This window comes from Idiotropiscis lumnitzeri, chromosome 2 (assembly GCF_059441095.1).
Source record: "Idiotropiscis lumnitzeri isolate Australia: NSW breed Sydney's pygmy pipehorse chromosome 2, RoL_Ilum_1.0, whole genome shotgun sequence".
Classification (NCBI taxonomy): domain Eukaryota; kingdom Metazoa; phylum Chordata; class Actinopteri; order Syngnathiformes; family Syngnathidae; genus Idiotropiscis; species Idiotropiscis lumnitzeri.
This window is the reverse complement of record NC_142392.1, coordinates 26,046,509-26,118,597: the sequence shown is the minus strand read 5'-3', so window position 1 is coordinate 26,118,597 and position 72,089 is coordinate 26,046,509. Positions and strand designations below refer to the sequence as shown.

Here is a 72,089-nt window from a genome sequence, read left to right as displayed (position 1 = left end):
TCAGTGCTTCGCGGGTCTAAAAAATATTCGGGGGCATTGTAGTTTCGCCGAGCGGCACGACGGGGCGCTGGAGCGGTTAGACGGCCGGCGTGCGCCGAAGAAGAGCGTGGGAGAAGAAGAGAGTGGACAGAGAAGAGCGACATTTCGCCTCGCTCGGGGCCTTGCGAGAGTTCCGGAGGAGACCGGCCGGCGTGCGTGCGTGGCAGTCAAGCCGTAGAGGAACAACCTCCGCCCGTTTCGTTCGGGACCGGTGTCGTGCCAAAGTACTTACCCCCTGCCAAAATCTGCATCCCCTGTCGCGGGAGCGCGCACGCATTGACTGAAGGCGGCGCGATGTTACTACGTTTGTTTTCATTGAAAGGCACGAAGAATGTATGAGTTTGTGTTTTTGATTTGCTTTCATTTAAACTAGGGTTTCCATCAGTGGTAGTCTTAGTCGGTGCGGTTTTCAGCACACCATTCGCTACAATTCAACACGTCAAGTAAGCGTTAGACTGCGCCAAAATCGGGTGGGGTGGGGGGGGGGATTCCCTCCATTTGCATTCGTTAGACCAAAGAAATTTCGCAATCAATGAAGCTACCATACGGGAATTTCAGTGATTAAAACACGATGAAAAGGGGAGAGGGTTAGTGACGTGGGCTATATCGTGTTTCCAGCAAGATCAAATTAAGTGGCATCATACACATAGGTGGTATCCTGTTAGAGAACACGTAATTGTACTCCAATTGACTGATTTGTTTATTTTTTATAACCACCGATAGCTGCGTCAAGAGTAGCAAAAGAATAAAAAAATAAAGTCACTCGCGTTCTGCGTCGGACTCGAGGTGCATTCACTGACCACTTACGCAGTAGGAAAGTTACCAGGGGTGACTGATTCTGGCAGCCCCCCCCCGATAACTTTGCCTAGAAAAGAGGGATCCTGCTCAAATTTGCCACACGTACTCAAAATGACCCAATAGGTACACCGAATAAGTCACTTGATGGTTGGGGTCAATTTTTGTGATTAGAGGGGGGGTACTTATTGTGGCAGAGGCTGCCAGAATCAGTCCCCCCCGGTAACTTTCCTACTGCGTAAGTGGTCAATGAATGCACCTCGAGTCCGACGCAGAACGCGAGTGACTTTATTTTTTTATTCTTTTGCTACTCTTGACGCGGCTATCGGTGGTTATAAAAAATAAACAAATCAGTCAATTGGAATACAATTACGTGTTCTCTAACAGGATACCACCTATGTGTATGTTGACACTTAATTTGATCTCGCTGGAAACACGATCGCCCAATTCACTCATCCTCTCCCCTTTTCATCGTGTTTTGATCACTAAAATTCCCTTATGGTAGCTTCATTGATTGCAAAATTTCTTTGGTCTAACTAATGCAAATGCAGGGAATTTCCCCCCGATTTTGGAGGAGTCAAACGCTTACTTTACGTGTTAAATTGTAGCGAATGGTGTGCTGAAACCCACACCGACAAAGACTACCACTTTTATGGAAACCCTGGTTTAAATGACAGCAAATCAAACACACAAAATCATACATTCTTCGTGCCTTTCAATGAAAACAAACGTAGTAACATCGCGCCGCCTTCAGTCAATGCGTGCGCGCAGGGGATACAGATTTTGGCAGGGGGAAAGTACTTTGGCACGACACCGGCGTGCGTGAGCGGAGCGCGAGGCTGTCAGTTATGAATGAATAAATGAATAAATAAATAAATGAAAAATGCCACCTTTGATTTCACAGGGCACACCGGACTGCGTACCAGCAGGTAAAAGTCGAAGTAATTAAATAAATACAAAAAGAAGTAATTGAATAAATACAAAAATAATGGCTGGGGAATAAAAAAAATAATACGTTTTCATAATTTTTTTTGTTATAACATGAATTTCACTCTCTCTACCCGTATATATATATATATATATATATATATATATATATATATATATATATACATACATATATATATATACATATATATATATACATATATATACATATATACATATATATATATATACATACATACACGTTTTTTTTTTTTTTTTTTGAAGGTACGACGCTACTTCACGGATTTTCAGTTTTCGCGGGTGGTCTCGGTCCCCATTAACCGCGATAACCGGGGGTTCACTGTATTTCGATTGCTGGCATTATTTTAAACACTTACAGGACCGAAGGTCAATTATTTAATTTAGCAGGTTCATATTTACTGAATATGTTCAACATTGATTGTTAAAGATGTGCTCTCAAAGTCCTTACTTTGTTACGTATGTTTATGATGTATTACTTTGTCACATGATTGCTTATGATGTGCCGCCCCTTTCATCCCTTTTATCCTTTGTAGCCTCAGAATAAAATCACTTCTTCCACACTGTCAGACGAGACAGGTTGTGTGCAGTTATTCCTCTGTCAATACAGAAATTCTGGTTTGCTGATCCTGTAAATAGTTGGACGCGATACTACTGCTGCGTAGTACCACTCTGCCAACATTGATTAAACAAAAAGCATTTTTCAAATGTATGTAGAAGTACAGTGCATAGATAAGATTGACTGGGATTGTAGTCATGGTGTTTACTGATGCATTCATATGCTAAATTTATGACTTAGTTTAAATGTAAGACCTCAAAATTGCACACATAGTATTTTCATGACCCACACTCTCATTCAGAACAAACAGATTCAGTCTGCTCAGGTCAAACTGATGACAAACCAGATAGCACTTCATGGACAAATACGACAAAACACATTCTCCACATAGGCCATAGAAGATACAAACATAAAGTTGGGCCGGGGAGGACGTCACCGGGACGCGATCAGGAACACCAAAAACACAATTTGATCTGGGAAAACATACACCACACAATCTGTACACTGACGAGATTACAGGGGAATGTGAGCAGGAGAGACGGAGAGACTGCCGCCTGCCTGAGAAGGTCAGCCTTGGACGTGGAACGTGGACCGGGGGAGGGAGCAAGGACGACCGATTCAACCTACATGACCCTTGACATAGAAAACCTCCGATAAAATGTGAGGCTGGGCTGAGATCAGCGCAACATTTTTCGATTGGGCTCGTCCGAGTACAGTTTCTCGTCAGATTAAGAAAAAGCCGCCCAGATATCTGTCTTTGTACTATTTCCTGAACTCCAGAAATCAAAGAAACTAAAATATCGGAACTCTAATCAGCTGTTGTTGAGTCTTTATTTGACCCTATTCTTCTTGAGTACAAAAAACGAACACGCATTGGAGGAAGTTTGGCTTTTAAGATTCATTTACTAAATGTTTCTCATTTTCTCAGTGGCTCAACTCCAACAGTGTATATAAAAATACACTTCATCTGTCAGCATAGTTTTGAAACATAATGACATGACAAACTTAATTTCTTTAGCAACATATAAATACCGGAATATGTAAAATGTTAAATAATCAGTTCGAATTTTAAAATGGGGAAAAAAAACACGGAGTTTACCCCCCACAAATGGTTATTCTTTGGCATATATTTTCGGCACTGATTTCATTTGGCATAAACAAATGTTAAGCAGACCTGCAAGTAAACGGCAATATTCAAAAATAAAACGGCAATAACCTTGAACGATTTCCCCAAACAACTTAATGTTGTGATGCATATTTTTAACGATAGAAAGTCGTTCTTTACAAAGCAAATCAGAGTAAAACGTGTACAAACCTGCTTCGTTCTCTTCTTTTATTCCACAAAGTTCCACTTTGTACTTGGGTGTCGTTCTTTCACACATTTTCAAACGTCAATCTCAACAAATCCGCACTTGATCTCTGCTTGGCGATAACTCGCGTGCTTCTCTTTGTTCGACGAGATGAAAGGAAGATGGCGTCGTCTTTTCAAAGTCGCACAGAAAGGATTTCCTGTTCGGCACGAAAGCGGAAGAACAGGACACACCCCGCTGTGATATGATTGGCTGTTGGCTCTGTGGAGCACTGTCACCAACTCACCGACAGATGTCGCCATTTGCGATGCAAATCATTGTTATCTTCTAAACATAGAGAAAAACCTAAGATGCACATAAACATTTTAGTTCCCAAATATGAACTTGCGAGATGTATTGAATTTTACTTTTGTTGCTGGTTTTGTTTTCACATCTGACACCATGTTGTTGGTTGGACAGTATTCCAAATGTATTTCTCTATTATTCACAGTTGACATGATAAAGTGAAACTTTATGTCAACATATTTGCCTTTTTACAGGGTTTTTCGCCAGCGACGTGGTTGTGAATTTTAAATTAAAATACATCACTGTTTTATTCTCTAAATGTTAGAGTCTTAAAAAATGGTTTCAGTGTTTATAACTTAACTAACTTAAATATTTCATTATTTGTTTCAGTATTCATTAAACTACGGTGATTCATTATTTATTTCAAGATTCATTAAACTGTTTTAGTAATAATTTAGTATTCAATGTTTACTCGTTACTGTAGTTACTTTTTCAATATTTGTGTCACTATTTTGTTCAATCTTAATATTAATATTAATAAGGCTTTGGCCTTACAGCAAGCAAACCAACTTGGTGTAAGGCCTCAACCGCAGAGAGAAGAAAAATGGTCGTGGAGGAGGTGCGCCGCCAGGAAGAGGCTGAAAGGTCTGCAAAGGCTGTCTCGCTTGCCAAGCAGGGACAGTGGATGAGGTGGGAAGGCCTGGAGAAAAGAAAGCTTGGCTGGAGGGATCTCTGGGAGATGGAAGCTAGCAACATCAGCTTCATCATCAGAGCTACCAATGACGTGCTCCCATCCCCAAAAAACCTCCACCAGTGGTATGGCGAAGATCCAACCTGTGCCCTCTGCCCAACACCAGCAACTCTCAAACACATCCTGACTGGTTGTAAGACCAGCCTCACACAAGGCCGCTATACCTGGAGGCACAACCAGGTTCTCAAGAGCTTGGCAGCAGTGCTTGAAAGCAAGAGAATTACCATCAACTCCTTGCCCTTAAGAGCCACCCCTACCATTACAGCACCAAAATTGGTCAGAGAGGGACAGAAAAAGCCCCACCATCCTTTTCTCAAGACAGAAGTTGGTCAGCTAACCAAAGGCCCGGGATTGGAAGATGCTGGTCGACATAGGTCAGCAACTAATCTTCCCAGCAGAGATTGCAGCCACCACCCTAAGGCCAGACTTAGTGCTGTGGTCCCCTTCACTGAAGGCTGTCTACATTGCAGAGCTGACAGTCCCGTGGGAAAATGCAGTTGAAGAGGCCTATGAGCGTAAGAAGTTGCGCTACACTGAACTGGCGGCGGACGCACAACAACGAGGGTGGAAAGCCAAGGTCTATCCCGTCGAAGTTGGATGCAGAGGGTTTGTGGCCTCATCAACCATCAAGCTGCTGAAAGACCTGGGCATCCATGGACAGGCTCTGCGGCACACAGTCAGATCGCTCTCTAAAGCGGCTGAAAGAAGCAGCCAGTGGATCTGGATGAAGAGGAAGGACCCCTCATGGGCTCATAGATCAGCAAAATGACCCCCGCACCCCCTCCCCATCCCACCACTAATCTCCGTCATCCCACTTGAGTACCCAGGGCAGAACCATCCACCACAGTTGATTGGGCATGGGACACAAGCGCGGGCGTGATCAACCCGCCGCTGGCCACCATCGATGAGGGTGTCTAGTGATAAAGGCCGAAACACCCAGTGATTTGATGGAACACTACTGACGATGTGTCCCAAATTGACATCTCTCCCATCCCAACCATGAGACACAAGCCCCATGCCACTCTCAACAGCAAGCCTAACCTCATGCGAATACCATCTATCGGCACAATGGACAGTTTACCATCACGTGCAGTGTTTTATGATTCGATATATATATATATATATTTATATATATATATATATATATATATATATATATAATTTTTGGGGGACGAAGAAATATATTTCAGAAATACGTGATTAAAGCGTGACATCATCAGAAGGCGCGAGGGCCACCGAAAAACCCTTTTTTATCTCATCTTTTGGCGGATCATATCAAATATAACGAACTAAATGGTATCAACATTTTAGGCTCAGAGCTGACTATCACTCAGTTAGCAGACACGGGGAGGACATGCAAACTCCACACAAGATGGCCGGAGCCGGGATCGAACCCGATCAGCTCCGGCCATCTTGTGTGTCCTCCCCGTGCCTGCGTGGGTTTCCTCCGGGTACTCCGGTTTCCTCCCACATTCGAAAAACATGCATGGCATGCCGATTGAACACTGTAAATTGCCCCTAGGTATGAGTGTGAGCGCGGATGGTTGTTCGTCTCTGTGTGCCCTGCAATTGGCTGGCAACCAGTTCAGGGTGTCCCCCGCCTACTGCCCGAAGATAGCTGGGAAAGGCACTACCCCCACAACCCCCACCCCCGCGACCCTAGTGAGGAGAAGCGGTTCAGAAGATGGATGGATATATATATATATATATATATATATATATATATATATATATATATATATATATATATATATATATATATATATACAAGTGGTGTCAGAAAAACGTGTTTAATCCAACACCCCTCTTTAACGGCGTCAATATTTTTAATGAGCGATTACGACTCATCTTGGCCTAATAAACAAAGTAGTCCTATGACGTAGCACTGACGCTTGCGAGACCGGAAAAAAAACATCAAGCATGCGAAATTTAGGACACGCCTGCATGGGCTTGCTGTGGGGATTTTTTGCCGGTTTATAGAACTAAAAGCATCATGGCGATTGGTAAAAATGACGCAAATTCAATTCTGAACGGCAATTTTTTTTTTAACTTACCTCATGGTGTCATTGATAAGAGCAAAGTCATTTGTGTGTATTGCCATCGTGAACTGAACTCCTATCGCAGCACGTCCAGTTTAAAATACCATTTGATTGCCAAGTACACCGCTGATGCCAATTCTCCAGCCCCTTGTCAAACCCAGGCATCCATGGATAATTTGCAACTGAAACCGATGGATGGATCAACTAAATTGAGACTCACCAAAGCCATAGCGAAGTCGGTGGCCACTGCGTGTAAGCATCGTGGAGGACGAAGGTCTGGCTGAAATACTTCGCATTGCGTCTATAGATATCTTCAATGTAACCCTCATTCAAGATTTGCAGGAAGCGGGGAAGGCGGAAGCGGTCGCGCTCGCGCTCATCGTCAGGAGAACGTGATGATGTGACCTCATTATGTGCTTGTGATGACCCCCAGTGGTCTTCATCACCCTGCGATAACTTCAGCTGCTGCTTGGAGGCTCCGCCCCTTTGTTGTCCTCACTCTCACCCTTGTTTTCATCTTCAGTCTTTATAGGGACACAATTCAGTGGTGACTTGTTGATCTCCTCCTCCTCCTTTTTTATGTGAGTCAAGTCTGGCTCCTCTTTCACAGAACAGAGATAGTAGGATAGTAGGACACAAAAAGACAAAACACACATTTGGTTTGGTCAAGTCAAACCTCAGGCGGTGACTTAATTGTTTCTACTTTGCTACCTTGACTTGTGCCTGCCTCACATAGAGCAATGCGTGCCACCCGGATTTGGACCGGTCCATGGGGTAGGGGGGAATTTCACCAAATTAAACCTCCCTTTCATAGCAGCACGGCAGTGATAATCGAGCATTTAAATACATAAACACCCAAAAAAGGCCAAAAAATGGACAAAGCTGCATAAGGGTGATTTTTTTTTTTTTTTTTTTTTACATATGCTTTAGGAATGTTTATATTTGAGAACGGTGTTTTTTTTGTGTCCACTGTGTGAAGGTTCATTTGTTCTGACATACCTTATGATCCTAGGATCTGGTTTTTAGGAGATGTTGATATGATTCATGTGGATTGTCACAAATGTAATTTGTTAGCCAGCACTGCTGGGAAAAAAATAGTACTCGTCAATTGGAAGTGTGAGAAGTCACCATCACAGAGTCACAGGTTGAATGAACTTTCTTCTTATTGTACGGCAGAAAATATTTTGTTTGGAGTTCGGAGGAAGCCCACAATCTTTGGAAAAATCTGGGGAAATTTCCTTTACATTATGCCAACGTTGTCTCCTACCGGGTAGCATTTCTGTACTTGACAGGGGTTGTTCAAATATTTTTGGTTTAGCGGTAATGTAGCATAATATCTATTTATTTATATTTTTCATCTTGACCCTTAGTTGGATTTTTATACTTGCAAAAAAGATGTTTGATTGGTTTGTGTGTATGCTGTTTTGATGTTAATAAAAGCGAAATAAAAAAAGGCATTTTCCTCTATCAAATGGATGTGTTGATGCATATAGTTAACGATAGAAAGTTGTTCTTTACAAGCAACCAAACCTTGACCCAGAGAGTCTCAACAACTATAGCCCGGTTTCAAATCTTCCGTTTATTGCAAAAATTCTTGAAAAGGTCGTAGCGCAACAACTTAATGAATATATGACTGCTAATAATCAATTTGAACCTTTCCAATCGGGTTTTAGAGCCGACCACTCTACTGAGACGGCCCTTGCTAAAGTTACTAATGATCTTCTCAGAGCTATGGACGCCGACACCTCATCAATATTACTCTTACTCGATCTTAGTGCCGCTTTTGATACCGTTGATCATAACATATTATTAAAACGCCTTGAAACGTGTGTTGGTATTTCAGGTTCAGCGCTTTCTTGGTTTAATTCGTATCTGTCGGAGAGGACGCACCGTGTAATTCATGGCAATGCGACTTCGGATCTTTGTAAGATCACATGTGGAGTTCCGCAGGGATCGGTACTTGGACCTCTATTGTTTAGCATCTACATGCTACCGCTTGGTGATATTATACGGAAATATAACATTAGTTTTCATTGTTATGCTGATGATACGCAATTATCCATGCCGTTGGATATAACGAATCCACGTGATTGTGATAAATTAGAGGAATGTCTTGCCGAAATTAAACAATGGATGTCTTTCAATTTTTTGCGTCTTAACTCAGATAAAACCGAGATGCTCATCATTGGACCAGCGCATCATCAAAGACACCACTCTGAGTATCGATAAATGTAATATTACCCAGAAGGATTGAACAAAAAATCTCGGCGTTATTTTTGACGCAACTATGTCATTTCAAATCCACATTAAAAATATTACTCGGACTGCGATTTTTCATCTGCGTAACATTGCTAAATTTCGCCCAATTCTATCAACTTGTGATGCAGAAATCTTAATCCATGCGTTTGTTACGTCTCGCCTCGACTATTGTAACGCTTTGCTCTCGGGTCTCCCCATGTCGAGTATTAAAAGTCTGCAGTTAGTTCAAAATGCAGCAGCTAGACTCTTAACTAAGACGAGAAAGTTTGATCATATTACCCCGATATTAGCCAATTTGCATTGGCTTCCGGTCCACTTGAGATGTGATTTTAAAGTTCTGCTACTTACTTTTAAAATATTGCACGGCTTAGCACCTTCTTATCTCGTTGACCTCGTGGTACCATATGTTCCGTCCCGAAACCTTCGCTCACAAAATGCTGGTCTTTTAGTGATCCCGCGAGCCAAAAAGAAGTCCGCAGGTTCTAGAGCGTTCTCTATTCGGGCACCAATGCTTTGGAATGCACTTCCCTCAGATATTAGAGGCGCCACCTCAGTAGAAATGTTCAAAACACTATTAAAGACGCATTTATACTCTTGTGCATTTAGCTGAAATATTTGTTGGCCTGTTTACTGCCGCTTTTTTTCTTTTTTCTCTTTTGTTTTCTTTTCTGCCCCCTTTTCCCCCGGCTGGGGGATTAGGTGACGGTGACCCACTAGGAAGTTTAAGGCATTGACCAACTGGGCATGCACCTGTTCCAGTGATGTCGTCTTCCTGCAGCGTGACATTTGATCAATTTATTTATATACTTTAGCATCTAATTTAATTATTTGTTGGCCTGTTTACTGCCGCTTCTTCTCTTTTCTGCCCCCTCCTTCCCCTGCTTGGGAATTAGGTGATGGGGACATGCTTTGAAGATTACGGCACTGACGAACCGGGAAGGGACCTGCTCTGCCGAAGTCGTCTTCATGCAGCGCCTCTTCTGATTTCCTTATATTTCAGAACTTTGTTGAACTACTTGTTGGCCTGTTTACTGCTTCTGTTCTTTGTTTTTTTTTCTGTTCCCAATTCCCGGGCTTGGGAATTAGGTGATGGTGATTCACTTGGAAGTGGCTGTTCTGAATTTACACCAACTGACCGGAACAAGATCGAAGGCTCATCCTCGGATATGCTGCCATGGAGATTACGGCCCTGGATGAGGACCCACTCCACTGAAGTCATCTTCCTGCAGCACTTCTTTTGATTGACTCTCAGATTATTTCATCTAACATTGTATAGCATCATTTTATGTGTCAAATGTTGCCCAGTTGGCATCCATTGCAGCCTGGAAGGGGGATTCCCCCATCTGTGGTCCCTTCTCTAGGTTTCTCACTTTTCCCCTACTGAGGTTTTTGGAGTTTTTCCTTGCCCTCCTGGGGGTTAATATCAGTGGATGTCGATTGTGGTTATGTAAAGCCCTTTGAGACTGTCTCTGATTAAGGGCTATACAAATAAAATTGACTTGACGTGACGCATATGCATTCCCATCACGCTAGTCTTTGGGATTTCCCTCCAAAAGTCCCCCAGAGGGAGAGCAGATGCGTCTCCCCGTTGATACGACCAGTCTACTAGTGACCACCTTAAAATACTCTCATACCCTGGAAGGTCACTGACCTGGCGAGAGAATTGCCACCACCATAAACAATGCTCAGGCCTATTTTCTATCTCTTTTATTCAGAAAGTGAAATATTAAATGTATGTGAGGGGATATTTGAAGACTTTGAGTTTTGTTCAATGGACCATACCTATACGACCCAGCCAAACACACAGAGAAAACCAGCGCTGACTCCAGTCGCCATCATGTTGCCAACTCCTGACATACCAAAACCTTTGAGAGAAACTGAGCCGATTTGCGTTTCTCTTTCTGGTTCTTTTCATAGTTCAACTTCTAGTTTAGTTTTTCACCTTTTCACACTGCGTAATGAAGGCCAGTTGAGCAAGTGGAACAAGTGATTTTATTGATGACTGTGGAAGGTACCGATTTCATAAGCAGTTTCTTCTCACACCTTTTCCATTAAGTACGATTAAAAAGACAACTGAAAAGCATAACGTTAACAAATGTTATTCCAGGCAAAAGCAATTAATTTTATTTACATGTTTGAAGTAAACACACACAAAAAAAAATCATCACTCAGACACAATGGTTCTTCTGGCAATGATCACATTGGCTTAGTGTCAATAAAAGAGCTATGCAAAACTAAATTTATCATATTTCATTCAAAATCACATTTACATCTTACCACAAAGAGTCAGTTCCTTCAGTTTTTTGTTTTCTTTTTTTAAGCTTCAAGGATCGCTGCTATTCTCACCAGCACAATCGTGTCTCTTAGCACTCCGTTTAGTGGAGAATTTTTTAGCACAAACGCTGCAACTGAATGGCTTGTCTCCACTGTGCGTTCTTGTGTGGATTCCTAAATTTGACTTTACAGAGAAGCTTTTGCCACAAACTGAGCAGGAAAGGGGTTTTTCTCCACTGTGTATTCTTCTATGTTTAGTTAAATCTTGCTTTTGAGAGAAACTCTTGCCACAAACTGAGCAGGAAAAAGGTTTTTCACCACTGTGTGTTCTTGTGTGTCTTGTTAAAGTTGACTTATTCAGGAAGCTTTGGCCACAAACTGAGCAGGGAAAAGGTTTTTCACCACTGTGTGTTCTTGTGTGTTCTGTTAAATATGTCTTTCTTGAGAAGCATTTTCCACAAAATGAGCAGGAAAAAGGTTTTTCACCACTGTGTGTTGTTGTGTGTTTTGTTAAACTTATCTTATGAGAGAAACTCTTGCCACAAACTGAGCAGGAAAAAGGTTTTTCTCCAGTGTGTGTTCTTGTGTGCCTTGTTAATTGTGCCTTTTGAGAGAAGCTTTTGCCACAAACTGAGCAGGAAAAAGGTTTTTCACCACTGTGTGTTCTTCTATGTTTTGTTAAAGTTGACTTATCAAAGAAGCTTCTGCCACAAACGGAGCAGGAAAAGGGTTTTTCTCCAGTGTGTATTCTTCTATGTTTAGTTAAATCTTGCTTTTGAGAGAAACTCTTGCCACAAACTGAGCAGGAAAAAGGTTTTTCACCACTGTGTGTTCTTGTGTGTCTTGTTAAAGTTGACTTATACAGGAAGCTTTGGCCACAAACTGAGCAGGAAAAAGGTTTTTCACCACTGTGTGTTCTTGTGTGTTCTGTTAAATATGTCTTTCTTGAGAAGCATTTTCCACAAACTGAGCAGGAAAAAGGTTTTTCACCACTGTGTGTTGTTGTGTGTTTTGTTAAACTTATCTTATGAGAGAAACTCTTGCCACAAACTAAGCAGGAATAATGTTTTTCTCCAGTGTGTGTTCTTGTGTGCCTTGTTAATTGTGCCTTTTGAGAGAAGCTTTTGCCACAAACTGAGCAGGAAAAAGGTTTTTCTCCAGTGTGTGTTCTTGTGTGCCTTACTTAAGACTTTGGAGAGAAGCATTTACTGCAAACTGAGCAAGAAAAAAGTTTTTCTCCACTGTGTGTTCTTGTGTGGTTTGTTAAATGCGACTTTTGAGAGAAACTCTTGCCACAAACTGAGCAGGAAAAGGGTTTTTCTCCAGTGTGTGTTTTTGTGTGCCCTTTTAAAGACAACTTTGAAGTTAATGAGTCTGTGTGACATGCCCTTTCACCTTTGGCTTGCCCATCATCATCATCATCATAAGTATCATCATCGTGATGAGCATCTGATAATGTGTCCTCATTATGTACTTGTGATGGTCCCCATTGGTCTTCATCACCTTCTGTTGTCACGTGACTACTTGAGATGCTGCTTGGAGGCTCCGCCCCTCTGTTGTCCTCACTCTCATCCTTGTTTTCATCTTCAGTCTTGATTGGGACACCGTTCACTGGTGACTTGTTGATCTCCTCCTCCTCCTCCTCCTTTTTGATGTGAGTCAAGTCTGGCTCCTCTTTCACAGAACAGAGATTGTATTCACTGACGTCTGTCGGACACAAAAAGACAAACACACATTTGGTTTGGTCAAGTCAAAGCTCATGCGGTGACTTTGTCTTATATTGTTTCTACTGTGCTACCTTGACTTGTGCCTGCCGCATACGGAGCAATGCGTGCGACTCCAACTTGGACCGGACTATGGGGGCATTTCACAAAATTACGTCCGACGATGTAAACCTCCTTTTAGCAGCACAACAGTGATAAACGAGCATTTAAAAAGGAAGCACGTTGCGGCTGATGCCCTATTTCATTCCTGACATAGTCACAGACGTTTCTGGAAGCGAGCTGAAGTTAGCACACACAGGCTATTGTGTGCGTCTGATGGAACACCTGTTGTGGGACCCTAACATATTGATGCAGACCACTGGGGGCCATCGCAACATAATGTCATTGATAAAATAGGAATCCTTCAAGTGAAATATGTTTACAAGTATTTCATTTTGCATTTAGAGATAGTTTCATCGTGGGTACTTTTTGCTTCCATTATAATCTGGATCCGTAAAAGAATTAAAGGGGCCCTGGAATCAGAGTGGCTATTTATTGCATGATTTACGTTTGTTTGTTTTTTTATCCTGCTAGTACATTCCGACATTCCCCTTTTTCCTTTTTTTAAATAAAATTTCTGTTTCGCAATCAAATTTAAAACAAAATTATGTTTGAAGAGACAAAATCCCTTCACATAAGCATTAAGCAACAACACTTTCACTCTGACTTTCATGTTGACATATTTGAATAATGACTGTTTATATTAAAGTTATCCAATACATATTCAAATTAGACTAAGGTACACCATAATATTTTAAGAGTTCACTAAATTATTTTGGAACTGCAATGATGCTTAACTGCCAAAGGGTGTCAGGAATGAGTAACAAAGGAACACAAGACCTCCCACTGATACATCATCATTGTCATTTGGATAAATTACCAGGAACTATGAGATGCAAACCACCTGGGCCACAGGAACTTTATTACCAGGAACTAAATGTTCCTGGACTTGTTGGTAGAAAAGGGGGTTTTGACGTTCTCCCTTTTTAAGCCCATAGTAAGCCAAAGATGCAGATGCATTCCTTGCAGCATGCGCTTGTTCACTGATGAGATCCGTGCAACCCTGGATGGATGCATTAAATGTATTTTAAATGTTTGGATGAAGTGAAACTATGCACACGTGCACAAAACAGTGCAGAGCCACCCGAGGTTCATTGACTCTCATTCGACGAAGCCAGTACAAAGTTAATAAATAAATAAATAAGACCAATACGTACTTGATTTTTTTTTTTAAAAACGTAATATTTATTTAATTTATCCACTAAAATTGATCAACCGCCATTGATGTTTTCGCCGCAGTGTGCACATTTTTTAGAGTCGGGCAGAATTCCTTCCGTAAGGAATTGCTTGAACAAGATATAAAAACCAGAAAATGTAAAATGTTAAACGAGTTCAAATTTTATCCTGGGAAAAACATGGAGTTCACCCCTCACTATTGGTTATTCTTTGACATATATTTTCTGCACTGATTACATTTGACATAAAAAATTGCTCAGCAGACCTGCAAGTAAAAGGCAATAATAAAAAATAAAACGGCAATAACCTTGAACGATTTCCCCAAACAACTTAATGTTGTGATGCATATTTCTAATGAAAGAAAGTCGTTCGAAACAAAGCAAATGAGAGTTAGACGTGTACAAACCTGCTTTGAGTGGCACAACACGAGGCTGGTTGCAAACTTCGTCCAGCAGTTGATGATGTTGCTCGTTCTCTTCTTTTATTCAACAAAGTTCCTCTTTGTACTTGGGTGTCGTTATTTCACACATTTTCAAATGATAATTCCAAAAAATCCGCACTCGATCTCTGCTTGGCGATGAGTCATGTGCCTCTTTTCGTTAGCGGCTAGCTAGCTAACAAGCTAAGCTAACTACGCCGAAAAGCATCAACGCGCGAAGATGAGGTTATCGGGACACAAAGACTTAATGAATTATGTCGTAGTCCTTTAGAGTAGCACTGGACATCCTTTGAGAAAATTACAGTCAGTTCCACACTAAATCAGAAGAATTTAGCGGTGGGTGTTTTTGTTCCGGTGTGGACGGGTCGGTGGATGTGGTCGAGGTCCTTCGGAAGCTGCGCGCTTGCTAATGACGTCATGCTTTAAGCACGTATTTTTCAAATATATTTCTTTGCCTCTGTGTTTGTTTTAACACCTGGCTGTTCTCTTTTAATATATATTCTATGTAATATTTTAATTCGGTTGATAAAAAAATGTAACAAAAATAATTAAAATAACGCCACAAAAGCGAGTCAGCTCCGACGTCACTTCCTCCCTATGCCCGGAGAAGCCGCTGCTGGAACAGCAGTGGGAAGGTTACGTTTCTCCTACGGAACGAAGCAACAATGCTGTGGTTCAATCGGGCTGCAAGATTGTATGGATATAATGTCTGCATATACTAGCAGTGCTTCTCAATTATTTCACGCCCGCCCCTACCAAGAAGAAAAAGATTCGCGCCCCCCCACCACCAATTTTTTTTCTGTCTTTGTATATTGAGATTAGATTGTCAATAAAATATCCCTTAACTAACCTACATTGATAAGAAATATAGTTTCGAGAACTATTATCGTGAGGATCTCGAAGCTCAGTACTCTGTTGTGCAAATATTGATGAGATGACAAATATTTGTCATGTCATGTCATTATCCACACCGCTTATTCTGAACAGGGTCGCGGGAGGGTGCTGGAGCCAATTCCAGCTGACTACGGGCGAAAGGCGCACTACACCCTGAACTGGTCGCCAGCCAGTCACAGGGCAGACATAGACACCGTCACTGAGAGGGAACTGAACCCACGCTGCCTGCACACAACTCAGGCGAGTGTACCACGACACCATCAGTGACATGATAAATATTTACTAATACGTTTTTTGCCAAAAACTTTATTAACATTAACAAACACAGTTATTAATACGTACATAATATAGAAAAGACAAAAAGAAGAGCCAGGGGGATTTTAAACAAAAATTCTATATGAATAACATAAAGCAACAGCTTTTGCATTGTTGGAGTTGAGTCACCGTGGAAATGAGAAGTATTTAGTAAATCAACTTTTAAAAGCCAAACGTACGCCAATGCGTGTTCGGTTTTTGTACTCAAGAAGAAAAGGGTCAAATAAAGACTCAACAACTGATTAGAGTTCCGATATTTAGTTTCTTCCATTTCTGGAGTTCAGGAAATAGTACAAAGACAGATATCTGGGTGGCTTTTTCTTAATCTCACGAGAAACTGCACTCGGGCGAGCACAGTCAAAAAATGTGCACCATCTTTCAGCCCAGCTTCAGTTTTTAGAGGAGTTTTTTATGTCAAGAGTAATGTAGGTTGAATCGGTTGAATCGGTCGTCCTCGCTCCCTCCCACGGCACGGGTCAACGTCCAAGGGAAGGTCCTCCCCAGGTTAGTCTGGATAGTTGATTCCCGTCTGGTCCCCAAGACTGGCACGCCAAGGCTGGCCTTCTCCGGCGGGCAGTCTCTCCGTCTCTCCGTCTCTCCAGCTGGCATTGCTCTGGAATCTTGTCGGTGTGCATGTGTGCGTGTGTATGGGCACATGTATATTAAAGGATAATGTAAATGGCAGTCAACCTGAAACAGAACAAAGGGTGGACTGCTAGGAGCCACTTTTGTGATCCTGGCATGGAAGTCCATTGTTTCAGAGGGGTCTCGTTCACACCTCCTGTGGTGCAGCTGTGATCCAATCTTCCTGCATTCCTCTCCTGAGGGCCTTGTCATTAGCATGGTCTAAACTTCGGTTACACTTAAAGGATTTCATACTTTTGACTATTAAAGGAATATAAGAGTTTGAGCTTAACATAGTTCATTAGATGTTGGTGCATCCAGTGTATGAAAATGTGATATTGTAAAATGCTGAGAGTGTGACTGGAGAAGCGAAACTGGTTGCGGGGGTTGTGCAAGAATGGAATGTTTTAGAAGCAGAAGGTGCTGAGCGAGACGAGATGACTCCGGGAGCATTGGCTGAAGGAGCGGCCATCGGGGGATCGCACGCAGGAGGAGCCACGGGATTCGGCGGGAGGAGAAAGACCAATGAGAGCGAGCTAAAGTTAACTGCAATACACATAGCCAATAGAATCATGCCAGGATGCCTTTGTCTGTGCCATTTGCATGTTGTATAGTATGAATCAGTACTGGGCAACTCGGAGGTAGAACACATTCGCTGGTGGCAAGAGAGGTGTAGAGTTGTATTGAGAGGGATCCGAGACCCAGGTGCCATGTAGAAAATCTGTATTGAGAATAAATCCACTTTGTGCGTGAAAATGCCGGCTTCCTGATACCTTTCTATTGCAGAACGAGCGCGCATATTGTTGGATGAGTGAGAGTTGGGTAAGGTCGCATATTGGAGTCAGATTACTTATTTGAGTTTACATTGGGTTAAAGTTAAATTCTAACATTGATATACTTCCTGATACCTTTCTATTGCAGAACGAGCGCGCATATTGTTGGATGAGTGAGAGTTGGGTAAGGTCGCATATTGGAGTCAGATTACTTATTTGAGTTTACATTGGGTTAAAGTTAAATTCTAACATTGATATAAAGATAAATTCCAACAATATGCAGGTATACGTGTATGTGCAGGTGTAAGGGTGTGTCTGTGTTTATGCATGCGTATGTGCATGTGCTCTGATCTCCAATTGTTCCGTCTTTCAGAATGTGTTTTTTTATAGCGTCTGTGTGAGTCCTCCAGTGCCCAATTTGGTATGTTTGCATCTCTACAGCCAATGTGGAGAATGTGCTTCGTCGTATTTGACCATGAAGTGCTGTGAATGTGAATGCAAGTCATGGAAATGCTATGTGTGCAAATTTGTTCTCACTACCCAAAATTTCAATAAAGTTCACACATTTCAACTAAGTACTATACATTTAGCATATGAGAAAAATGTAAATAAAAAAACATCAGGACTACAATCCCAGTTATTCTTGTGACCCGTGCTTCTAGTTCCATTTGATAAATGCTTTTTGTTTCATCAATGTTTAACATATTCCGTAAATATGAACCTGCCAAATTAAATAATTGACCTTCTGTCCCGTAAGTGTTTAAAATAATGCCAGCAATCATAATACAATCCTTCATTTATTGCAGTCGTCTTATCATTGCAGTTGTCAGGGTCGCCGGTCGGCGAGGAGGAGATGGACCCAGAATGCGAGGAAGCTGGAGAAGGTGTAACTTAAGCAATTTATTAGGGGACCAAAATAATGACAGACAACGGGGCAGGGTGCAAAATAAGAAAGGCGAACTTAACGTGGCAAACTGGATCACAAGAGTGAGGAGCAAGGACAGCGACAAATGCTAGTGGGCGAGAGCGGGGGCGAGAGCGGGGGCGAGAGCGGGGGCGAGAGCGGGGGGCGAGAGCGGGGGGCGAGAGCGGGGGGGCGAGAGCGGGGGGCGAGAGCGGGGGGCGAGGACAAGAGCATGAACGAGATCAGAGAGCGGTCGTGACAGTCCGTAACGGAGCAATGCACCGCCAATGAGTTGTCGGAGTGAGGTGTTCAAATAGTCCAGTAATTAGGGGAGCAGATGGGCATCAGGTGTGTGAGGGTACCGGGGAACAGGTGCGTGGCTGGTGGGGAACGAGTGCTGGAGGGAACGCCCCACTCAGCTGACTAAATAAACAGAATGAGCACATGGCAGGAAGGTGAAGAAAATAATAACAAAAACACTGACATGACCGACATGGGTTATGACAGCAGTATTTTTTATCATTGCAGCATTTTATTAATTTTCCCTCTGTACCATAGACAGACATTCGGAGTGTTTCCTTACACTTGTAAATGTTGTGGGATGTAAGTGTGTATATACACATGGGGATTTGTGTATTTACGTATATACTGTGTATATTCGCATAGGTTTGCTTTTTCTGAATGTCTGCTGCTAATGTTATACATTAACGGCCACATTGCACCACCGCCTCTGTGTGATCTATATCTTTGCTGCTGTAACACTGCAAATTTCCCCATTGTGGGACTATTAAAAGACATCTTTATCGTTATCTTTAAAAACCTTGTGTTGGTGCTTGCAAAATAATTTTCCATAAGATTAAGATTGAACAAAATGGGGAAACAAAAATTTAAAAAGTAAATACTGTAACTATTAAACATTGAATACTAAATTATTCCTAAAACAGATCAATGAATCTTGAAATTTAGAGTGAATTATTGCAGTTTAATAAATACTGAAACAAATAATGAAATATTACAGTACTTTAAATAAATACCGAAATCATTTTCGAACACAATAACAGTTAAGTAATAAAAGAGTGACATATTTTAATTTAAAATTCGCAATCACATCACAACCTGGTGAAAAACCCTGTAAAAAGGCAAATATGTTGACATAAAGTATCACTTTATCATGTCAACTGTTAATAACAGGGAAATACATTTGGAATACTATCCAACCAACAACATGGTGTCAGATGTGAAAACAAAACCAGCAACAAAAGTAAAATTCAATACATCTCTCAAGTTCATATTTGGGAACTAAAATGTTTGTTCATGTGCATCTTAGGTTTTTCTCTATGTTTAGAAGAAGATAACGATGATTTGCATCGCAAATGGTGACATCTGTCGGTGAGTTGGTGACAGTGCTCCACAAAGCCAGCAGCCAATCATATCACAGCGGGGTGTGTCCTGTTCTTCCGCTTTCGTGACGAACAGACTGCCATTTTCTCGAAGGAAAAAAACGACGCCATCTTTCATTCGTCTCGTCGAACAAAGAGAAGCTCACGAGTTATCGCCAAGCAGAGGTCAAGTGCGGATTTGTTGAGATTGACGTTTGAAAATGTGTGCAAGAACGACACCCAAGTACAAAGAGGAACTTTGTGGAATAAAAGAAGAGAACGAGCAACATCTTCAACTGCTGGGCGAAGGTTGGAAGCAGCCTCGTGTTGTGCTACACGAAGCAGGTTTGTACACGTTTTACTCTCATTTGCTTGGTAAAGAACGACTTTCTATCATTAGAAATATGCATCACAACATTAAGTTGTTTGGGGAAATGCGTTCGAGGGTATTGCCGTTTTATTTTTAATTATTGCCTTTTACTTGCCGGTGTCGTGCCAAAGTACTTACCCCTGCCAAAATCTGTATCCCCTGTCGCGGGAGCGCGCACGCATTGACTGAAGGCGGCGCGATGTTACTACGTTTGTTTTCATTGAAAGGCACGAAGAATGTATGATTTTGTGTGTTTGATTTGCTGTAATTTAAACCAGGGTTTCCATAAAAGTGGTAGTCTTCGTCGGTGTGGGTTTCAGCACACCATTCGCTACAATTTAACACGTAAAGTAAGCGTTTGACTCCTCCGAAATCGGGGGGAAATTCCCTGAATTTGCATTAGTTAGTGTTAGACCAAAGAAATTTTGCAATCAATGAAGCTACCATAAGGGAATTTCAGTGATCAAAACACGATGGAAAGGGGAGAGGATTAGTGAAGTGGGCTATATCGTTTTTCCAGCGAGATCAAATTAAGTGGCAACATACAGATAGGTGGTATCCGGTTAGAGAACACGTAATTGTATTCCAATTGACTGATTTGTTTATTTTTTTATAACCACCGATAGCTGCGTCAAGAGTAGCAAAAGAATAAAAAAAATAAATAAAGTCACTCGCGTTCTGCGTCGGACTCGAGGTGCATTCACTGACCACTTAGGCAGTAGGATAGTTACCAGGGGGGTCTGATTCTGGCAGCACCTGCCAGAATAGGTACCCCCCTCTAATCACAAAAATATTGACCCCAACCATCAATTGACCTATTCTGTGTGCTTATTGGATCATTTCGAGTATGTGTGGCAAGTTTGAGCAGGATCGCTCTTTTCTAAGCAAAGTTACCAGGGGGGACCTATCCTGGCAGCCCCTGCCACAATAAGTACCCCCCTCTAATCACAAAAATATTGACCCCAACCATCAAGTGACTTATTATGTGTGCTTATTGGATCATTTTGAGTATGTGTGGCAAGTTTGAGCAGGATCCCACTTTTCTAAGCAAAGTTACCAGGGGGGACCTATTCTGGCAGCACCTGCCACAATAAGTACCCCCCCCCCCTCTAATCACCTGCTTTGATAAATGCAGTAATCAAATTAATGCATATGCAAACAGTCACAAACACACATTTACATATTTATTTAAGTGCTAATACTATAACAAATAAATTTCACAAAGTAATACTACTGTATCATAGAACTTTACATACTGTAATAGTGCAGTCCTTATGTAATATTTATGCTGTCCTCAGTAAATTTTGTCAGTTGTTTTATAATTGGAATTCTATTTCTATGTGTAATTTTGTTTATTGTTTGATCCTCAGTCGGTTACTTTGTGGCTTTTTGACTTTTTTTGCATGTAGGCTTAATATCATTATTGCGACACCTGGACCGAATTGAGTGTGTGGACACACTTGGACTGAAGAACTTCAGCCAGTTAAGTGTTGTAAACTGGCCAGATTTGCCAGTTGCAAATGAAGAAAGCACTCCTCGATTTCCTTCAGAAGTACAACAGGCAGACTGGATGGAAGGGTTGCTGAGGCTGTGACGTGTCGGAAGCTGTTGGATGACCATTTGATATGCCTCTCCTCACGAGGGTCGCAGGCATCCTGGAGGCTATTCCAACTGTCTTTGGCAGTAGGCGGGGGGACACCCTGAACTGGTTGCCAGCCAATCGCAGGGCACACAGAGACGGTCTGGTCAAGGCCACGCAAAATCAAAAACCTGGCTGCGGTCCGCCCCGTATTGGCACAGGATGTACGCAGGGGTTTGTGAAGAGATGAGATGAAAGTACGTGGAAGTTCGGCCTAATTAGGGGGGTTGCTGCTTCGTTTTTTTTTATTGTTATTTATGTTGACACATGTGGGGCATGTGTCAAAGGGGGGAGATAGGTGCAGTATTTTGTTCTCGTAATTGTTTTTTGCATGTAAGCATTTTTAATAGGACATGTCAACAATGATCATGCAGAGGTGAAAGAGTTGAAGATTGGGCCCAGCAGGAAGAATGCAAGCAGAGCCCTTCGTGATGAAAATGTTAACATATGGTTAAGGAACAGGTCTCTTTGATGGCAAAAGTCTGACTACGGTAAACAATTGATAATTAGACCTCAATGAAGTGATTGTGCAGTTGAAAAGTTCATATATTGACTGTGAAAATTTAAAGTGAGAAACTAGGATTAACTATTTGGCAAACACTAGAACGTATTCAGTCTCGAGGAAGACTGAACGCAGTAAAATTGCAATAAGAAGAACAATAAACCAGCCCAGAGTGTTACAATGTCCTGGAAACAAAAGTTTGGGATTGCCCCTGAGGGTGAAATTCCTCTCTGAACTCCTCCTTTGTGCCCCCGGCAGCAACTCATGAAACAGGGAAACTGATAAAAGATACAATTTTGTTGAAACAGAACATGCAAGGTTAAAGGTCATGCAAAACGAAAAAAAAAACCCATCTAATGTTCCATACTTCAGTTTGGCGACGGATGTACTACGATAATTCAATTAATGGAACGACATTTTGAGATGGAAATGACAGGAATATGATGAATTATCATGTTGTGATGGATTAAATTAGATTATGAATTAAATTACACATTTTTAGTCTGCGCATAATCCACTTCAAATTATACTGACTCATTGGTTGTGGAAAACGGGGTTATATTAGTTCAGTGGTTCTCGATTATTTCCTGTCACGCCCCCCCTACCAAGAAGAAAATAAATTCCCGCCCCCCACTCCAGTTATTTTTTACATTTTGTACTAATGTACATGTTCTTTGTATATTAATGTTGGATTGTCAATAAAATATCCCCGAACAAAGATAAATTGATAAAAAAAATATATCATTTTGAGAACGACTATTGTGAGGATCTCGAAACTCAGCACTCTGTGGTGCGAATATTGATGGGATGATAAATATTTACTATTCGTTTTTGTTTAGTTTTTTTTTTTACTTTATTAACATGAACAAACCAAACAGTTATTAATACGTACATAATATAGAAAAGACAAAAAGAGCCAGGGGGATTTCAAACAAAAATTCTATATAAATAACATAAAGCACCAGTTTGAATATGTTGACTATACATTTTTTTTTATGTTCACAATCTGTTTGACGTCGAACCGCTTCGTTGTGATGACGTCAGCCATTTCCGTGTTCCAGCCTGAGAGCGTCTGCTAAAGTGCTCACGTAGCCATCGTCTTATTTTGTTTGGATACGTCATGGTTGCAATACAACATTTCTGTTCATAGCTGCTGGCTCTCCGCCCGAACGCGGTTTGAGTCAGACTTCTTTTAAAAGTCGAGCGTCCATCGAAGCAATTCATTTTAGCGCTTAGCGCCTCCTTGCTCGCTCTGCTGAGGCGCAAGATAGCTTAGCATTTAAAGAGCGGCGAAAGAAATCACTTCCGGGTCAACGAGCGACGGGGCGACGCTTTTTTTTTTAAACCAGTACTGCGTGAACTCGGGGCACAAACAGCTTTGACGAGCTCAAACTCGCGTGGTCTGAGATCGCCTTTTTTGGTCCCAAAACCATGCAAAAAAGCATGTTCGCCAGGGTCGCCGCGCCCCCCTCAGCATCGCACCGCGCCTCCCCAGGGGGGCGCGCCCCACTATTTGAGAATCACTGTATTAGTTAGTTAAAAAAGAATAGCTAAATTATAGTTGTGTTCATGGGGATTGAATATGAATCATAAACAGAAGACAAAACCAATTGGCATTGGCATTTGTAAAATATGATGAGGGATTAAGTTGGTGAGCTCTTATGGGAGACGGGGCGAGACGCGAATGGATTGAAGCTTCCGCCAGTGACCCGTCCAATAGTGTCACCACCACTCAGCTGTGCTGGTGGCCGTCCTCGAGGACGTGCGCCTCCCAGTTACTGACATCAAGCGAAACAATCCGTCAATGAGAAACTGCTAATCAGAATGAGTAGAACCCCCGTTTTTGCATCGATGAAAGAAAATATTGGATTGGATGGAGAAAAAGAATTGTTACACTTGCAGGTTCAGGGGGCCAAGAGTGCTAATTCTCCGGGAAAGGAAAAAAGAATATGGGGGGGGGGAAATTAAATAAAACAGGGGGAAGCAGCTAATGCAGCAGCCGACGCATGCAGCTCCCATTGCGTCTGCTCTTTCCGTTTCCGCTGCTCCTGGGCCAGGTTCTGGTGACGCAGCGCCACAGCAGGCTTGTTGTCCGCACCGGCTGGTCAACAAGGTCACGTAACCAGGGTTCGCGGTTAACTTTAAAAACTGCTTGCCCATCGGGCAAGTTGCCCATAATTTTACCTTGCCCGTGGCCAAATTTCACTTGCCCCGGGCAATCGGGAAGCGGTTAACCGCGAACCCTGGTAACAGAAGTAGGGGTGGTTATAGAGATGGGTTGTGAGTGGGACGTGCTTTTGCTGTGGGGTGTGGGGTGACTGGGTGATGAGCGGTCCAAACCGAGCCACTTCCTGAAATGTGCCATCCTGTGGTCCAGTGCCATGCCTGTCACAAAGAGCTCCACTAGCACCGGGGCGCCATCGCTACCCCCTCCTCCGACAATGCTTCTATGGCTTCCAAACGCACACTTGACGCCTCAACCCGATTGGGACCCCATTCCACGAAAGGGGTGCCCGCGGAGCCTCAGCATTCAAGGACCGGCAGGTCTTGGCATTCCGGTGACGATTGATGGACAACAGTTTTTGATGGTGGAACCAGATATTCCACGCTTTGCAAGCTTGAAGAGCAACAATGAGCAACAATACTCTCATGCTTGTGGGACTCTTGAGATTGGCCAAGTCACTGCCATGGACTGAACCCGCACCTGTGAAACAAACGCTGGAATTCGAGTGGGACTGAATTTGACTGTGCACATCCGCCGGGGGAAGCATATGTTGTCCTCCGTTCCAGTCGACTGGGCAGCTCTGAGACCAGGGTCTCCATCCTCCCGCTGCTGGTACGTCTTGTTCCTGCTCTGGTCTGCGTGGTGAAGCCGCCTCCACCCCTTCAAACCACCAATTGGTCCTTTGCATTGAACACTGAGTTATGATTATTTGGTTTGTCAGGATGCATTCACCCAATTTCGAGGGTCAGAAGTGCATCTTGCATTAGGATTATGTATTTGTGATGTCTACCGGTGCTGCCTCGCATGTGTGCCTTGCCCCAGAGCCGAGGAAACGGTCAGAATTGTCCATGTTCGCTGAGCCACAAATCACATTAACAATCGGTTCGCATCATCATACTAAAGATTTCGGCCCATTGGTGAAGACGGTTGGCGGAGTTAATTTCAGATGTAGAATACTCCATGTCACTAGCAGGGTGTGGTGTTTCAGCACCCATTACGAATTCTTCTGTTATGGAACATTTTCCGAATTTCGACACTTTGGTAGACAGTGAATGGGTCACTCTGAAGCGAAAGCTCTGTTTGCGTCTCTGCCAGAGAGGTCGTGGACCCGGGGTCTGACTGATGTTGTGCTCTGCTCCACAGCTTCTCCAATTTGTTTTTGCTATATCTGCGAATGTTTTTATATTATTGTGAAAGAAATTAAGTTTGTCATCTCATCATGTTTCAAAACTATGCTTACGGGTTAATAGAAGGTCACAAAAACATGGACCTCTTAAACAGGAAAACGTGAGTTCAGTGGTAACAGAGTTGTGTCTATGCTGGCAGTTTAGCAGGAAGCCACAAAAACAGATGCACGTCTTGAACCGTGTTTGACAGGAAACCGTTTAGCTCGCATTGAACAGAAGTGTGACCCAAACATGTCTTGGAAGCTGAAACCGTTCGAACAACAGGAAGCGTGTGGACGGGTGTGATAAAGTCAAAGTGTTCATGTTTTTCCATTCTTTATGAGTTGGCATATACAAATTGCTTTGCTGTGCTTCAATAAAAGGCCGCACAGGAGCGGGAACGCTTTTCTCTTTGGCGGACTGCTCCTTGCAAGTGACAAAGACAATCTTGGCTGGGTGATTCATTTGTGCAGGCTTGTTGCGTTTTTTTACAATAACTTCTCTCACATATCTTGTTCAAGCAATTCCTTATGGAATGATTCAACCTGACTCTAAAAACTGTGCACACTGCGGCAAAAAGATCAATGGCGGTTGATGAATTTTAGTGGATAAAACACAAAGGGTTAAGTTTTTAAAAAAATCAAGTACGTATTGGTCTTATTTATGAACTTTGTACTGGCTTACAATGGTCTTAAAAAGGGAAAACGTCACAACCCCCTTTTCTACCAACAAGCCCAGGAACATTTAGTTCTATCTCGAAATGCAAAAAGAAATACTTGTTAACATATTTCACTTGAAGGATTCCTATTTTATCGATGACATTATGTTGCGATGACCCCCAGTGGTCTGCATCAATATGTTGGGGTCCCACAACAGGTCTTCCATCACACCCACACAATAGCGTGTGTGTGCCGACTTCAGTTCGCTTCCAGAAACGTCTGTGACTATGTCAGGAATTAAATCTGGCATCAGCCGCAACGCGCTTCCTTTTCAGATGCTCGTTTATCACAGCTGTGCTGGTAGAAAAGGGAGGTTTACATCGTAGGACGTAATTTTGTGAAATACCCCCATGGTCCGGTCCAAATCGGGGTCGCACGCATTGCTCCGTGTGCGGCAGGCACAAGTCAAGGTAGCACGGTAGAAACAATATCAGACAAAGTTGCCGCCTGAGCTTTGACTTGACCAAACCAAATTTGTCTTTTTGTGTCCTGCAGACGTCAGACAAAATGATCTCCGTTCTGTGAAAGAGGAGCCAGACTTGACTCACATCAAAAAGGAGGAGGAGGAGGAGGAGATCAACAAGTCACCACTGAACGTTGTCCCTATAAAGACTGAAGATGAAAACATGGGTGAGCGTGAGGACAACAGAGGGGCGGAGCCTACAAGCAGCAACTCAAGTCATCACGTGACAACAGAAGGTGACGAAGACCACTGGGGGCCATCACAAGCACAAAATGAGGACACATTATCATGCTCTCCTGATGATGATGATGATGACGATGATGGGCAAGCCAAAGAGGAAAGGGCATGTCACACTGACTCATTAACTTCAAAGTTGTCTTTAAAACCGCACACAAGAACACACAGTGGAGAAAAAACATTTTCGTGCTCATTTTGTCGCAAAAGCTTCTCTCGAAAGTCAAGTTTAAAAAGGCACGCAAAAACACACAGTGGAGAAAAACCTTTTTCTTGCTCAGTTTGTGGCAAAAGCTTTTCTTTTAAGTCATATTTAATAAAACACACAAGAACGCACAGTGGAAAAAAACCCTTTTCCTGCTCAGTTTGTGGCAAGAGTTTCTCTCGAAAGTCAAGTTTAAAAAGGCACGCAAGAACACACAGTGGAGAAAAACCTTTTTCTTGCTCAGTTTGTGGCAAAATCTTCTCTCAAAACGCAACGTTAACAAGTCACTCAAGAACACACAGTGGAGAAAAACCTTTTTCCTGCTCAGTTTGTGGCAAAGGATTCTCTCAAAATGCATATTTAACAATCCACACAAGAACACATAGTGGAGAAAAACCCTTTTCCTGCTCAGTTTGTGGCAAGAGTTTCTCTCGAAAGTCGCTTTTAACAATCCACACAACAACACACAGTGGAGAAAAACCCTTTTCCTGCTCAGTTTGTGGCAAAGGATTCTCTCAAAATGCATATTTAACAATCCACACAAGAACACACAGTGGAGAAAAACCCTTTTCCTGCTCAGTTTGTGGCAAGAGTTTCTCTCGAAAGTCGCTTTTAACAATCCACACAAGAACACACAGTGGAGAAAAACCCTTTTCCTGCTCAGTTTGTGGCAAGAGTTTCTCTCAAAAGTCGCTTTTAACAATCCACACAAGAACACACAGTGGAGAAAAACCCTTTTCCTGCTCAGTTTGTGGCAAAGGATTCTCTAAAAAGGCACATTTAACAAGGCACACAAGAACACACAGTGGTGAAAAACCTTTTTCCTGCTCAATTTGTGGCAAGAGTTTCTCTCGAAAGTTGCATTTAACAATCCACACAAGAGCACACAGTGGAGAAAAACCCTTTTACTGCTCAGTTTGTGGCAAGAGTTTCTCTCGAAAGTCGCATTTAACAATCCACACAAGAAGACACAGTGGTGAAAAATCTTTTTCCTGCTCAGTTTGTGGAAAATGCTTCTCTCAGAAGGCAAATTTAACAAGCCACACAAGAACACACAGTGGAGAAAAACCTTTTTCCTGCTCAGTTTGTGCCAAGAGTTTCTCTCAAAAGTCGCATTTACGAAGCCACACAACAACACACAATGGAGACAAGCCATTCAGTTGCAGCGTTTGTGCTAAAAAATTCTTCACTAAACAGGGTGCTGAGAGTCACAATTGTGCTGGTGAGAATAGCAGCGATCCTTGAAGCTTGAAAAAAATAAAACAAAAAACTGAAGGAACTGACTCTTGGTGGTAAGATGTATATGTGATTTTGGATGAAATATTATATATTGAATTTTGCAAAGCTTTTTTATTGACATTAAGCCAATGTGATCCGTGCCAGAAGAAGCAATGTGTCTGAGTGATGATTTGTTTTGGTGGTTACATCAAACATGTAAATTAATTGCCTTTACCTGGAATAACATTTGTTAACATTATGCTTTTCAGTTGTGTTTTTAATCGTATTTAATGGAAAAGGTGTGAGAAGAAACTGTGCTGATGAAATCGTTGCCTTCCACAATCATCAATAAAATCACTTGTTCCACTTGCTCAACTGGCCTTCATTACGCTGTGAAAAGGTGAAAAACTGAACTAGAAGTTGAACTATAAAAAGAACAAAGCTCACCCCTATGCTTGGAAGGGGGGTGGTGACTATCCAAGTGGGGGGACTATCCATGAACTTTCGGGTGTGGGTTGCCGCTGTACGCGACCCCTGCATCATAGGACTGGACTTTCTACGAACACCCCGGTGCGTGCTTGACCAGGGGAGGAACGCGTTGGCTTTTCCAGGAGGCCCCACAGTTGAAATGGTGCGCCCTACACAGCCTGAAAAGTCATTCCTTCCGACGTCGAGCGCAGCCATTGCACAGCAGGATTCTGATCCCACCCATGAACCGCTGGCTCCTATGACTTCTCCACCCACATCAGATGCCCACATTGATGAGCATTCCTCTTCCCCGGCCCCGTGGTCCATGACAGGTGGAGTGGACAGATTGACGGCAGTGCGCGAAGTGTGGAAGCGCAACAGTGATGGTTTGGAACCCAAGCAACAAGACGAGCTGTGGCAACTGTTGTGGGACTTTAAGGACATTTTTGTGCTGACAGAAGAGGAGGTTGGCCGAACAGACTTGGTGCAGCACGAAATTGACACGGGGGATGCACGACCTATCAAAGCACGCCCCCGCCGCCTTCCCCTTGCACATCAGGCAGATGCGGACAGCGCAATTGACGAGATGCTGAAAGCTGGTATCATTGAGCCATCTGACAACCCTTGGGCCTCAGGGGTTGTCATGGTAAAAAAAAAAAGACAGTGAAGAAAAGGTTCTGTGTGGACTATAGACCCTTAAACAGCGTGACCAAGAAAGACTCCTATCCACTGCCCCGCATTGATGAGACTCTGGATCTGGTGTCTGGATCGTCCTGGTTCTCCTCATTAGACCTGCGCAGTGGATATTGGCAGGTGCCCCTCAGCCCGGAAGCCAGGCCAAAGACTGCTTTCTGTACTGGCAGGTGGTTGTGGCAGTTTCGAGTTCTCTGTTTCGGCCTGTGTAATGCACCTGCTACCTTTGAGCGGCTTATGGACAAGGTGCTGGCTGGCATCCCCCGACAGGAATGTTTGGTCTATTTGGATGACATCCTGGTCCATGGGAACGCTTTCCATGCAGCCTTGGAGGCCCTGCGCCAGGTCTTACAAAGAATTTCCACTGCGGGTCTGAAACTTCACCCTGACAAGTGCTGCTTCATGAGAAGAGAGCTTGAGTTCCTGGGACACAAAGTTGGAGGGGAAGGCATTATCACATTGGAGGAGAAAGTGCGAGCCGTGAGGGACTGGCCTACTCCCAGCAACCCGCGTGAACTGAAGAGCTTCCTTGGGCTGGCATCCTATTACAGGCGATTCGTGCGGGGTTTCTCATGTCTAGCTGCACCGATTTTCTACCTGCAGCGGAAGGACACTGATTTTGACTGGACTCCCGAGTGCAGACGGGCCTTCAGCTCGCTAAAGAAGGTGCTGACGGAGGCACCCATTCTCGTCCCCCCAGATGCCAACCTGCCGTTTGTCCTGGACACTGATGCCAGCAATGTCAGAATTGGGGCGGTTTTGAGTGAAGTGGGGGCAGACGGGGAGAGAGTAGTGGCATACTTCAGCAAAACCTTGAATAAGGCTGAACGGCGTTATTGTGTCACACAAAGGGAACTGCTGGCAATTGTGAGAGCCATTAGCCATTTTCGATATTGTCTGTCGGGTTTCCCCTAATTGTACACACTGACCATGCAGCACTCCAGTGGCTATTGTCTTTTAAGGAGCCTGAAGGACAGATTGCACGCTGGCTTGAAGAACTGGCACCATATGTCTTCCAAGTGGAGCACAGGACTGGAAATTGCCATGCCAACGCTGACGCTATGTCTCGACGCCCTTGTGCTCTTGCTGATTGCCGCTTCTGCGAGAAGAGAGAGACCCGAGAGAAGAAACTTTGTGGTGATGAGCAAAGTCCCGCGCATGATCATGTCGACCCGTATGTAGGGAGGTGCAGGTTGTGGGGGCACCTGAATGGAGGAAGCAGCAGCAACAGGATGTTGACCTCCGACTTGATTGCAGTGGGTCGAGTCGGGTCAAAACCCTAAGTGGGAGGACGTCGCTGGACACTCGCCTGTCACTAAAGGACTGTATTCAAAGATTGTGACTCTTCAGGTCAAGGATGGGGTGCTCCAGAGAGCTTGGAAGGAGCCTGCTACTGGGGTGGATAGATGGCAGGTGGTCGTCCCCAGGGCTCTGAGAGAGGCTGTGTTGAAAGCTTCTCATGGGCCTGCAGGGGCAGGACACTTTGGTGTGTCGAAAACACTTCGCAGACTCCGGCAAAGTTTCTATTGGAGCCAACTAAGGCGAGATGTTGAGGACTTTTGTCGCCGTTGTGACCTCTGCACCGCGCACAAGGGTCCACCAGGCCGGTCTCGTGCCCACCTCCAACAGCTAGCAGTGGGCGCGCCGATGGAGAGGACATAATGGGCCCATTTCCCCGCACTGACAATGGCAACCGTTATGTCTTAGCTGCTATGGACTATTTTACAAAATGGCCAGAATTATATGCCATCCCCGACCAAGAAGCAGAGACTGTTGCAGACGCGCTGGTTGAAGGCATGTCTACAAGGTTTGGGGCAGCTGAGGTCATTCACAGCGACCAAGGGAGAAACTTTGAGTCGGCTGTGTTCACTGTGTGAGCGACTGGGCATGAGGAAAACGCGCACAACCCCTCTGCATCCTCAAAGTGATGGGCTCATTGAGCGCTTTAACAGGACCTTGGCAAAACAACTCGCAATTCTCACAGCGGAGCACCAACGAGATTGGGACAGGCATCTCCCTCTGGTTTTGTGGGCCTACAGGTCCGCTGTACAGGATTCCACTTCATGTACACCTGCCCTGCTCATGCTGGGGCGTGAGCTACGGACACCAGTGGAAATGGCTTTTGGCAGACCCCCTGATACACCAGCCGGGCCACCAGGACCGGAATATGCCAGGAGACTCCAAGACAGGTTGGAGTCAGCACATGTCTTTGCTTGTGACCATCTACAGAAGGCAGGTGTAAGGCAGAAAAGGAATTATGACATTAAGGCCAGAGGGATGGACTTTAAGGCTGGAGACCTGGTTTCGGTGTACAGCCCAAAAAGGAAAAAGGGCAGGTGTCCTAAATTGGACAGGCACTGGGCGGGGCCGTGTGGCGTGCTGGAGAGGATAGGAGAGGTGGTGTACAGGGTGCAGCTGCCACTTGGTGGCAGACGGGTAGCCCTCCACAGAGACAGACTGGCCCCATATTGAGGTGATGCCGTTCCACAGCAGCAGTCTGGGTCGCGGACACACTCACAGTGGGTTTCGAATCCCAACCCTCCAAGACGGCGGATTGTGCCTCCACTCTCACCCCCACAGGCAGCTACTGTTGAGGACTCATCGCCTGATGCTACACTGGCTGTTCCGAGCGGACAGGCCTCGGGGCGGCCTCAGCGACAGAGGAGACCACCGGGTCACCTCAGTGACTTTGTTGAATGACGCCCTCGGGACGAGGTTCTTGATAAAGGGGAGGGCAGTGGAGCGACTTTGTAAATAGTTCAAGCGTTCTGTGTTTTCCTCTTTTCTGGGGAGGCTGTGAAGGCAGCGGGGAAGCGACGGGAGTGAATGTTATGTTGTTGTCGTTGTTGTTTTAGTTTTCTGATCGGCGTGGTTGCGGCCAACAGCAGCCGTTTCTGGCTTAAAAATAAAAGTGTTCGCTGATGGACAAATCGGCCTGATTTATTATATAACGTTACAATATTTTAGTTTTTCCAAGTTCCTTGTTTGCCTTTTGTTTTGTTTATTAAATACCCTTTAAGTTTCCCTCTCCTTGCTTCCCTGCTTTTGGGTCCTCTTCAACCTACTCCACAACTTGACACAAACATGTTGACATAAAGTATCACTTTATCACGTCAACTGTTAATAATAGGGAGACTGTCCAACCGACGACATGGTGGCAGATGTTTTAACAAAACCAGCAACAAAAGTAAAATTCAAGTTCATATTTGGGAGCTAAAATGTTTGTTAATGTGCATACGGTTTAAATCTTACGTTTTTCCTTTGTTTGGAAGGAGACAACAATTATTTGCATCGCAAATGGCGACATCTGTCGGTGAGTTGGTGACAGTGCTCCACAAAGTCAGGAGCCAATCATATCACAGCGGGGTGTGTCCTATTCTTCCGCTTGAGTGCTGAACAAACTGCAGTCTTCACGCAAGGAGATCCATTCAGCACTACTTGAAAAAAAAGACGCCATCTTTCATTCGTCTCGTCGAACAAAGAGAAGCTTACGAGTTATCGCCAAGCAGAGATCAAGTGCGGATTTGTTGAGATTGGCGTTTGAAAATGTGTGCAAGAACGACACCCAAGTTCAAAGAGGAACTTTGTGGAATAAAAGAAGAGAACGAGCAACATCTTCAACTGCTGGGCGAAGGTTGCAACCAGCCTCATGTTGTGCTACACAAAGCAGGTTTGTACACGTTTTTCTTTCATTTGCTTTGTAAAGAACGACTTTCTATCGTTAAAAATATGCATCACAACATTAAGTTGTTTGAGGAAATCGTTCAAGGTTATTGCCGTTTTATTTTTAAATGTTGCCTTTTACTTGTCGGTTTGCTGAACATTTGTTTTTGCCAAATGAAATCAGTGCAGAAAATAAATGCCACAGAATAACCAATAGTGGGGGGTAAACTCCATGTTTTTTCCCAGTATAAAATTTGAACTGATTATTTAACATTTTACATTTTCTGGTTTTTATATCTTGTTGAAGCAATTCCTTGTGGAATGAATTCTACCTGACAATGGCTGTTGATCAATTTTAGTGCATAAAACACAAATTATTAAGTTCAAGTACGTATTGGTCTAATTTATTTATGAACTTTGTACTGGCGCAGTCGAGTGAGAGTCAATGAACCTCGATGGCCCTGCACAGTTTTGTGCACATGTGCGTACTTCACCTGATCCGCGCATGCTAGCTAGCGCATATGGCAAGACCTTTGAGCATTTAATCCAGGGATGTCCAAACTTTTTGCAAAGCGGGCCGGATTTGAAGTTGCAAAATGTGGGGGGGGCCGACCTCGGCTGACATCCACTGCATAAACAACAATATATTCAAACACATTTTAGCAAGCGATTCTGTGTTTCACATTTTGCTTTTTTATTTGCATTTAAACCATCAAACATGTATTTTGGTTCATTTGAAATATGAACATCACATGCAATTGAATATTTGCTTAACTTTTTATTCTTAAACAGAAGTAATTATACTCTTGAGTGCAAATAATATTTGAACATGAATTATATTATGAACATGAATTATATTATCATCATGGGAGTTCAATGTCCACAGAATTTTTGAAAAACAGAAATGATTACCACAAGTGCAGGACTAATTTGATATATATGACATATCATCAAATATAAATGTTGAAGGAACATTTTATTCTGGAATGAAAACCGACAACTTGTCTGAATTTGTGACTGAACAAAACAAAATTAAGTCAGAGAGTTATTTTAATGACAAATGACTTGCCTGCATTAATGTGACGGGTGATACTGAGATCTGGACTGCAGCACAACGGCCAGGTCTGGCTCAAAGGCAGAAGTATTAATGCGCAAGATGTCTCGCAGATGAGAGTCTGTGAGCCGTGTCCTCAGACGACTCTTATTTAAGTTCATAACCGAGAATGTCTTTTCACACAAATACGTCGACCCAAACGAGCTCAGCATTTTCCTAGCAAACCCTCGAATCTCTCGAAACCTGCCTTTATCCATCTGTCGGTAAAAGTTGCCGAGAGAAAGTTGCCGGTGCCGACTGCGGCTCTCGGCGTCACACTGCAGCTCAATGAGCTCCAGCTGGGCTGGAACATTCTTTGTGTCCACGGAGAAAGGTGATGAAAAAAGAGGATATGCTTCTCAATAGCTGCAAAATTCCGAAAGCGTCGTGTGAACTCTTCAGCCAAAGACTTCCTATCTAATGCGTACTTTGTTTGCGCACTGATATTGCTCTCAGTCAACTTTCCTTTTTTTGTTTATTGTCGCCATTTTAGAAATTGGGGGTAAAGGTCACCCGGGGTGATGTCGCAGAGTGGTACTGCCTCTAGTGGGTAAATTAGGAACAGCAATTAAGAAGAGAGCGAACTAAGCACTGTATATGTGCGGGCCAGAATGTATTAATTTTATTACAGAGGCTGCGGGCCAGATGAAGTTTGACCCCGGGCCGCATTTGGCCCCCGGGCCGGACTTTGGACATGTCTGTGCTAAAGGGAGGTTTACATCGTAGGACGTAATTTTGTGAAATGCCCCCATGGTCCGGTCCAAATCGGGGTCGCACACATTGATTCGTGTTCGGCAGGCACAAGTCAAGGTAGCACGGTAGAAACAAAATAAGACAAAGTCGCCGCCTGAGGTTTGACTTGGCCAAACCAAATTTGTCTTTTTGTGTCCTGCAGACGTCAGTGAAAACGATCTCCTTTCTGTGAAAGAGGAGCCAGACTGGACTCACATCAAAAAGGAGTAGGAGGAGGAGGAGATCAACAAGTCACCAGTGAACGTTGTCCATATAAAGACTGACGATGAAAACAAGGATGAGAGTGAGGACAAGAGAGGGGCGGAGCCTCCAAGCAGCAGCTCAAGTCATCACGTGACAACAGAAGGCCGGGAGGAAGGATACAACCTCTACGTGGTCTCCCGGACGAGTCGGCGGTCCCCCGTCGACGACGAATGTATCCTGCCGGCACCCATATTACCCCACGACTCGGTCCGCAGGACCGGTCAGGGAGAGGGCGCCGCCACTATCTCTTGCCACCTTTTGGCTATGGCTCCTGCGGTGCCCCCGACTCATTACCCTCCGGCAGAGGATTTTCGGCGACGCACCTCCCCCTCACAACGGCCTCTCCACCGAGCCGCAGAAGGTGATTGCGCTAGCTGGGCGAACCTTGGGAGGTTCCGCCCAGGCGCCAGCCCAACAACAACAACAACAACAGAAGGTGATGAAGACCACTGGGGGCCATCACAAGCACATAATGAGGACACATTATCAGACGCTCATGACGATGATGATGATGATGATGATGATGGGCAAGCCAAAGGTGAAAGGGCACATCACACTGACTCATTAACTTCAAAGCTGTCTTTAAAACCGCACACAAGAACACACAGTGGAGAAAAAACATTTTCTTGCTCGGTTTGTGGCAAAAGCTTCTCTCGAAAGTTTCATTTAACAATCCACACAAGAACACACAGTGGAGAAAAACCATTTTCTTGCTCGGTTTGTGGCAAAAGCTTCTCTCGAAAGTTTCATTTAACAATCCACACAAGAACACACAGTGGAGAAAAACCTATTTCATGCTCAGTTTGTGGCAAGAGTTTCTCTGACAAGTCTAATTTAACAAGCCACACAAGAACACACAGTGGTGAAAAACCTTTTTCTTGCTCGGTTTGTGGCAAAAGCTTCTCTCGAAAGTCTCATTTAGTAAGGCACACAAGAATGCACAGTGGAGAAAACCCTTTTTCATGCTCAGTTTGTGGCAAGAGTTTCTCTGACAAGTCTAATTTAACAAGCCACACAACAACACACAGTGGTGAAAAATCTTTTTCCTGCTCAGTTTGTGGAAAATGCTTCTCGAAAAAGACATATTTAACAGATCACACAAGAACACACACTGGAGAAAAACCTTTTTCCTGCTCAGTTTGTGGCAAGAGTTTCTCTCGGTCTCATTTAATAATTCACACAAGAACGCACAGTGGAGAAAAACCTTTTTCCTGCTCAGTTTGTGGCAAGAGTTTCTCTCGAAGGTCTCATTTAATAATTCACACAAGAACGCACAGTGGAGAAAAACCTTTTTCCTGCTCAGTTTGTGCCAAGAGTTTCTCTCAAAAGTCGCGTTTACGAAACCACACAAGAACACACAGTGGAGACAAGCCATTCAGTTGCAGCGTTCGTTCTAAAAAAAATTGTCACTAAACAGGGAGCTGAGAGACACGATTGTGCTGGCGAGAATTGCAGCGATCCTTGAAGATTAAAAAAAGAAAAAAAAATGAAAGAACCGACTCTTTGTGGTAAGATGTAAATGTGATTTTCAATAAAATATGATGAAATTGAATTTTGCAAAGCTCTTTTATTGACACTAAGCCAATGTGATCAGTGCCAGAAGAAGCAATGTGTCTGAGTGATGATGATTTGTTTTGGTGTTTACATCAAACATGTAAATAAAATTTATTGCCTTTACCTGGAATAACATTTTTTAACATTATGCTTTTCAGTTGTCTTTTTAATCGTACTTAATGGAAAAGGTGTGAGAAGAAACGGTGCTTATGAAATTGGTGCCTTCGACAATCATCAATAAAATCACTTGTTCCACTTGCGCTGTGTGAAAAGGTGAAAAACTAAACTCGTAGTTGAACTATAAAAAGAACCAGAAAGAGAAACGCAAATAGTCTCGGTTTCTCTTTCTAGGTTGAGCTCTATCAAGCATTTGGGGTTTGTTGCTAAGCAGAATCTCACTTCGGAAAAACTATAATTTTGTCAAATATACAAAATACTCTTTTCATGCTATATTATATTTTTTATACTTTGGATTGCTTATATAATGAAATCGGGAAATATTAAAATTGGAAACCACATACAGACTTAATGCAATTAATAAGAAATATAGAAACATTTTATAAATATTGAACACATTGAGAAGAGTTAATCTTGAAATAAATAGTGAAATATAAAAAATACTTAGTTATTAAATTAATTCAATAACCCGACCCCGGAATGAGTGGCAGAAAACGGCTGGATGGATGGAATAATTTAAATTGCACACATATTCAAATGAACAAATATGAGAATATCAGAAATATTCAAGTGTGAAATAAAAAGGTTTAAATTAATATTGATAATTTTACATATTAAAATAATTGAATAAATATTGTAGTATTACATTAGCACGCTTAAATATACATTGAAATAAATTTAAAAAAAGTTGTGTATTTTTAAATGGCCTAATATAGATATGGGAAGTAATTCTCTTTATGAAACTATGAAGGGACTGAAGCTCACAGAAGTGACCAGTCTTGGTTCTGAAGTTCCGATGTAACCAGATACTGCCCTGAGAGAAAATAGGCCTGAGTATTGTTTATGGTGGGGGCAATTCTCTCGCCAGGTCAGTGACCTTCCAGGGTGTGAGAGTAATTTAAGGTGGTCACGAGTAGACTGGTCGTATCAACGGGGAGACGCATCTGTTCTCCCTCTGGGGGACTTTTGGAGGGAAATCCCGAAGACTAGCGTGATGGGAATGCATATGCAACAAGGGAAAATTAGATATTCATGTCCTATTTGGGCATTCCCTGTAAGAAGGGAATGTCTGAGAGGGGGCTCGCACGTGTGCGGAGCACACACACGCACACGTTTTTGGGGAGACTTCTTTTGACATCAGCATGTGACGAGAATAAAATCTTTCTCGAACCAGTTCTTTTTCATCACCAATCCAGCCTTGCTCGGCTGCCTCTCCGGAAGGCAGCAAGGACCCACACTTCAAAGACAAAATATACTACATATTGAAAGAAAAATAATACTCAAATATTGAAATAAGTATAGAATTGAATGAATAAACAACAAAGAAATAAATACCTCCTGGAAAATATCATTATTTATCAACAATTGTCAACATTTTTCTTTCTTAAACATTCTTCAGCAATTGTAATTTTATTTTTTTTTATTTTACTTTTTAAGTTACTTCAGTGCATTTCACACCTGTGCCTTCGGGGAATTCCTACTTTGTTCTACTTGAATAAATCCCCATCAAAATACCATCATTTATGACTGTGAGCCAGGGCTGGAAAGCGGTGAAGGTGGATTCTTAAAACGCTGACAAGGGAAAAGGTTGGTTAACAAGGATTTATTTTGACCGGCAAATGACAATCAATACACGATAGGCAAGGTAACTTGCTATGAATAATACTTTGGTATCTATTAGTGATGGGTCCAACGACACCGAGGCGTCGATGCGCGCGCCGAGCTTCCAGGGCAAACCCCGTGTCGGTGCGCGTACTGCTTTGAGAAAGTCACGTGACCACTACCAGAATCGTGTCGACACAGCGGTCGCGCGCCAAACTGTGTTCATAAGGAAGCGCATCTGTCAACAGGATGGACGCTCAAAACAAGCATCGAGTTATTGGCACGTTACTTTGCATTAAATATCCGCAAGATGGAAGACGTCACTTTTGATGCGCACTCAGAGGTGCAGCGCTATATGTCAGCAGGACACGTTGCACGTACGGAAGACCCGCTCTTATACTGGAAGTCCATGGAGGCAACGTTCCCTCACCTATTTATATTAGCCACACAGGCGTTGTGCACACCGGCCTCTTCAGTGCCTTGTGAGAGGATCTTCTCAAAGGCGGTGGAAATTGCCTAAAAAAAAAAAAGAAACAGACTGAATAACAAAACGCTGGAGAAACTAATTTTTTTTAATAAAAATCTTTAATTACAATGAGTCCATTGTCATTCACAACACTTTTACTTGGGCATTCAGACAGATGTTCTCTTAATTTATCAACTGCGTCTCGAATATCAAAGATTTTTTTTATGAAATTGCGTTTATGTAAAAATAATGTGAAAGCAAATGCCTAATCAGAATCAGAAATCCCTTTGTCATTGTACTCAAGTGTGCGACGAGATTAGAGAGCTCCTCTCTCCAGTGCAATACAACAATAATTCAGTTAAATATATAAATTAGATAAATATGAAAATAAATAGTGCGATGGAATGTAATACGAAATAGGATATATAAAAACACATCACGTCGCTAATCAATGGAATTGGATACAATTAGTTTGACAGATCAGTGTCAGATGACCCTGTCAAATGTTTCCTGCAAGTCCACCAGGTGTCAGTATTCAGCAACACAGTGTCAACACAGTGTCAATACATTGTGTCACTGTGTCGAAACGATACAGGATGCCTCATCTACCCATCACTACTTGATAGAGCTCAACCTAGAAAGTGTTTTTAGCAAGTCAGAAATTTATTCAGAAAGTGAAATATTAAATGTATGTGAGGGGATATTCGAAGAGTTTGAGTTATGTTCAATGGACCATACATATACGAGCCAGCCAAACACAGCGAGAAAACCAGCGCTGACTCCAGTCGCCATCAAGTTGCCAACTCCTGACATTCCAAAACCTTTGAGAGAAACTGAGACGATTTGCGTTTCTCTTTCATGTTCTTTTTAGAGTTCAACTTCTAGTTCAGTTTTTCACCTTTTCACAGCGCAATGAAGGCCAGTTGAGCAAGTGGAAGAAGTGATTTTATTGATGATTGTGGAAGGCACCGATTTCATAAGCACAGTTTCTTCTCACACCTTTTCCATTAGGTACGATTAAAAAGACAACTGAAAAGCATAACGTTAACAAATGTTGTTCTAGGCAAAGGCAATTAATTTCATTTATAATGTTTGATGTGAACACACAAAAAAACTCATCCTCACTCAGACACAATGGTCCTTCTGGCACCTATCACATTGGCTTTGTGTCAATAAAAGATCTTTGCAAAATTCAATTTCATCATATTTTATTGAAAATCACATTCACATCTTACCACAAAGAGTCGGTTCCTTCAGTTTTTTTTGTCATTTTTTAAGCTTCAAGCATCGCTGCTTTTGTCACCAACACAATTGTGTCTCTCAGTACTATGTTTAGTGGAGAATGTTTTAGCACAAACGCTGCAACTGAATGGCTTGTCTCGACTGTGTGTTCTTGTATGGCTTGTAAAATTCGACTTTTGAGAGAAACTCTTGCCACAAACTGAGCATGAAAAAGGTTTTTCTCCACTGTGTGTTCTTGTGTGCATTTGTAAATGTGACTTTACAGAGAAGCGTCTACCACAAACTGAGCAGGAAAAAGGTTTTTCTCCAGTGTGCTTTCTTGTGTGGCTTATTAAACTTGCCTTTATAGAAAAGCTTTCACCACAAACCAAGCAGGAAAAGGGTTTTTCTCCAGTATGTGTTGTTGTGTGTTTTGTTAAACTTGACTTATCAGAGAAACCTTTGCCACAAACTAAACACGAAAAGGGTTTTTCTCCACTGTGTGTTTTTGTGTGGCTTGTTAACGTTGACTTGACAGAGAAGCATTTTCCACAAACTGAGCAGGAAAAAGGTTTTTCTCCACTGTGTGTTCTTGTGTGGCTTGTTAACGTTGAGTTTTGAGAGAAGCTTTTACCACAAACTGAGCAGGAAAAAGGTTTTTCTCCACTGTGAGTTCTTGTGTGGCTTGTTAACGTTGACGTTGACTTTACAGAGAAGCATTTTCCACAAACTGAGCAGGAAAAAGGTTTTTCTCCACTGTGTATTCTTCTATGTTTTGTTAAAGTTGATTTTAGAGAGAATCCTTTGCCACAAACTGAGCATGAAAAAGGTTTTTCTCCAGTGTGTGTTTTTATGTGACTTGTTAAATTTGACTTTAAAGAAAATCTTTTGCCACAAACTGAGCAGGAAACGTTTTTTTCTCCAGTGTGTGTTTTTATGTGACTTGTTAAATTTGACTTTAAAGAAAAGCTTTTGCCACAAACTGAGCAGGAAAAGTTTTTTTCTCCACTGTGTGTTTTTATGTGACTTGTAACATTTGACTTTCCAGAAAAGCTTTTGCCACAAACTGAGCAGGAGAAAGGTTTTTCGCCACAGTGTGTTCTTGTGTGTTCTGTTAAACTTGCCTTTTGAGAGAAGCATTTTCCACAAACTGAGCATGAAAAAGGTTTTTCTCCAGTGTGTAATCGTGTATGTGTTTTTAAATTTGACTTTAAAGAAAAGCTTTTGCCACAAACTGAGCAGCAAAAAGATGTTTCTCCACTGTGTGTTCTTGTGTGAATTGTCAAATGAAACTTTCGAGAGAAAATTTTGCCACAAATTGAGCAAAAAAGAGGTTTTTCTTGACCGTGGTTTCTTGTGTGTCGTTTTAAAGACAACTTTGAGGTTAATGAGTCAGTGTGACATGCCCTTTCAGTTTTGGCTTGCCCATCATCTTCATCATCATCATCGTCATGAGTGTCTGATAATGTGTCCTCATTTTGTGCTTGTGATGGCCCCCAGTGGTCTTCATCACCTTCTGTTGCCACGTGACGACTTGAACTGCTGCTTGGAGGCTCCGCCCCTCTGTTGTCCTCACTTTCATCCTTGTTTTCATCTTCAGTCTTTATAGGGACAACGTTCACTGGTGACTTGTTGATCTCCTCCTCCTCCTCCTCCTTTTTGATGTGAGTCCAGTCTGGCTCTTCTTTCACAGAAAGGAGATCGTTTTCACTGACATCTGTAGGACACAGAAAGACAAATTTGGTTTGGTCAAGTCAAAGCTCAGCCGGCAACTTTGTCTGATATTGTTTCTACCATGCTACCTTGACTTGTGCCTGCCGCACACGGAGCAATGCGTGCGACCCCAATTTGGACCGGACCATGGGGGTATTTCACAAAATTACGTCCGATGATAAGCTGTGATAAACGAGCATTTAAAAAGGAAGCACGTGTCGGCTGATGCCCGATTTCATTCCTGACATAGTCACAGACGTTTTTGGAAGCGAGCTGAAGTTAGCACACACAGGCTCTTGTGTGCGTCTGATGGAACACATGTTGTGGGACCCTAACATATTGATGCAGACCACTGGGGGCCATCGCAACATAATGTCATGGATAGAATAGAAATCCTTCAAGTAAAATATGTTTACAAGTATTTCATTTTGCATTTATAGTTTCATCGTGGGTACTTTTTGCTTTCATGATAATCTGGATACCTAAAAAAATTAAAGGGGCCCTGGCATCAGAGTCGCTATTTATTGTATGATTTACGTTTGGGTTTTTTTTTTACCCAAAATGACATTTATCCTGCGATAAGTTCCGACATTACCCTTTTTACGTTTTTAGAAAATTTCTGTTTCTAAATAAACTTTAAAACAAAATTAACGTTCGAAGAGTCAAAACCCCTACACATAAATTAAGCAACAACACTTTCACTCTGACTTTCGTGTTGACATATTTGAATAATGACTGTATATTTTAAAGTTATCCAATACATATTCAAATTAGACTAAGATACACCAAAACATTATGAGTTCACTGAATTATTTTGGAACTGCAATGATGCTTAACAGCCAAAGGGTGTCAGTAATGAGTAACAAAGTAACACAAGACCTCCCACTGATACATCCTCAATGTCATTTGGATAAATTACCAGGAACTATGAGTTGTGGGGGAGATGCAAACCACCTGGGCCACAGGAACTTTATTACCAGGAACTAAATGTTCCTGGACTTGTTGGTAGAAAAGGGGGTTGTGACATTCTCCCTTTTTCAGCCCATAGTCAGACAAAGATGCAGATGCATTCCTTGCAGCATGCGCTTGTTCACTGATGAGATCCGTGCAACCCTGGATGGATGCATTCAATGTATTTTAAATGTTTGGATGAGGTGAAACTATGCACACGTGCACAAAACAGTGCAGAGCCACCGGAGGTTCATTGACCGAGCCAGTAAAAATTTCATAAATAAGACCAATACGTACTTGATTTATTAAAAAAACGTAATCATTTGTGTTTTATTCACGAACATTGATCAACCTCCATTGATCTTATTGCCGCAGTGTGCACATTTTTTAGAGTCAGGCAGAATTCCTTCCGTAAGGAATTGCTTGAACAAGATATGTCAGAGTTTTTGTCAAAAACGAGACAAGCCTTCATAAATGAATCACCCAGCCAAGGTTGTCTGTCACTTGCGAGGAGCAGTTCGCCAAAGAGAAAAGCTTTCTCGCTCCTGTGCCGCGTTTTATTGAAGCACAGCAAAGTAATTTGTAGATGCAAACTCATAAAGAATGGAAAAACATGAACACTTTGACTTTATCACACTTCTGTTCAATGCGAGCTAAACGGTTTCCTGTCAAACACGGTTCAAGACGTGCATCTGTTTTTGTGGCTTCCTGCTAAACTGCCAGCATAGACACAACTCTGTTACCACTGAACTCACGTTTTCCTGTGTAAGAGGTCCATGTTTTTGTGACCTATTAACCCGTAAGCATAGTTTTGAAACATGATGACATGACAAACTTAATTTCTTTCACAATAATATAAAAACATTTGCAGATATAGCAAATACAAATTGGAGAAGCTGTGGAGCAGAGCACAACATCAGTCAGACCCCGGGTCCACAACCCCTCTGGCAGAGACGCAAACAGAGCTTTCGCTTCAGAGTGACCCATTCACTGTCTACCGTAGTGTCGAGAAACTCGGAAAATGTTCCATAAGAGAAGAATTCGGAATGGGTGCTGAAACACCACACCCTGCTTGTGACATGGAGTATTCAACATCTGAAATTAACTCTTCCAACCGTCTTCACCAATGGGCCGAAATCTATGATGATGCGCACCGATAGTTAATGTGATTTGTGGCTCAGCGAACAGAGACAATTCATACCGTTTCCTCTGCTCTGGGGCAAGGCACACATGCGAGGCAGCACCGGTAGACATCACAAATACATAATCCTAATGCAAGACGCACTTCTGACCCTCGAAATTGGGTGAATGCATCCTGAAAAACAAAATCATCATAACTCAGTGTTCAATGCAAAGGACCAATTGGTGGTTTGAATGGGTGGAGGCGGCTACACTACGCAGACCAGAGCAGGAACAGGACGTACCAGCTGCGGGAGGATGGAGACCCTGGTCTCAGAGCTGCCCAGTCGACTGGAACGGAGGACAACATATGCTTCCCCCGCCGGATGTGCACAGTCAAATTCAGTCCCTTCTGGAAATTCAGTCCCACTCGAATTCCAGTGTTTGTTTCACAGGTGTGGGTTCGGTCCATGGCAGTGACTCGGCCAATCTCAAGTGTCCCACAAACGTGACAGTGTTTTTGCTCACTGGGATATGCAGAAGGAACTTGCAAAGCGTGGAATATCTTGTTCCACCATCTAAAACTGTTGTCCATCAGTCGTCATCGGAATGCTAAGACTTGCCGGTCCTTGAATGCTGAGGCTCCGCGGGCACCCCTATCGTGGAATGGGGTCCCAATCGGGTTGAGGCGTCAAGTGTGCATTTGGAAGCCATAGAAGCGTTGTCGGAGGAGGGGGTAGCGATGGCGCCCCCGTGCTAGTGGCACACATGCGAGGCAGCACCGGTGTGTGACTGGCATGGCGCTGGACCACAGGATGGCACATTTCAGGAAGTGGCTCGGTTTGAACCGCTCATCACCCAGTGACCCCACAGCAAAAGCACGTCCCACTCACAACCCATCTCTATAACCACCCCTACTTCTGTTACGTGACCTTGTTGACCAGCCGGTGCGGACAACAAGCCTGCTATGGCACTGCGTCACCAGAACCTGGCCCTGGAGCAACGGAAACGGAAAGAGCAGACGCAATGGGAGCTGCATGCGTCGGCTACTGCATTAGCTGCTTCTCCCCGGTTTTATTTAATTTTTTCCCTCCCCCCATATTCTTTTTTCCTTTCCCGGTGAATTAGCACTCTTGGCCCCCTGAACCCGCAAGTGTAACTATTCTTTTTCTACATCCAATCCAATATTTTCTTTCATCGATGCAGAAACGGGGATTCTACTCATACTGATTAGCAGTTTCTCATTGACGGACTGTTTCGCATGATGTCAGTAACTGGGAGGCGCACGCCCTCGAGGACGGCCACCCGGCACAGCTGTGTGGTGGTGACACTATTGGACGGGTCACTGGCGGAAGCTTCAATCCATTCGCGTCCCGCCCTGTCTCCCATAAGAGCTCACAAACTTAATCCCTCATCATATTTTACAAATGCCAATGCCAATTGGTTTTGTCTTCTGTTTATGATTCATATTCAATCCCCATGAACACGTCAACTATAATTTAGCTATTCTTTTTTAACTAACTAATATAACCCCGTTTTCCTCAACCAATGAGTCAGTATTCTTGGAAGTGAATTATCCGCAGACTAAAAATTTGTAATTTAATTTAAATCAATTTACTGAATCTCAAAAGTCCCCTCATAACATGATAATTCATGACATTCCTGTCATTTCCATCTCAAAATGTCGTTCCATTAATTGAATTACCGTAGTACATTGGTCGCAAAACTGAAGTATGGAACATTAGATGGGTTTTTTTTTGTTTTGCATGACCTTTAACCTTGCATGTTCTGTTTCAACAAAATTGTATCTCTTATCAGTATCCCTGTTTCATGAGTTGCTGCCGGGGGCACAAAGGAGGAGTTCAGAGAGGAATTTCACCCTCAGGGGTAATCCCAAACTTTTGTTTCCAGGACATTGTAACACTCTGGGCTGGTTTATTGTTCTTCTTATTGCAATTTTACTGCGTTCAGTCTTCCTCGAGACTGAATATGTTCTAGTGTTTGCCAAATAGTTAATCCTAGTTTCTCACTTTAGCTTTTCACAGTCAATATATGAACTTTTTCAACTGCACAATCACTTCATTGAGGTCTAATTATCAATTGTTTACCATAGTCAGACTTTTGCCGTCAAAGAGACCTGTTCCTGAACCATATGTTCACGTTTTCATCACTCAGGGCTTTTCCGTGTTGACAAATCACATTCCACGGAACATGCATTCATCCTTTTATGATCTTAGATTTCTTAATTTAAATTACCCCTTTTTGCAATTAAGATTAATTTCACCGCAATGATTATGTAGCCAATTATCTTTCTCGTTCTAAATTTTGCTTTAGTTATTATCCAAATTTTTGAACATTTTTTATGCTGCATCTTTCAATGCACACTAGGACGCACACGCGTTAGTTGAACTGATAAAACTGAATATTAATGCAATCACATATGGGTTTTAGAAGGGGCAATTCTTTTCTACAAAGGAGGGACTGGCACTGGTTGATAACTATCACCCCTTATCTCCTGCGTGGGGGCTGCCTGACTTCCTGGTCCCACAGTAGATGGTAGCCAGGTTTTTGATTTTGTGTGGCCTTTACCAGAACACGAGTAATCACAGGGTACATATCTGAACAGCGTATCTCTTCCTACGTACCAGCGAAACCGTCGGGACCTCCACACAACGGTACGCCTCGATCCTTGCTGTGTTCCATGCCGCAAAGTGCCCAATACGATACGTGGAAGCGCAATTCTCTTCATTATTTCTATTTTCAGATCATAATTTTCCTGCTAAAATTTACACCCTGGCCAGGGTCTGTGCTCAAACTGAGCTTATTCACGACTATGTTGTCTATAGCGATAGTGTTACACTTCTTATTTCTCATCTCTTTAACCACTAGACCTTTCTTTTCTTTATCTTCTGCACATTTCTCCCGCACTAGTCCCCATTTACTTAGTTCCTATCATCATTTTTTAAATTTATTTTTTTTATACTTTTTCTAATGTTCTTTCGTAGTGCGGTACTTTGACATCTTTTTATGTTTATCCTTTGTCGCCTCAGAATAAAATATTCACTTCTTCCACACTGTCAGACGAGACAGGTTGTGTGCAGTTATTCCTCTGTCAATACAGAAATTCTGGTTTGCTGATCCTGAAAATAGTTGGACGCGATACGACTGCTGCGTAGTACCACTCTGCCAACATTGATTAAACAAAAAGCATTTCTCAAATGAAAGTAGAAGTGCAGTGCATCGATAAGATTGACTGGGATTGTAGTCATGGTGTTTACTGATGCATTCATATGCTAAATTTATATGACTTAGTTTAAATGTAAGACCTCAAAATTGCACACATAGTATTTTCATGACCCACACTCTCATTCAGAACAAACAGATTCAGTCTGCTCAGGTCAAACTGATGACAAACCAGATAGCGCTTCATGGACAAATACGACGAAACACATTCTCCACATAGGCCATCGAAGATTCAAACATATCAAGTTGGGCAGGGGACGACGTCACAGGGACGCGATCAGGAACACCCAAAAACACATAATTTGATCTGTGAAAATGTTACACCCTGAAACAGGGTGAAATAATCACAACAGTGTTGTGTGTTGTTTCCTCAGTAGACTTTACTAGAATGAGGAAAGTCTCCAACGGCCGCCTGCTAGGTGCATACAGACATAAATAATCGATCTCAGATTGTTCTTATTACAAACTATAGGAGAACCCAGATCGACAGCGTCACTAATGTGAAAAGCATGGAAATATTCAAAAGACAAAATTAATATTTAAATTCCTATCGTATTACAAATAATACATTATTTTATTTATACTTTAATATTTCAACTTGTTACAAAAACATACACCACACAATCTGAACACTGACAAGATTACAGGGGAATGTGAGCAGGAGAGACGGAGAGACTGCCGCCTGCCTGAGAGGGTCAGCCTTGGACCTGGAACGTGGGCCGGGCCGGGGGAAGGAGCAAGGACGACCGATTCAACCTACATGACCCTTGACATAGGAAACCTCCTATAAAATGTCAGGCTGGGCTGAGATCAGCGCGCCATTTTTCGATTGTACTCGTCAGATTAACAAAAGGCCGCCCAGATACTATTTCCTGAACTCCAGAAATCGAAGAAACTAAAATATCGCAACCCTAATCAGCTGTTGTTGAGTCTTTATTTGGCCCTTTTCTTCTTGAGTACAAAAAACGAACACGCATTGGAGTAAGTTTGGCTTTTAAGATTCATTTACTAAATGTTTCTCATTTTCTCGGTGGCTCAACTCCAACAGTGGATATAAAAATACACTTCATCTGTCAGCATAGTTTTGAAACATGATGACATGACAAACTTAATTTCTTTCACACCATTTAAAAACCGGAATATGTAAAATGTTAAATAATCAGTTCAAATTTTATACTAGGGAAAAAACACGGAGTTTACCCCCCACTATTGTTTTTTCTTTGGCATTTATTTTCTGCACTGATTTCATTTGGCATAAACAAATGTTCAGCAAACCGGCAAGTAAAAGGCAATAATTAAAAATAAAACGGCAATAACCTTGAACGCATTTCCCCAAACAACTTGATGTTGTGACGCATATTTTTAACGATAGAAAGTCGTTCTTTACAAAGCAAATGAGAGTAAGACGTGTACAAACCTGCTTTGTGGAGCACAACACGAGGCTGCTTGTAACCTTCGCCCAGAAGTTGAAGATGTTGCTCGTTCTCTTCTTTTATTTCACAAAGTTCCTCTTTGTACTCGGGTGTCGTTCTTTCACACATTTTCAAACGCCAATCTCAACAAATCCGCACTTGGTCTTTGCTTGGCGATAACTCGTGTGCTTCTCTTTGTGCGACGAGACGAATGAAAGAGAAAATGGCAGTCTGTTCGGCACTAAAGAGGAAGAACAGGCCACACCCCGCTGTGATATGATTGGCTGCTGGCTGTGTGGAGCACTGTCACCAACTCACCGACAGATGTCGCCATTTGCTATGCAAATCATCGTTATCTTCCTCTAAACATAGAGAAATACCTAAGATGCACATGAACAAACATTTTAGTTCCCAAATATGAACTTGAGAGATGTATTGAATTTTACTTTTGTTGCTGGTTTTATTTATACATCGGACACCATGTTGTTGGTTGGATAGTATTCCAAATGTATTTCTCTATTATTAACAGTTGACATGATGAAGTGAAACTTTATGTCAACATATTTGCCTTTTTACAGGGTTTTTCGCCAGCGACGTGGTTGCGAATTTTAAATTAAAATACATCACTGTTTTATTCTCTAAATGTTAGAGTCTTAAAAAATGATTTCAGTGTTTATAACTTAACTAACTTAAAAACGTCATTATTCGTTTCAGTATTCATTAAACTACGGTGATTCATTATTTATTTCAAGATTCATTGAACTGTTTTAGTAATAATTTAGTATTCAATGTTTAATCGTGACTGAATTTACTTTTTCAATATTTGTGTCACTATTTTGTTCAATCTTAATATTATGGACAATTATTTAGCAAGTAAGGTTTTTGTTATTTATTGTGGCCACCTGCTTTTGAAGAAAGTGTCTTTCGCTTCTTGTACTCGAGGATTCTTTGTGAAGCCAAAACAACACGACCTTGACTGATAAGTAGGCTCAACGCAGAAAAAGTATCTTTTTGTTTTAAGATTACACAGTTCCTGTCAAATAAATCTTCATCTTCCTGTGTGCGTCAGTATCTTCCCACGCACTTCTCCCACTGAGATCACTCTGCAGACTGACTCAAAAGACAATTTATTTTCCAGACTATCTCATTGATCTTCCCTTACTGCTGAAAATTCCACAACAATCTGGGATCAGACGTGGGATAGCTGAATATCCGCCGGTGAAATTCAGGGATGCTGGCAGGTGACCTCCAGGGTCCAATTCAGACAGCAGCAGCAACGAACAGCGTGATGCGGATCATCTCGTCCATGGTGACAAATAAACGCTGACTCCAGTCGCCATCAAGTTGCCAACTCCTGACATACTAAAGCCATTGAGAGAAACTGAGACTATTTGCGTTTCTCTGTCTGGTTCTTTTTAGAGTTCAACTTCTTGTTCAGTTTTTCACCTTTCCACACAGCGTAATGAAGACCAGTTGAGCAAGTGGAATAAGTGATTTTATTGATGATTGTGGAAGGCACCGATTTCATAAGCACCGTTTCTTCTCACACCTTTTCCATTAGGTACGATTAAAAAGACAACTGAAAAGCAGAATGTTAACAAATGTTGTTCCAGGCAAAGGCAATTAATTTCATTTCAATGTTTGATGTAAACACAAAAAAAATCATCATCACTCAGACACAATACACTGATCACATTGGCCTTGTGTCAATAAAAGAGCTTTGAAAATTCAATATATCATATTTTCTAAATCACATTTACATCTTACCACGAAGAGTCAGTTCCTTCAGTTTTTTTTTTGTGTTTTTTTAAGCTTCAAGGATCGCTGCTATTCTCGTAGGGCTGGGCAATAAACCGAAAATTTACCGTGATCGAAATTTAATAAAATCATTTTGCCCATGTCGGTTAATTCTGTGTTTTAAAAAAAAAAAGAAGTCCTTTCTGTCTGCAGCTATGTTCATGCCCCTGTAAGACGGTTTGAGCGATTGTAGTCACGTGACTCCACCCAGCTGAACAAGAAAGAAAACTGACGACGCGGTCGTAGCTGTCGATTCAAATCCAGAAGCAGCTGACACGGCTGAAGACGACGTAATGTTCGTTGAAATTGTTCCTGTCTCGCTTGTCCCGAAAAGAAATTCCGACATCTGTCGTTAAGAAATGTTTTGGGTTCCAAAAAGACGATGTTTGAGCAAAAGAACACGAACTACAAAGTGCGTCGTAAGCACCTGAAACAGCGCGTCCAACCTTTTCTTTTTCACCACCCACAACACAACCATGTTGTTGACTTGGAGCTTGTGCTAAAAGTTCAAAGTGAGAAGCAAGGTTGGACCATAACGGAGGCGACACCATACGAGAGAACGTCTAAGAGGTGGACGCGATAGCCTAGCACAGTGTTTTTCAACCACTGTGCCGCGGCACACCAGTGTGCCGTGAGATATTGTCAGGTGTGCCGTGGGAAATTATTCAATTTGTGTACCTGTGCGGTCTAGCGCCTGCAGAGTTGAGTAGTAAAATGTAGTACTCTTCCAAACCAGTAGGCGGCGGCAGCAGCAGCAGGTAGTGAATTGCCTGATGCTTGGAGACAAGCGAGAAGTGGATAGCAGAATAAAAAAAGTGCATAACAGAACGACGGTGAAATTAATGGATATGTTTTTGAAGAGAAAAAAATGCTGACTCTGAACTGGACCCTGGACAAAACCCAGACATAGATGAAGGCCCTAGTATGAGTGGAGGTAAAAAAAAAAAAAAGCAAAGATGTCCTGCAAAGTTTCTGCCGTGAGGCAATACAGCGAAAGCTATCTTTCATTTGGATTCACTTTTACCGGAGATGCAACGACACCGACTCCGTTGTGCTTGGTATGTGGTGAAAAGCTCTCCAACGGCGCTCTGGTCCCAAGCACGCTTAAACGCCATCTCCAAACGAAACGCACTTTACTTCAAAACAAAAATGTGGCGTATTTTGTTCGCCTGAGTGAACACACGGAGAAACAAGCAACTTTCATGAGAAAAACCGCAAAGGTAAGCGAGAGAGCCCTTAAAGCTAGCTACCACGTCGCTGAACTTGTGGCTAAATCAAAAAAAGTCTCACTCGTGGCAGAGGAATTAATACTTTGATTCCTGCCAATACATCAGCTCTGTGTTCATCCAAACAGGCACAGGTTTCACACTGAGTATAAATGTGAAAGATTTTACGATACTTTATTCTTTGTTTATTTGATTCATATTCAAGACTTTTAATAGGTCATTTTTCAATGTTAAAAAACACTTTTTTTCACATTTTCAGCTGGTAGTGTGCCGCGGGATTTTTTCAATGAAGAAAATGTGCCTTGGCTCAAAAAAGGTTGAAAAACACTGGCCTAGCACATAGCTAAAGATGTAGCTCCTCGAGCGACAGTGGAGCGCACAAGATTTAAACGCCTCATAAAAGTAGTCGACAAGAGGTCCGAAAATATTTGTTGCAAACCGTACTTCCCGATATGGACAACATCGGGACGGGAGCGGAGACATGTCAAGCGTTTTGCATCCACATCCAACTTGTGGTCGAGACGCGACATGGACCCCTGTTTGACCCCGACTGTGCATGACATTGACGACAAGTGGCAACTGCGCACCAGAGTACTCGAGACGGCGATTTTCCTGATGAAGTACACTTTTTTTATTTGGCATTGGCATTCCATTGACATTTTTTTTTTCATTTTATTTAGCATTTTGTTGACAGGCGACTAGCGCCTTTGCACATGGCATTACAGCATCTTGGCACAATCTATTTGCAGAGAAGATTTTGCGAGAAGTCACCTTTTTCTCCTGTTCTTTGTGACATTGTTCAAGTCATGCAAAGTAAGATATTTGGAAGGCTTCTACACATGATTTTTGTACTTTTATTTTCCATTGAAAGTAATGTGTACCACTTGGTCAATAAAGAAAACAGTTATTACGTATTTCCTGCATTTATTTTGATTTTGGTCCACGGACGGAAATTTATCGTGATTCATCGTTGTCGAGGCAAAATTGCTCATTTTATTGCGATATTGATTTTAGGTCATATTGCCCAGCCCTATATTCTCTCCATCACAATCGTGTCTCTCAGCCTGCTGTTTAGTGGTGAATTTTTTAGCACAAACACTGCAACTGAATGGCTTATCTGCACTGTGTGTTCTTGTGTGGTATCGTAAATGTGACTTTTCAGAGAAGCATTTTCCACAAACTGAGCAGGAAAAAGGTTTTTCTCCACTGTGTGTTCTTGTGTGTCTTGTTAACGTTGACTTTTCAGAGAAGCATTTTCCACAAACTGAGCAGGAAAAAGGTTTTTCTCCACTGTGAGTTCTTGTGTGTCTTGTTAAACATCCCTTTTGAGAGAAACTTTTTCCGCAAACTGAGCAGGAAAAAGGATTTTCACCACTGTGTGTTTTTGTGTGATTTGTTAAATCAGACTTTCGAGAGCAACTCTTGCCACAAACTGAGCAAGAAAGAGGTTCTTCAGTGTGTGTTCTTGCATGCTCTGTTAATCGGAACTTTTGAGAAAAGCTTTTGCCACAAACTGAGCAGGAAAAAGGTTTTTCACCACTGTGTGTTCTTGTGTGTTCTGTTAAAGTTCCCTTTTGAGGGAAGCATTTTCCACAAACTGAGCAGGAAAAAGGTTTTTCTCCAGTGTGTGTTCTTGTGTGGTTTGTTAAATGCGACTTTTGAGAGAAACTCTTGCCACAAACCGAGCAGGAAAAAGGTTTCTCTCCAGTGTGTGTTCTTGTGTGGGTTGTTAAATACGACTTTTGAGAGAAACTCTTGCCACAAACCGAGCAGGAAAAAGGTTTTTCTCCACTGTGCATTCTTGTGTGGATTGTTAAATCAAACTTTCGAGAGGAGCATTTCCCACAAACTGAACAAGAAAAAGGTTTTTCACCACTGTGTGTTTTTCTGTGCCCTTTTAAAGACAGCTTTGAAGTGAATGAGTCAGTGTGACATGCCCTTTTACTTTTAGCTTGCCCATTATCATCATCGTCGTCATGAGCGTCTGATAATGTGTCCTCATGATGTGCTTGTGATGGCCCCCAGTGGTCTTCATCACCTTCTGTTGCCACGTGACGACTTGAACTGCTGCTTGTAGGCTCCGCCCCTCTGTTGTCCTCACTCTCATCCTTGTTTTCATCGTCCGTCTTTATATGGACAACGTTCACTGGTGACTTGTTGATCTCCTCCTCCTCCTCCTCCTTTTTGATGTGAGTCCAGTCTGGCTCCTCTTTCACAGAACGGAGATAGTTTTCACTGACGTCTGTAGGACACAAATAGACAAATTTGGTTTGGTCAAGTCAAAGCTCAGGCGGTGACTTTGTCTTATATTGTTTCTACCGTGCTACCTTGACTTGTGCCTGCCGAACACAAATCAATGCGTGCGAGCGACCCCAACTTGGACCGGACCATAGGGGACATTTCACAAAATTACGTCCTACGATGTAAGCCTCCCTTTAGCAGCATAACAACAGTGATAAACGAGCAATTAAAAAGGAAGCACGTTGCGGCTGATGCCCGATTTCATTCCTGAATTAGTCACAGACGTTTCTGGAAGCGAGCTGAAGTTAGCACACACAGGCTATTGTGTGCGTCTGATGGAACACATGTTGTGGGACCCTAACATATTGATGCAGACCACTGGGGGCCATCGCAACATAATGTCATTGATAAAATAGGAATCGTTCAAGTGAAATATGTTTACAAGTATTTCATTTTGCATTTATAGATAGTTTCATCGTGGGTACTTTTTGCTTCCATTATAATCTGGATCCCTAAAAGAATTAAAGGGGCCCTGGCATCAGAGTCGCTATTTATTGCATGATTTACATTTATCCTGCTCGTACATTCCGACATTACCCTTTTTATATTTATAAAATTTCTGTTTCTAAATAAATTTTAAAACAAATTTACGTTTGAAGAGTAAAAATCCCTACACATAAGCATTAAGCAACAACACTTTCACTTTGACTTTCATGTTGACATATTTGAATAATGACTGTATATTTTAAAGTTAACCAATATGTATTCGAATTCAACTAAGATACACCATAATATTTTAAGAGTTCCCTGAATTATTTTGTAACTGCAATGATGCTTAACAGCCAGAGGGTGTCAGTAATGAGTAACAAAGTAACACAAGACATCCCATTGTTCCGTCATCATTGTCATTTGCATAAATTATCAAGAACTATGAGTTGCGGGGGAGATGCAAACCACCAGAGCCACAGGAACTTTATTACCAGGAACAAAATGTTCCTGGACTTGTTGGTGGAAAAGGGGTTTGTGACGTACTCCCTTTTTAAGCCCATTGTAAGCCAAAGATGCAGATGCATCCCTTGCAGCATGCGCTTGTTCACTGATCGAGATCCGTGCAACCCTGGATGGATGCATTCAATGTATTTCAAATGTTTGGATGGGGTGAATCTACGCACATGTGCACAAAACAGTGCAGGGCCACCCGAGGTTCATTGACTCTCACCCGACGAAGCCAGTACAAAGTTAATAAATAAATAAATAAAACCAATACGTACTTGATTTAAAAAAAAAAAAAAAACTTAATATTTTGTGTTTTATCCACTAAAATTGATCAACCGCCATTGATGTTTTCGCCGCAGAGTGCACATTTTTTAGAGCCGGGCAGAATTCCTTCCGTAAGGACTTGCTTGAACAAGATATAAAACCCAGAAAATGTAAAATGTTAAACGAGTTCAAATTTTATACTGGGAAAAACATGGAGTTCACCCCCGACTATTGGTTATTTTTTGGCATTTATTTTCTGCACTGATTTCATTTGGCATAAACAAATGTTCAGCAAACCGACAAGTAAAAGGCAACATTTAAAAATAAAATGGCAATAACCGTGAACGATTTCCCCAAACAACTTAATGTTGTGATGCATATTTCTAACGATAGAAAGTCGTTCTATACAAAGCAAATTGAGAGTAAGACGTGTACAAACCTGCTTTGTGTTGCACAACACGAAGCTGCTTGCAACCTTCGCCCAGCAGTTGAAGATGTTGCTCGTTCTCTTCTTTTATTCCACAAAGTTCCTCTTCGTACTTGGGTGTCGTTTTTGCACACATTTTCAAATGATAATTCCAAAAAATCCACACTTGATCTCTGCTTGACGATGAGTCATGTGTCTCTTTTCGTTAGCGGCTAGCTAGCTAACAAGCTAAGCTAACTACGCCGAAAAGCATCAACGCGCGAAGATGAGGTTATCGGGACACAAAGACTTAATTAATTATGTCGTAGTCCTTTAGAGTAGCACTGGACATCCTATGAGAAAATTACAGTCAGTTCCACACTAAATCAGAAGAATTTAGCGGTGGCTGTTTTTGTTCCGGTGTGGAGGAGTCGGTGGATCTGGTCGAGGTCCTTCGGAAGCTGCGCGCTAGGTAATGACGTCATGCTTTAAGCACGTATTTTTCAAATATATTTCTTTGACTCTGTGTTTGTTTTACCCCTGGCTGTTCTATTTTAATATATATTTTATATAATATTTTAATTGGGTCGATAATTTTTTTTTGCAAAATAACTAAATTAACGCCACATTGGCGAGTCAGCTCTTACGTCACTTCCGCCTATGCCCCGAGAAGCCGCTGCTTCTACAGCAGTGGGACGTTTCCGTTTCTCCTACCGAACTTGCAACAATGCTGTGGTTCACTCGGGCTGCAAGATTGTATGAATATAATTTCTGCATATACTAGCAGTGCTTCTCAATTATTTCACGCCCACCCCTACCAAGAGGAAAAAGATTCGCTCCCCCCCACCACCAAATTTTTTTTGTCTTTGTATAGTGATGTTAGCTTGTCAATAAAATATCCCTTAACGAAGCTAAATTCCTAAGAAATATGATTTTGAGAACTATTATTGTGAGGATCTCGAAACTCAGTACTCTGTTCTGCAAATATTGATGAGATGATAAATATTTACTCATACGGTTTTTGTAAAAAACCTTATTAACATCAGCAAACCAAACACAGTTATTAATACGTACATAATATAGAAAAGACAAAAAGAACAGCCAGGGGAATTTTAAACAAAAATTCTTTGTAAATAACATAAAGCAACAGCTTTAGTATGTTTACGATACGTTTTTTAAAAAATAATTTTATGGTGACTATACTTTTTTTTAATGGTTACTGTAACAATATTATTGTTAGTTATGTTATGTTGCTTAGGGGCCGATTACAGTGACGGACGAGAGAAGGAGGAAGTGACGTTTTCCCTATGTCAACAGACTGAAGTAACGTACTGTACTGCAAAAGTTAAGAAAAAAAAAAAAAACTGCAAAAGTTAAGAAGTTAATAAAAGTGAAGTAAGCAAGTAAATGCTTTAACCGTCCACTCTGTATGAGAAAAAGGACAGAGTGAAACATGGTGGCAGCGCGTGAGTCATAACTGGCGACGGGAAGAGAGTGTTGAAAGGATCGCTAGCTTGTTAGCACGGAAGCTAACTACGGACAGTCGCTACGATGGAAGGACTGCGACCGCCGCCGATTCTGGCTTTGGATTCAAACAATTTGACGAAGACGTGGAAAGCGTGGAAAGAGGAATTCACATTGTATGTGGACCTGACAATGCCGGACTCGGAGGAATCCACGAAATGCAAGCTGTTTCATTACATCATAGGCGAAGAAGGTAGAGAACTGTTGAACACGTTGTTGATGGATGATGTGTCGGCAAGAACTACCGTGAGGGAGATGATGAGAAAATTCGACGAACATTGTAACCCTAAGTTAAACGAGACTGTGGAGAGATACAGATTCTTCATGAGAGATCAGACACCGGGCGAAAATGTGGACAAGTACGTTAGTGAATTGAGAGTTTTGGCCAGCACCTTCAATTTTGAGCAGCTGAGAGACTCATTGATAAAAGATAGAATCGTGTGTGGCACAAACGACAATGCGCTGAGGGAAAGACTGCTGAGAGAAGACAATCTGGCATTAGAAAAACGCATGAAGATTTGTCGAGCAACAGAGTTGTCACGAGAAAACTGCAAAACACTGCAAGGGCACACACAACTTCGACCCGCACCGGAGTTCTTTCCCCGCTATGGTGAGCCTGAAGGTTGACCGCCCGGATGGGCAGGTCAAGAGAGGGGGAGATACTGACCAATTGAAACACATACAAATCAAACATAAAAATGGACACGGCTGTCCTTTTTTTTATTGTTTCTGAATGAGAGGCTTGCTTTCTACGCTTTTAGTATGTTTGCTTCTAATCTATGATACTGTTTTTTAGACAGACGGAGGGGAGACAAAAATTGCAACCACTGCAACCAGACGGTCATGTACGAGGAACGGGAGGACAGCTCGGATAGGTTGACAGACGCACAGGTGATATTGTTTTATAAAATTTGTGACCAAGACCCCGAGGTTGGTATATATGCGGAATTATTCAATCACACAATTTTACGTGTTTGAAGTTGAATGGAGCAGGACACACAATTGGACAAATACCGTGGGATTGGTGTGAAACGAATGTGTCTCTTCCAGCAGGACCCCCGCTTTCCCGTGCAGACGTCTGGTTGTGTTATGGTGGAAAATTTCTATACGACAGGCTGCCGACCAATGCCTCTGGCAGGTGTGCCCTGGTGACTTTAATTATGGCGGTGAGTGTGACACCTGTAGATTTGGACCAGTTAAATTGGGATCAATTAGAGGCGGTACATAAACAATTGTCAAAAACTTTATTAATAATGTTTCAAAATAGGATTGCTTTAGATAGGTTATTGGCTGAAAAACAAGGAGTGTGCGGGATATTTCGGGATCAATGTTGTAGTTTCATCCCAAACAACACGGCACCGGATGGGCGTCTCACCAAGGCATTGGAAGGTTTGCAAACTTTGAACAAGAGGATGAAAGAACATTCAGGTGTAGATTCGGAAATATGGTCAGGATGGTTGAATGTCTTTGCTAAATGGACAGGTCTGATTAGCTCTATATTAATCTCAGTGGCAGTATTTACAGCTAATTATGGTGCTTTGCGGATGTTGTTGTATACCTTGTATCAGATCTCTTACAGTTAAAACCCTCGAGCGCACCTTGGGCCCGTTGCGACCGGGTGGCAAGTACATGATGATACCCGTGTCGGACCCATAGCCGGTTCCTCTGGCAGCCAGCAGGTCCATAGGGTGCAGCAGAGTAAGTGGTAATGGCCTCAGTTGTCTGAGGCCAGGAGAGGGAATAAAACTTTTATATATCATCTTATAGTTTTACTCTTTACTGTTTTTACATTTTTTCTATTCTTATTTTTGTGGGGATGATGGCCTCAGTTGTCGGAGGCCATGAGAGGGATTAAAATTTTATATATCATTGCACATATTTTATTTTTTACTGTTATTATTTTTCTCTTATTATTTTGGCGGGGGTGATGGCCTCAGTTAGCTGAGGCCATGAGAGGGATTAAAGGATTTTATAAGCTTGACTACAAGTGACATGTATTCAGTTTAATGCAATAAAGATATATACTGATTGGGCTTTAAATCAATGCATGAGAAAAGGTCAGGCCAGGCTGTGTGAAATGCATGGGTGGCAGATATTTTGTGCAGGATGAGCCGCACGTCGGAGAACTGAGTGTGCAGACGCGAAGGGTCCCGGACTTCGATCAAGGCCACCCGGCTGTTGTTGTTTGAGATGGTCACACGGTCGACCGTGAGAGCAGAATAACAGATCCAGTGGTTCATCGGCAGTGGAGCGCACAACTGCCATGGCGCGCACCGTGGGAAGAGCCGACACGTCACCTTGCGGGCAGAAGACGTCCACTAAGAGAAAGCTAAAGTTAACTGCAGATGACACATAGCCAATAGGGGAAGAGTAGGAAGTCTTGGCTTTGTTTGCTGTAATGTATAAATGATCCTGGGCAATTTAGTGGGGGGCGTTGTTTTTTCCTGTTGGTTGCTGTAACCGGGCCTCTCAGACTTTGTACTAGATCTCCTGTTAAGAATAAATCCACTCCTGTGTGAAGTTGCCGGCATCCTGGTCATCTTTCTCTCAAAACGAGCGCGCATAATTGTTGGATGAATGGAGCTTGTGTTTGGTTAACCATTAATGGAGTCAGATAATTAATTCAAACTATTTTGGTAAACTTTTGGTACATTTAAAGGTAAAAACTCCAACAACACACACAGACATATACTTACACCTGCACATACACATGCTCATACACGCACAGACACTTGGACATACACAAGCGCACACCGACAAGATTACAGAGGAATGCCTGCGAGGAGAGAGACGGAGAGACTGCCCGCCGGAGAAGGCCAGCCTTGGCGTGCCAGTCGACGGGACCAGACAGGAATCGACCATCATCAACTACCCAGACGATGACTAACCTGGGCAGGACCTTCCCTTGGACGTGGACCCGTGCCGTGGGAGGGAGCGAGGACGACCAATTCAACCTACATTACCCTTGACATAAAAAACTCCTATAAAAACTGAAGCTGGGCTGAAAGATGGCGCACATTTTTCGACTGTGCTCGCCCGAGTGCAGTTTTCTCGTGAGATGAAGAAAAAGCTGCCCAGATATCTGTCTTTGTACTATTTCCTGAACTCCAGAAATTGAAGAAACTAAATATCTGAACTCTAATCAGTTGTTGAGTCTTTATTTGACCCTTTTCTTCTTGAGCACAAAAAACGAACACGCATTGGAGGAAGTTTGGCTTTTAAAGGTTGATTTACTAACTAGTTCTCATTTCCACGGTGACTCAACTCCAACAAAAACATGCCAAATATTTGTCATCTCATCAATATTTGCACAACAGAGTACTGAGTTTCAAGATCCTCACTATAACTGTTCTCAAAATTATATTTCTTCTCAATTTAGCTTAGTTAAGGGATATTTTATTGACAATCTAACATCAGTACTAAAGGAGTGGAAGAGTTTAAACCTGGCTAGTTTTATTCGATGTCCTGCATCTTGTGTCACTGTTATTCTGTGGAATGCTGTGTGTGTGGCTGGTGAAGCTGGACAAAGAAAGTGAAAGAATGTGAGGTTTGGGAGGTTTTAGGTCGGTGCCTGGCGCAGACAGATACCTCGAGGGGGAAGGGTCGACAAGAAACTGGACCCTTCAGCCACAAGCAGGAGGGGCCACCACTTGAAGAAAGACCAAGAGAAGCAAGCTAAAGTTAACTGCAGCATACACATAGCCAATAGAATCATGCCAGGATGCCTTTGTCTCTGTGTCATTTGCATATTGTGTCTATAAATTAATGCTGAACAGCGAAGACAAAGAGAGCTGTATTGAGAGGGACACAAGCTCAAGTTGTAGATTTGTGTGTTAGGAATAAATCCACTCGTGTGTGAAAATGCCGGCTTCCTGATACCTTTCTATTGCAGAACGAGTGCGCATATTGTTGGATGAGTGAGAGTTGGGTAAAGTCACAAATTGGAGTCAGATTATTAATTTGAGTTTACATTGGTTTAAAATTAAATTCTAACATTGATTTAAAGATAAATTCCAACAGTACACTCAGACAAAAATATAATGGTGGTTGGGGGGCGCGAATCTTTTTCTTCTTGGTAGGAGCGGGCGTGAAATAATTGAGAACCACTGTTAGTATATGCAGACATTATATTCATGCAGCCCGAGTGAACCACAGCATTGTTGCAAATTTGGTCGGAGAAACGTAAACGTCCCACTGCTGGAGCAGCAGCGGCTTCTCGGGACGAAGGCGGAAGTGACGTAAGAGCTGACTCGCCAATGTGGCGTTAATTTAGTTATTTTGTTATTTTTTTCTATCAACCGAATTAAAATATTATATAAAATATATATTAAAATAGAACAGCCTAGTGTAAAAACAAACACAGAGGCAAAGAAATATATTTGAAAAAATGCGTGGTTAAATCATGACGTCATAAGCAAGCGCGCAGCTTCCGAAGGACCTCGACCACATCCACTGACCCGTCCACACCGGAACAAAAGCAGTCCACCGCTAAATTCTTCTGATTTAGTGTGGAACTGACTGTAATTTTCTCATAGGATGTCCAGTGCTACTCGAAAGGACTACGACATAATTCGTTAAGCCTTTGTGTCCCGATAACTTCATTTTTGCGCGTTGATGCTTTTCGGCGTAGTTAGCTTAGCTTGCTAGCTAGCTAGCCGCTAACGAAAAGAGGCACATGACTCATCGCCAAGCAGAGATCAAGTGCGGATTTTTTGGAATTATCATTTGAAAATGTGTGCAAGAACGACACCCAAGTACAAAGAGGAACTTTGGGGAATAAAAGAAGAGAACGAGCAACATCTTCAACTTCTGGGCGAAGGTTGCAAGCAGCCTCGTGTTGTGCGACAGGAAGCAGGTTTGTCCACGTCTTACTCTCATTTGCTTTGTCAAGAACGACTTTCTATCGTTAAACATATGCATCACAACATTAAGTTGTTTGGGGAAATCGTTCAAGGTTATTGCCGTTTTATTTTTTAATCTTGCCTTTTATTTGCAGATCTGCTGAACATTTGTTGATGCCAAATAAAATCAGTGCAGGAAATAAATGCCAAAGAAAAAACAATAGTGGGGGGTGAACTCCATGTTTTTTCCAGTATAAAATTTGAACTGATTATTTAACATTTTACATTTTCTGGTTTTTATATCTTGTTAAAGCAATTCCTTACGGAAGGAATTCTGCCTGACTCTAAAAAATGTGCACACTGCGGCAAAAACATCAATGGCGGATGATCAATTTTAGTGGATAAAACACAAAATATTAAGTTATTTTAAAAAATCAAGTACGTATTGGTCTTATTTATTAACTTTGTACTGCCTCGGTCAATAAACCTTGGGTGGCCCAGCACTGTTTTATGCACGTGTGCGTAGTTTCACCCCATCCAAACATTTAAAATACATTAAATGCATCCATCCAAGGTTGCACGGATCTCATCAGTGAACAAGCGCATGCTGCAAGGAATGCATCTGCATCTTTGGCTTACTATGGTGTTAGAATAATATTAAGAGGTTATTATACATTTGCCGTGACGCAGCTTATTTTAATATGTAGTGCATAAAACATGTTGCAGTTTAATAGAGTGAACTATGCTTGAGTGTTTACAGTTTGAGTGTGGCAGGGCGGTGGCACTTCTTCAGAAGTGCCGATGAAGTAAACAACACCGTGATGAGCCCTGATAAGAAGAAGTTGGCCCCAAAGTCTGACGCAAACAGCATCGTGCTGGGTCCTGATAGAAGATGTTGACGACAAAGTCAGCTGCGACCCATGGCGGCACGCCAATGATAAACCGGACTAAACCAGCTTTTAAGAAGACGAACTGTACCACCCCTGAGTGTAATCTGATTTCTTGAAGTGTAATCTGATTTCCCGATGTTATAAAAGGGAATGTGTGAAAAGCATCGGGGAACAGAGGAGAGATAAAGTTGTCAAATAAACTTTAACCTTTCTGTAGCCACTTGGGCTGCATCTCTCTCTCCTTCCAGCTATGAACCCTATATGTCAAATTGGCGAACCTGACATATGGGCTTAAAAAGGGAGAAGGCCACAACCCCCTTTTCGACCAACAAGCCCAGGAACATTTAGTTCCTGGTAATAAAGTTCCTGTGGCCCAGGTGGTTTGCATCTACCCCACAACTCAAAGTTCTTGATAATTTATGCAAATGACAATGATGACAGAACAATGGGAGGTGTTGTGTTACTTTGTTACTCATTACTGACACCCTCTGGCTGTTATACATCATTGCGGTTACAAAATAATTCAGTGAACTCATAATATTTTGGTGTATCTTAGTCGAATTTTAATACATATTGGATAACTTTAAAATATACAGTCATTATTCAAATATGTCAACATAAAAGTTCGAGTGAAAGTGTTGTTGCTTAATTTATGTGTAGGGGTTTTGACTCTTCGAACGTTAATTTTGTTTTAAAATGTATTTAGAAACAGAAATTTTATAAAAAAGTAAAAAGGGGAATGTTGGAACGTAATAGCGGGCTAAATGTTATTTTGGGCAAAAAAACAAACAAACGTAAATCATGCAATAAATAGCGACTCTGATTCCAGCGCCCCTTTAATTCTTTTTGGTATCCAAAATATAATGGAAGCAAAAAGTACCCACGATGAAACTATCTCTAAATTAAAAAAGAAATACTTTTAAACATATTTCACTTGAAGGATTCCTATTTTATCGATGTAATTATGTTGCGATGGCCCCCAGTGGTCCCCATCAATAAGTTAGGGTCCCACAACAGGTGTTCCATCAGACGCACACAATAGCCTGTGTGTGCTAACTTCAGCTCGCTTCCAGAAACGTCTGTGACCATGTCAGGAATGAAATCGGGCATCAGCCGCAACATGCTTCCTTTTTAAATGCTCGTTTATCACAGCTGTGCTGCCAAAGGGAGGTTTACATCGTCGGACGTAATTTTGTGAAATGCCCCCATGGTCCGGTCCAAGTTGGGGTCGCACGCATTGCTCCGTGTGCAGCGGGCACAAGTCAAGGTAGCACGGTAGAAACAATATAAGACAAAGTCGCCGCCTGACCTTTGACTTGACCATATTAAATGTGTGTTTGTCTTTTTGTGTCCTGCAGACGTCAGTGAAAACGATCTCCGTTCTGTGAAAGAGGAGCCAGACTTGACTCACATCAAAAAGGAGGAGGAGGAGATCAACAAGTCACCACTGAACGTTGTCCATATAAAGACTGACGATGAAAACAAGTATGAGAGTGAGGACAACAGAGGGGCGGAGCCTACAAGCAGCAGTTCAAGTCATCACGTGACAACAGAAGGTGATGAAGACCACTGGGGGCCATCACAAGCACAAAATGAGGACACATTATCAGATGCTCATGACGATGATGATGATGGGCAAGCCAACGGTGAAAGGGCACGTCACACTGACTCATTCACTTCAAAGCTGTCTTTAAAAGGGCACAGAAAAACACACAGTGGTGAAAAATCTTTTTCCTGCTCAGTTTGTGGCAAAAGCTTCTCTGTAAAGTCAAATTTAATGAAACACACAAGAACACACACTGGAGAAAAACCTTATTCATGCTCCGTTTGTGGAAAATGCTTCTCTCAAAAGTCACAATTAACAAGGCACACAAGAACACACAGTGGAGAAAAACCTTTTTCATGCTCAGTTTGTGGAAAATGCTTCTCTCAAAAGGCAAGTTTAACAGAACACACAAGAAAACACAGTGGAGAAAACCCTTTTTCCTGCTCAGTTTGTGGCAAAAGCTTTTCTGTAAAGTCAAATTTAATGAAACACACAAGAACACACACTGGAGAAAAACCTTATTCATGCTCCGTTTGTGGCAAAAGCTTTTCTTTTAAGAAAAATTTAAAAACACATACACGATTACACACTGGAGAAAAACCTTTTTCATGCTCAGTTTGTGGTAAAAGCTTCTCTCAAAATTCAAGTTTAACATATCACACAAGAACGCACAGTGGAGAAAAACCTTTTTCCTGCTCAGTTTGTGGCAAAAGCTTCTCTGTAAAGTGGAGTTTACGACGCCACTCAAGAACACACAGTGGAGACAAGCCATTCAGTTGCAGCGTTTGCGCTAAAAAATTCTTCACTAAACGTAGTGCTGAGAGACACAATTGTGCTGGTGAGAAAAGCAGTGATCCTTGAAGCTTAAAAAAAAGAAAACAAAAAACTGAAGGAACTGACTCTTAGTGGTAAGATGTAAATGTGATTTTGAATAAAATATGAAAAATGTAATTTTGCAAAGCTCTTTTATTGACATGAAGCCAATGGGATCAGAGCCAGAATTATCAATGTGTTTGTGTGATGATGATCTTTTTTTATGTGATTTTACATCAAGATGTAAATGAAATTAATTGCCTTTGCCTGGAATAACATTTGTTAACATTATGTTTTTCAGTTTTCTTTTTAAACGTACTTAATGGAAAAGGTGTGAGAACAAACTGCTTATGAAATCGTTGCCTTCCACAATCATCAATAAAATTACTTGTTCCACTTGCTCAACTGGCCTTCATTACGCCGTGAAAAGGTGAAAAACTAAACTCGAAAAAGAACAAGAAAGAGAAACGCGAATAGTCCCGGTTTCTCTCAAAGGTTTTGATTTGTCAGGAGTTGGCAACTTTATGGCGACTGGAGTCAGCGCTGGTTTTCTCGTTGTGTTTGGCTGGCTCGTATATGTATGGTCCATTGAACAAAACTCAAACTCTTCAAATATCCCCTCACATACATTTAATATTTCGCTTTCTGAATAAATTTCTGACTAGCTAAAACCTCTTTCCAGGTTGAGCTCTATCAAGCGTTTGGGGCTTGTTGCTAAGCAGAATCTTACTTCGGAAAAAACTTATCATTTTGTCAAATATACTAAATATTTTTGTTCATGCTCTATTATATTTTTTATATAATTTTTATAATGAAATAGGGAAATATTAAAATTGGCAGCCACATACAGACCTAATTCAATTAATAAGAAATATGGAAACATTTTATAAATATTGAGCTCATTGAGAAGAGTCCTAATCTTGAAATAAATATTGAAATGTAAAAAATACTTATGTATTTAATTAATTCAATAACCCGACCCCGGATGAGCGGCACAAAATGCCTGGATGGATGGAATAATTTAAATTGCATCCAAATTCAAAAGAACAAATTTGTTAAGAAATTTTCAAGTGTGAAATCAAAAGGTTTAAATTGTTGAGAATTTTACATATTAAAATAATTGAATAAATATTGTATTATTACATATACAAGCTTAAATATAAATTGAAATAAATGAAAAAAAAAGTTGTGTATTTTTAAATGGCCGAATTTAGATATGGGATGTAATTCTCTTTATGAAACTATGAAGGGACTGGAGCTCACAGAAGTGACCAGTCTTGGTTCTGAAGTTCCGATGTAACCAGATACTGCCCTGAGAGAAAATAGGCCTGAGCATTGTTTATGGTGGGGGCAATTCTCTCGCCAGGTCAGTGACCTGGCGAGGGTATGGAAGTAATTTAAGGTGGTCACGAGTAGACTGGTCGTATCAACGGGGAGACGCATCTGCTCTCCCTCTGGGGGACTTTTGGAGGGAAATCCCGAAGACTAGCGGGATGGGAATGCATATGCAACAAGGGAAATTAGATATTCATGTCCTATTTGGGCATTCCCTATGAGAAGGGAATGTCTGAGAGGGGGCTCGCACGTGTACGGAGCGCACACACGCACACGTTTTTGGGGAGACTTCTTTTGACATCAGCATGTGACGAGAAAAACATCTTTTTCGAACCAGTTGTTTTCCATCACCAATCCAGCCTTGCTCGGCTGCCTCTCAGAAGGCAGCAAGGACCCACACTTCAAAGACAAAATATACTACATATTGAAAGAAAAATAATACTCAAATATTGAAATAAGTATAGAATTGGATGAATAAGCAACAAAAAATATATACCTCCTGGAAAATATCATTATTTTCAACATTTGTCAAAGCACAACATTTCGATCAGATTGAGTTCTTTCTTGCACATTCTTAAACAATCGTAAGTTTTTTACTTTTAACTTTTAAGTTACTTCAGTGCATTTCATACCTGTGCCTTCAGTGAAGTCCTTCTTTGTCCTACTTGAATAAATCCCCATCAAAATACCATCATTTATGACACCACAGCTGGACAAATAATATCCAGAAACACACTTACGCACCACTGAGTGAGTGTTGGACGATATAGCTTCTCTTGAAAGGTCATACTTGAAAATGTCCTTGCAAGTGTATCTGCAATTAAATCCATGCTTTTCCCTCCTTTGGCCATTGTGGTTTAAAAAAAAGCAAGAATATATTTTAGATTTTCCAACGGCCGCCAATTACGACTTTCGGGTGTGTTGATTCGGCATAGCGCCGCCCCCTCATGAGTGAGTATCCAATCACAAAACGCGTTCATCACCCTCAGCGTAAGGTCAGCGAGAAGGCTCATTGTAACCAACTCGTGATCTGATTGGCTATCGCAACCGTCTAACAAATATGAAAGCTCATTGACTTTGACAGAAGCGATGCCCGTACAATGGCATCTTAAGGCCTCGGAATGCATAATGCGCGCTCCTCGTATTGTGAAACCTGCCCAGCAACACGAGCGAGCGGAATTCCGATTGGATTCAAAACTCTCACCTCAAAATACAACGCTCAGCTATAATATGACACCAATGCGCCGATTATGATTTTTATTTTTCATTATTGATTATGTTTGGCTAGCAGAGACGGCCTTGAAGGCCCACCACTGAGTTACTGAATAGCCTAAATTAAACTTTACTTTCATCAATAGAGTTAAAGTTATGCTTTATTGTAGGCGTTATGTAATTAATAGTGAAGGATTGTATTACGATTGCTGACATTATTTTAAACACTTATGGGACAGAAGGTTAATTATTTAATTTAGCAGGTTCATATTTACTGAATATGTTCAACATTGATGAAACAAAAGCGTTTTTCAAATGAAAGTAGAAGTACAGTGCATAGATAAGATTGACTGGGATTGTAGTCATGGTGTTTACTGATTCATTATATTATTCTCATATGCTAAATTTCTATTTCTTTGTTTAAATGTAAGACCTCAAATTTGCACACATAGTATTTTCATGACCCACACTTTCATTCAGAAGAAAGAGATTCAGTCTGCTCAGGTCAAACTGATGACAAACCAGATAGCACTTCATGGACAAATACGACAAAACACATTCTCCACATAGGCCATAGAAGATACAAACATATCAAGTTGGGCCGGGGAGGACGTCACAGGGACGCTATCAAGAACACCCCAAAAACATAATCTGATCTGGGAAAACATACGCCACACAATCTGTACACCGACGAGATTACAGGGGAAGGAGAGACGGAGAGACTGCCGCCTGCCTGAGAAGGTCAGCCTTGGACGTGGAACGTGGGCCGGGGGAGGGAGCAAGGACGACCGATTCAACCTACATGATCTTTGACAAAGAAAACCTCCTTCCGGTTGCTGGAATATAGAATAGATTTTAAGGTGTTCCAATATTGTTGACAGTTTCTTGATTTCGGGGTGTTCCAATGTGGTTCACTTGCTCTGTTCTGTGTTTGTGCTGTTGTCTGTGTGTTAATTGTGACGTGTATTTGTTGTGCAATTGTCTATACGTTGTGTGTGTCCCGTGGCAATTTGTGGCCCTTGCTGTGCTGCGTTCAACTGGGTTGTTGTGTCTCATGTTTATAATTCTCGGGTCTGTCTTATGATGCTCAATTGGTTTAATGTTAGGGGGTGTGTGAGAAAGTAGAGTGTTAACGTCTGGTGAGTGATGATAAAAAGGAGAGAGTGGGGTTTGCGTCCCACACTCACAACAAAACATGCTTAAAGTAACGTGTGGTGCATACAATATATCGTGTGAAAGTTCAAGCGATCGTGTGAGTGAATGCAAGCCTGAAGCAGAACAGGGGGAAACCTAACGGTGATAAGATAAAACTGCTTGATTGGTTGGAGTGGATAAATAATGAAGTTGTGGATATTTTGGTAGTACAGAGAGAAGAATCCAAAACACAGAAAATCTGTGATAGGATGGACCTTGCTCCGATGAGAGTTCCACACTGCTTGAGTCGTAGTTGATTAAAAATGGGGAAATGGTGGGAGTGTAAAATTATGATTGGTATAAAAATTTCAGGGGATGATTAGCAATTAAGGAGAGGATTGGCGATGAAATTACTTGAGATAAAAAGTATATGAAACCGAAACACAAAGGCTTCATTGAGCATGTGTCTTGCGGACGTACGAAATGTGACTATTGGGAACTCTGAGTTGATGAGGAAATTGAAAGAAAAAAGTCAAAGCAAGTAGGGTGAAGAGTGTGGGGAAAGTGGTGGGAGCAGTTGGATGAGCAGGGGGAGTTGCAGATATGAGGTTGGAAAGATGGGGGTCGAGTGGCCGATGGACGGTAGCTGTTTGTGAGGGTTGGAGATGGGGAGGCGTGGCTGGGGTGCGGACAATATATAGAAGATATATAATCATACGCAATACCGACAAAGTGCAACGAAAGACGCTGGTGGAAAAACTGACACCAGGGGAATAACGACGGGAACGAAAAAGGCTTGCAAAAGGCAAGGAACAAAATGAACAAAAATGGCTTACCGCAGAAGGGCAAGGGCAACCAATTGATCTCAACCGAGAAGATCAATAAATGCAAACGGAAACACAAACAATGAACGGGAACAAGGTACGCGGAATGCAATAACAAGGTGTCTAGAATTCACAACTTGGGACATGAGCATGAGCAAGATGAATATTCCGACGCTGAGTAGTCAGCGTGGAGTGTTTAAATAGTGCAGTAATCAATGACTTGACGAGTGACAGGTGCGTGGCTGGTGGGCGCGTCTCTCCAGCCATGACGACATGAACAGGAACAAGCGCTGGAAGGAAACGCCCCCACTCCACCTGGGCAAACACAAAACAAAAACATGACAGGACAAAACGGACCATGACACAAAGGGATTAGGTTTTTGGGATAGGTTTTAATTGAAACATTTTATGATCATGTTTAAAGAAAATCTTTAGAACAGGAGATGTCTCGCAATTGATGAGAGGTTTGCCAAGTATAAAGTTGGATTAAATAGTTCGGCAGCTGATTTATTAACTGATGTGTATCAAATGTAACAAAGGTGGACGACAGATGTTTTATGACTTTGCGACACCAGCCCTGACATGACAACTTTTAAGGGCCAAGACAGCATTCCAGAAATACCAGACTAACATCCGCATCTATGAGCTGTTTGACGTCACAGGTGCAGGATCGTCAGCTGAGTCCAGGAGGAACAGGAGAAGCGATTTCACGGAGACTGAATGGGAAAATCCAAAAACGCACAGTGGTAAACTTTGGCATATGCTGGCTAAATTGAGGCTAAATTAGCGCCGAGGGAGGGGTCTCTGTGTGGAATTGGAAAGTATCTTTTTGGTAAATGAAAGTGTGACAGAAAAAGTGTTTGTATGTCTAAGTGGTTTGAGTGAATGTTTAAGGGACGGGCCTCAGGAAAGAAACCTGATTGAGGGCACCGGCAAGCCCTAACAGCACGTTGGATGCAATGGGCGGACAGGTCTGATCAACCTGGATCCCTTTTGCACTCCCAAGTACTGATTTTCAAATTGTTATTGGAGACAGATTGGACTAATCAAATTCAAGCATCAAGTGAATGATTGATTGACGTTATTACACAAAATTTATGCAAAACTGAACGTTTCAGAAGGGAGGTAATTTACCCCTTCTCACTGGCAAGTGCCACTCCTCCAGTTCTCTCCACAGGTTTGAGGTGACATGTGACCGGTGTGACCAGAAGGTCGGAGAACGCTTCAAATAGCGCCGCATCACGCCCATCCCGGAGTTTCTCCTCAACAAGGAGGGAGATAAAAGATATTCTAAATTAGGTTCCATGAAAACAGATTAAGATATAGTTGTTGCTTTAGCCTGCTCATGTGCTCCGCAGTTTTAATATTCACATTGGGTGCACGAATAGATAACACACACCCAGTCCAGGATAGAGCAGAATTTTGTTGTATTGTTAAGACTTTTCCATAATATACGGCACCACAGCGGTGATACTTGAGGTTAATTTCAGTTAAGTGGGCGGTGGCGCTGTTTTTATGAAAAATACTCACTTAACGCAAGGGTAGGTTCTTCGTAGAGGGGATTACAGAGTTACATGCGGGACAAAATTTACTTGTCAGGAACTGTCCTTACTTGAGGCCGAGGCCAGACCTACAGACCAGCATGACGGTCACCGGCTGAATGGGGACACCTAAGGTGAGATTGGCCGTGCCGTGCATCAGAGTATTTCTGGCCCCGTTGGGGCCGATGTTGCTGTATCTTTCAGGTGGGGAGCGGAGGAGACAGGCCTGGTCTATGTGGCCAGGGCGAGACGTGAATGGAGTGAGACTTCCGGCATCCCATCCAATAATGTCGTCATTCCGCAGCTGTTTCAGTTGGCCGTCCTTAGGGCGTGTCCTTCCGGTTACGGACATCATGTGAAACAGTCCATCAATGAAAAAATGCTAATCAGTCTCAGGAGAACACATTTTTTTTACATCATTTTGCACAACATCAGAAAAGGAAAATGTGGGATTGGATTAAGGAGCGTTACTAAAAATTGTTGTACTTGCAAGTTCAGGTGGCCAAGAGGGCTAAAAATTATAAAATAAAAAAAAGAAAAAAAAGGGGTGGGGCAGCTAATGCATGCAGCTCCCATTGCACCTGCGCCTTCCGCTTCTGCTGCTCCTAGGCAAGGTTCGGGTGACGCGGCACCACAGCAGATTGGCTGTCCGTACCCGGCCGGTCAACGAGGTCGGGATTGCGGTAACAGAGGTAGGGGTGCTTATAAACGGGGGTTGTGAGTGGGGTGTGCTCTTGCTGCGGGGTCACTGGGTGATGAGCAGTCCATACCGAGCCACTTCCTG

The 72,089-nt window shown here is 42.2% G+C and overlaps 4 protein-coding genes and 1 long non-coding RNA gene across 5 annotated transcripts; 3 read left to right on the top strand and 2 right to left on the bottom strand.

Annotated features, from left to right (window-relative positions):
• Nucleotides 1–11,076: 11,076 nt before the first annotated feature.
• Nucleotides 11,077–12,439, bottom strand: LOC148342116 (uncharacterized; the record flags this gene model as incomplete). The annotated part of the gene is made up of 1 exon (XM_088288065.1): nt 11,077–12,439. A coding segment is annotated over one exon (1,113 nt), but the record flags the coding sequence as incomplete, so codon positions are not given.
• Nucleotides 12,440–25,143: 12,704 nt separating this feature from the next.
• On the top strand, nt 25,144–28,668 carry LOC148342115 (uncharacterized). Its single transcript, XM_088288064.1, has 2 exons — nt 25,144–25,174; nt 27,539–28,668. Exons 1-2 carry the CDS (start codon nt 25,144–25,146, stop codon nt 28,369–28,371), a joined length of 864 nt encoding a protein of 287 aa, XP_088144190.1. The 3' UTR covers nt 28,372–28,668.
• Nucleotides 28,669–35,172: 6,504 nt separating this feature from the next.
• LOC148342112 (uncharacterized) lies at nt 35,173–65,659 on the top strand. The gene is made up of 3 exons (XM_088286629.1): nt 35,173–36,635; nt 47,449–47,457; nt 64,643–65,659. The coding sequence occupies exons 1-3, from the start codon at nt 35,522–35,524 to the stop codon at nt 65,305–65,307; spliced, it is 1,788 nt and encodes a 595-aa protein (XP_088142755.1). The 5' UTR covers nt 35,173–35,521; the 3' UTR covers nt 65,308–65,659.
• LOC148342114 (uncharacterized) lies at nt 50,308–55,816 on the bottom strand. Its single transcript, XM_088286734.1, has 2 exons — nt 55,679–55,816; nt 50,308–53,980 (listed from the first exon to the last, which is right to left on the bottom strand). Exons 1-2 carry the CDS (start codon nt 55,800–55,802, stop codon nt 52,749–52,751), a joined length of 1,356 nt encoding a protein of 451 aa, XP_088142860.1. The 5' UTR covers nt 55,803–55,816; the 3' UTR covers nt 50,308–52,748.
• On the top strand, nt 56,938–59,689 carry LOC148342113 (uncharacterized). Its single transcript, XR_015840219.1, has 2 exons — nt 56,938–57,362; nt 57,966–59,689. It is a non-coding gene; the product is annotated as an uncharacterized LOC148342113 (long non-coding RNA).
• Nucleotides 65,660–72,089: the final 6,430 nt, after the last annotated feature.

Excerpts from the sequence above, each read along its gene's own strand:
- LOC148342115 (XM_088288064.1), top strand. The coding sequence starts at position 25,144 with ATGTGTGCCTTGCCCCAGAGCCGAGGAAACG. Across the intron at positions 25,175-27,538 it reads GCCCCAGAGCCGAGGAAACG|TTTGTGGCAAGAGTTTCTCT; the intron begins GTCAGAATTGTC and ends TTTCCTGCTCAG.
- LOC148342112 (XM_088286629.1), top strand. The coding sequence starts at position 35,522 with ATGGCTCCTGCGGTGCCCCCGACTCATTACCCTCCGGCAGAGGATTTT.
- LOC148342114 (XM_088286734.1), bottom strand. The coding sequence starts at position 55,802 with ATGTGTGCAAAAACGACACCCAAGTACGAAGAGGAACTTTGTGGAATA. Across the intron at positions 53,981-55,678 it reads TGTTGTGCAACACAAAGCAG|ACGTCAGTGAAAACTATCTC; the intron begins GTTTGTACACGT and ends TGTGTCCTACAG.